We start from the raw sequence: 72,089 nt of genomic DNA on the forward strand, positions 1-72,089 counted from the left end.
AAAATTTGTGGGCAATTTATCGAGGAAATCAGACTGAATAGAATATGCTTCCATGTCTTCCATTTAGCGGAATATGTATTATGCCAGAGGAACACGTGGAGGCATAATCCACATTTTCCATAAAGTTATATAAACTGTATTACAGCTATGAAATTTCTGCATGAAAAGCCCTAAAATTGCAAAAATTGCAGTAGAGTTAGGACAGTGTAATAATTTTCTTAATGTTTTTACCCCTTCTAGGCAAACCGTACAGGTTTTCTGCTCGCATCGATATCAACAGATCGTCTTCCAATGAGAGAACAGTTTCAGGTAATCTGGATACAACTGACAAATTATATGTAGCACCAAACTTAACCACTGCAAAATTCCAATTGTCACATTTCTCTGATTTTTGAATTCACCAATTATCCTTTGTTTGCTTCCTCATAACGTTCATGTAGTTGAACCAGCATGCTGTTTTTAAGTTTGATAAAGAAGCGAAAACCTGTAGTTGTTGCTGCTATTGTGTTTTTGGCACAAGAGCTACTATGGCCAAATTGTGCCTGAAAACTTTTAGTAGCGGAATATGTTTATTAGACCTATTTCGACCATGAGACCCAGACGTTTTCTGAGTGACTTTATAGTAAGCTTTGGAGTTCGACTAATAATTTACAGCCCGGAGGCTAAAATGTTCACCAGAGATTGAAATTTAGCTTTCAGCTCCTTATCCTAAACGTGATGAAACCTTCAGTCTTTATCACAGCCTCTAGTCTCTGTGGAACGATCTTCGTTAGTTTCGTTATAAATGTCCTCCGATAACTTCCACCATTTGGCCTTTAAAGTGACGACTAGTTCAGGTCTGTTTTTTCGGAGAATCTTTCCTCTCATGCAACCAGTTCATCCTAGTTTTCTGTATAGGATTGAAATCGGGGCTCTGATCTGGCTATGGCTAGTCCAAATTTTTGATGGTCATGTCCTCAAAATAGTCCATCACAACGCGAGCAGTATGGAACGGATCGTTTTCCTGCTGATACGTTATTGTCCAGGACGTCTAAATAGATAAATGAATAAATAAATTTTCTGTTTATACTCCGGGACGACCAAACAGTCAGAGGAGTTCACAAGATAGACAGAATACAAGAAACAGCACCGTATTCAGCAGTCACAGGCTTGAACCCCGGTCACTCAAGGCACGTGTACTTACGCACTCGCGCGCCTGACCACTAGGCTAAGGCGGCCCCTAAGATCCTAGCAATCATGGCTTTTGTGCCAAACAGCCAATGGTCTGACCAATGATAATTCATAAAAAAAGCCCTAGACCATCACACACTGCTTCCACCATACTTTATCGGGATGATAGTCCTAACAATTAGCTTTCTCCGTGCATCCGCCACAGGTAGCCACGACCATCAGACTGGTGGACTTGTACCATGACTAGTCGCTCCAAAGCACAGTTTTCCATTGGTCCAAGAACGATGGGCCTTACACCAAGCTAGATGTCGCCTGAAGATTAGTTAGGTTGATTGGTGGCTTAACTAGCGCAGAGGCTGACGCATATTTCAATCGTTTTAGTAATGGTCTGTGCGTGCTGCGACAATATCAACCCGCATCAAGCACACCGTTCTTTGCAGGACTATTCTGTCACGTTCCATCAGCTTCTGGGTCGTTTCGTGACCATTTCAGCACCAGTTTTCCTCTATTTGCATTCACCACTCTTTGACCTAGGCATTTTCAGTGTCGTTAGAATGTCATATGCAGACAGATTGACTCATTATTACTCCCCTCTAGAAATCTGTTAACTACGTCTATTACAGCATGTTGCACTGACATTCGCGTAATTCAACCCTCTTCGAAGGCCTCGGGCATTTTTACAGTTGTTTGGCACGTGGTCACTGTCAACGGAGGGGTGTTCGGATATTAATATTAGGGAAGTGTATTTTGTATGCTAGTCTGAAAGCTAACAAAGTTCTTTGACACGATAAACGGAAATTATGTATTTTAAAAAATCAATACTTTTAACTCTTCCACAGACTCCTTCATAGTTCCATTAACAGTTTTGCTCTCGCATTCATCTGTTCTGATATATTTTGCATATTTTTTGATGCAGGTCGTCGAAAATTGTATCTGATATGGACAACACACACGTCATTAATTCAAAACATTTAAAAATAATTGATAACCTGTAAGATAGAACTAAGACTAATAATGCTTATTAATTTCCGCTTTTGGAATGAGCGAATAACCTAATCAGTAATGTGAATAGTTGGAAATTAATAGGCGTTATAAATTAATCTTGAAACTTGTTAGAAACACTTTAATTTTTGATTTTTCTGAGCTTATCACGTAACAGGATTGAATTAGGGGACAACGCCCGAGGATCATCGCTAAATAGAAGGGACGCTATAGGGCTGTTTATTATAAGAAAAGAAAATAAACGGCTCAAAAGTCACCTCATTAAATGAATTCATAAACAACTATCATACTATAAAGACCTAGAAATATTAACTTGTATCTTTATTTAATTACATTTGCTTGAGTTAACCTTTTTCTATCTTATTTAATAGGTTGTTATGTTCCTTGTTACTACTCAGAATGAGAAACCAGTGTTTTCTGGATTGGGCTTCTTCAATGTTGACATGTTTCTTTTAACTTCGGTAAGATCTCCTGAAAATTCATTTTATAGTATCGTTAATTCTGTTCGGAATTTTGCAACCTCCGTCTTAAAACAGAGGTTGCAAAAACTTATAAATATAAAGCCTAATTAAGTTTATGCATCCGTGTTCTTGAAAGATAAAATACGATGATTGAGTGAAATTTTAAGTTGAAAAGATGCACGACTTTTTCACTTTGTTTGCCACTTGAAGGAATATGACGATAAAACAGATTTCGGATGACACTTTTCAGAGCTGTAATACCAACATCAGTTTGTCTTGCAATATTTGCACGAAAAAGAATGGAACAATTATAAAGGAGAACTGACATAACTATCACAGAAAAAACAATGGTAATTTGCATCTGGTCGCGCAAATCAAAGTGATAAAGTAGCAGTGATGGAGCATAGTAAAGACATCACACAGTTTATAAAAGGAATGATTGTGGGTGCTTCCATATCGGAAATGGCATGTGTTATTGCTTATTCACCGCCACCTGTGGTTAAGGTATACAAAGAATGCTGCTCAACGAATCAAACCACCTCCCACCGACAGAACTTCACACAGCAAATCATATCACGCAACTAATCAGAAGTATAAATTGTGGCACAAGGAACCACAAGACAGCAGTCTTTTCTGTCCTAGGAAGGACGAAACCACCCTCGCTGGAGGTAGTGTTATACCAGTGGGTGTTAGCTAATCCCGTACCCACAGCTGGCCAAACTGGAGTACCAGCTAATAAAAAAAAAAGGAGATGACAGGTGATATCAGTTTTTAGAGATATGGACAGACATTGAAAGTGTTGGATTGGTTCCTCGTTGTTGAGTTGATGATAGACTCGAGAAGAGTTGCTTTCTTTTGGTGAAAACAGCAGAGGAGAATTGTTGTAGAGTTAAGAACGATTGAGAATTTTCAGTCATCGCTACTTCATTTCCTTCAGAGAAGTTGCTGACAGCAGCTTGTAGTGTAGATCTGTCGTAGTGGTACAGGTTCCAGCTATACAGAATGTGCAACCAGGTTTCCTCAGCACCACACAAGCAAAGAATTAGTGCCATGCGAACGGTGGACCAACACGGTATTAGGTAGGTGGCCATAATTCAGTGATCACTGAGTACATGTACCAAATTGAAATAGTTTGGAGTTGATGGTGCCGTTCCCAGTAAGTATATATGATGTTGTTAAGCCATTAGCGAACGTTCCTGTTGAGAAGGAAGGTAACTGCAGGAACAAAAGGGCAGTAATACTGGAATCCCATCGTGATTGCCACGCATTGATAAGTTCATTCCAAATTCTCTGTTTCTCGTCTTTGATGTTAGCAGTTAGGTTGCATGAGATGCCGAGAATCTCGCCAGGAACTCCGTGCTTTAGAGAATAGCATAGTCCTTTGAAGATGACATGCAGGTCTAGCGGTAAGAGGACACTGTCCTGCAGGCCCGGAGCATGGCAAGCAGCATAATCCGTTGAATGGAGATAAGCTTGGAACGGAATTTAACATGAACGACTCTTTGAAACCAGACTCCCGAAGCATATGTTGTTATTGGTACGAATACTGCTGTATAATATAGTAAGAGAGTCTTCCTATTTAGTTCCCAGTCCGATTTGGAAATGCGGATAATTGCTGCAATGAACGTCTTAATCTTCGAGGTGAGGTGATTAATATGAGAGGAGGAGGAGGTTAGCCTGTCATCTAAAATTGCGCCAAGATGTTTTAATTCAGGTACAAAAGGAATTTGCTTACCGTCTATCTTTATATTTGGAGGTCTTCTGTAATCTAACTTGCCTTTAAAAACCATCAGTTTTGTTTTTATGGCAGATATTCGTAATTTATTTATACTTGACCAATTGATTAGCTCAGAAAGAGTTACATTGGCTGATTGTTCTAGTTGAAGACGCGATCGACCTGGAATTAGAAGAACCAAATCATCGGCGTAGGCGAAGGCAGAGATATTGTCAGGTTTTTGCATGAGCCAACTGTCCAAAACTATGTTCCAGAACAGATCCCCGACTTTTTTTTTTTTTTTTTTTTTTTAGTTGTGTGTTTAGGATCTAACGGCACCAGTGGTTTCCCCCATCTCCGTGTAGTATACATTGTGGTAGGATGCAGAACACTGTAGAGGCCAGAGGTTTAAATATGTATGGATATTGTGCTGTGTAATGTTTTGTACCTTGTTCATCTGACAATTTAGCCCCTAATGAGACCCACCGTTGCCCACACTGATCCCTGACTTATGGGATTCAGACTACCATGAGGCACCCTCTCCTCACTGCTGATCATCGCATATGGCGAATGCTGTGGTGTTAACAACACACCGGTTAGACGTGGTGGACTGGAAACGAATGTGGTGGTTCGTATGAGCCTAAATACGTGGTGCAAGCAACACGAGGCCATCGACCCATTGTCCAGGCAAGTGGCGATGGTGGCTCAATATGGCGCATATTTTGCTGTCAAGAAGTAGGAGCCCCCTACTACTTATGAATCAATATTTCACTAGTGAGATCTACCTGCATCGCTTAGGAGACCACGGGCACAGTGACGTTGCATTTTTTCTCCGACAGAAACGGGATCTTCCAAGATGATAATGCGCTGTGTTATCGGGCCCTCACTGTGCTCGATTGGTTTGAGGAACACACAGCGAACATATCACCGCCTTGGTTGGCCTCAATGAAATTGAACGCTTGTGGGATGTTTTGGAATGGGAATTGAAGCGTATTGACATGCATCCATCATCTATTTCGACACTGCAATTCCTTGCAAGCAGCATGTCCCTACATACGTCTTTCGACATCTAGTGGAGTTAATGCCTAGGCGAATAGCTGCTGTTGTCCATGCGAACTGTGGACCAACACGGTATTAGGTAGGTGGCTATAATTCAGTGATCACTGAGTGCATGTATCTTCTTTAAATTTAATACCTTTCGTTTTCATGAATCCTGGACTAATATTGCTGATATAATTCGGTATTAACCAGTTTAATTAATTATTTTTTTACTTTTTTTGCAGATTGGAAGTGCTATTATCACCTACAGTATCATTTTAATTCAGTCTACTAATATGAAGTCCGCAATAATAAATGATTGCTGCTTTAAGTACATCAATAATACACTGATGTAATGTTTTTAATTAATGGAAGTTTTAAAACCTTCTCATACTGTATATGGATTCAACTGCAAAAATTTCTGTAGCTTGTACACCTACGAATTACAACTGAATTATACTATATGCACTCTTCTCAAATAAAAAGAAACAGTGAAAAGTTATAAAGAACAGTTAACTTTATGATCATCAGCATTACCGATAAACAGAAAACAAAATCTGGTAACTACATCTGTGGCACTATTTTTTAATCCTTGAAATTTCTACAGAAATATAATGTAATGAAAAATCAAACTGTTTATATCAAAACCATATATCTAATAAACACTTACGTCTATAAGTTAATATAAAAGATAAGCAGATGCTTATGAAAGAGGAAATTTTTGTTTTTTTTGGTGGCTAACTCCCACGTTGTGTGACAAATGGACACGACAGATGAATAACAATTCATTTGCAACGTGTTGCCACTTGCGTTCCTAGTATTAGGTCTCTTCATGTTACACTTGTAACGTAATGTTTACAGCCAGCAACATGCTACTGTTAGACTTGTTTTACGCCTTTTAACTTGAAAAATGCAGACTACCAAATTATTGTTCAAACTAAAAGAAAAATACAGAAGACAAGATACAGGTTCCATTGGCACTTCTGTTTCCAGCCAATCATTCTATGAATGATTAAAAACTTTGTAAAGCGTAGTGCGTCTCCCCCCCCAAACACTCCGAGATCCTCATTCCACTCTAACACCTCAACAGAAGTTTTTATGGAATGAGATCTACTTAGTTTACTAGTGGAATGAATCTAAATGTCGGACTGTCAACCGACCCTTCCGTATTCGGATTCAAGGACAATTAAGTGATCTAAACGTGAAGATGAACAACTTTGGCCAATCACACAGGAAATTACCTCTATCGTGGTATATTCATTTTCAAATTTGTGACTTTTACCTCAAGTAGTGAGAAAGTTGATGCGATCTGCAATGGTTTCCACCCTTCTAGTTCAGCTCTAGCGGGTCTTTGTACGCAAGTATTGTCGTGAAGAAATTTTTGCTCACCTGCTGCTGTATTGCACTGTGTACCTGTGGACTGAGCTATGGACTTTAATCGTATAAAATTCATCTCAAACTTACACAATTGAGATACAATTATTCCTGGATAACGGTTGTCATTTATTATAATGTCCATATTGTAACAGTGTACTTTGTAATAACTACTATTTCTCCAATTCCTCGATAAATTCTATGTTAGGAATCGATCTGTAAAATATGTACAGTATATTCTGGCTATTGCAAAAGCACTGTACGCTTTCTGGCTAATAAGATGTACAAGGAATGGAACCATCTGTGGTTCAATTTTGATTAAATAAATAAGTTAAATGAACTATGGAAAAGGTTGATGCACCGTCATCTGTCCACCACCACCCTTTGCAGTACATAGAAGAGAATAACTTTATCAATGTTAAAAACTAATTTAATATCAAGGTATGCTAAATAGACATAGCTACATCTTAACATAGTTGCACTGTTCAGCAAAGGAAAATTTGCCATCCAATATTATACCTAAAAGTTTTACACACAGAAATGTGTATTAGTTGAACATCATTTTAATACACAGATGAACCAAGGCAAGAACTGGCTAAAGAAAAACCATTAATTGGTTTTGTTCACCTTACGCTTCGAACAAACTTTGCAGTGTATTCAACAAAATCTTGTAATTCCTGAGAATCAAGAAACTTTAAATTGTAAGACAGGAAACTTATACTTCGATTTGATACAGAAAACAATATCGCCAGCATATGCAAAGCATGTTCATTAAAAAATGTCTTGAATACGATTTGGGAATTTTAAACATCTGACCAGAAATTAAGAAAAAACTAATTAGTATAAAAATGATTCAGCATTATTAAGCGCAGAGATCAAGCGAACAAAGACAACATGGAGAGAGGGGGCTTTCATTTCATGTCTCAAACTAGCGACAGTAACACACCAGGTAACCATTCGTCCATCTCTTTCAATGCGAAGTGCATTGATATCGGTATACACGCTAAGATTTGAGATAACAGTTCATTTTTCAATATTTTCAGAAGGGGTGGAAACGAGAAGTCGACATTAGTGTACGATATTTGGCATCGGGTATAATGGCATGAGGCGGTAAGACTGCAAATCTTTAGAGAGCCAACTTTCAGCAATAATACGATGTATTATTGCTCAGATAAAACGCAAAATGATTGTAAAACGTGTAAGGGAGTATTTATAATAAAATGAAACTCGCTGCTTTAACGGGACAAATAAGTTTCACTAATGCAGAATTAGTGGGGTGCTGATTAATTATTTTTGCACATTAATTTCGATTAATTATTTCTTTTTTTTTTTTTTACAGTTATCACGTTATAGGAGGATAAAAATCGAGAGACGACCAAGTTATTTTGGCAGTAATGTCGAACAATAGTTAGTTCAGTCTCTCCAGTTCAAATACCTCTACCTCGGAACATAACTGGAAAAAACTCGCTTACCACTCTTTAGCCTATTCTTGATAAGTTGTACAATACTCGAAGCCTTGTTGTTAATTGACACGCGAAAGTAGAATACTTCTTCCTGTAGAAGTTAATTTTAAAAAGGCAAAAACGGAGGTCCGAGTACCACCAAGGTTTGTAATATGGTGAAACTCGATGTTATTTTACCATTATGATACTATGATGAGGTGGTCACAAAGGAACTGAATGTCAAAAATAATTTTGATATCACAGACTTGGATTTCAGGAAAGCTTTTGATACTGTTGCACATGGTACTCTACTGTAGAAATTGGAGCAGTATGGTATTAAGGGCAAGTTGCTACAATGGATAAAAGGATGGTTGAGTGGGTGACGGCAGAGAGTGGTAATCAATGGACACTACTCTTCGTGGACAAATGTTATTAGTGGAGTTCTCCAGGGTTCGGCGCATTGTTGTTTTGTATATTTATCAATGATATTGATGAAGGTATATCAGAATTAATGTCCAAGTTTTCAGATGATACAAAGGTTGGCAGGGTTTTTAACGACAGTAAAGATAGTACGCTACTCCAACTGGATCTAGATAAGTTAACATTGAAAAATGGAAAGTACTGCATATGGGTAGCAATAACCAAAGAGAAACGTACCAACTGTGTGGTACTACACTCAGGGAAGTGGAAAGTGAAAAAGACCTTGGGGTAATTGTGCAGTCAAATATGAAGTTCGCTGAGCAGTGCAGAGGCTGCCAGAGCAGGTCATGGAATCTTGTCAATAATATATAGGAATTTTGCTAGCAGTGTCAGGGAGATGTTTATCCCGCTATACAAGGCAGTGGTCAAGCCACACCTAGAGTACTTTGTACAGGTCTGGAGGCCTCATTTTAGGAAGGATGTAGAGTTGCTAGAACGAGTACAAAGGACAACAAGATTGGTGAGGGGAACAAAAGGGTGCTTTTACCAAGAGAGGCTTAAGTTCTGCAAATTGCAGCGCCTAGAGAGTAGGCATTTGCGAGGTGATCTGATTGAGGGGTTGAGCAAGTTGAATGCTGATGGGATTCTTCGTCTTGCTCGGATTAAGCCACTGAGGGGGGCACAGTTTCAAAATTAAGGAAAGACAGGTGTAGAATAGAAGTGCTGATATTTGCCTTTAGCCAGCGGGTAGTTGATTGGTGGAACAGGATTTCCATCTTTTGTTGTGGAAGTTGATAGCCTAAATAAATTGAAGGCTGAGCTGGACCGGCATTTGGAACGAATGGGAGGGTTTTTTTTTTTGGCTGATGCTGCATAAGCTGGCTTTATTGCCTCGTAAGCCTCTACTAATGCTACATTATTATTAATTTTGCAATATTTGAAACAATCTTTGCGGCTGGAATGAATAGTCTTAAGTGCGCCCCCGCAAGTTCTTGGCAAGGGAAGCTGCGAAACAGAAATAAATACAATTCAGGATTTATGTATTTTATAATAGACTGTTTTGAAACATACAGCTTTCAATTACGTAGGAAAGTTAACCGAGGGTGAAGAAGGAACCAAGAGGAGGGGGAGGCTAGAAGAGAGTAATCAGACATGAAACAGTCTTCACAGATAAATCTACGAGTATTTCTCTCTTCAACAGGATCCTATCCGAAGCATGTGGCTGTTGGTATGAGGGGTACAAAATGTCCTGCACTTAAAGTTCTCTAACCTCTGCCCTATTTGCGTCTTCTACACTCTCTATTAACTCTCCAACAGAGCCGAAACAGTCTTTTCCAGTAAATATATAAATGCTGAATAGTCTTTCTCTCTTCCGCACCTTCCCTTGGGAAGTACTTGCCGAAGCGCTCTTAAGACTGTTAATTCCACTCATTGAAACAGTCTTTGCAGCCAGAATCTTAAAACGCATGGAGCTTAACGTCTATAATTATCATTATTATTATTATTATTATTATCTGTTTATTTCCATAAGGAAACCACCCCGGGACGGCAAAGTGCCAGGAGGGTGCTAAGTACATATCAGGGTACGAGATACTACGTGCAGTGGGTTACATATACTGAACACGTAGTCTCGTCCCGAAATATTATATACACATTTTATGTTTAATATATACAGTATTTACACATTAATGATTCTGTACATACATTATACAGCACATATAACTTACATATTAACATAACTGTTACAGAAGGTATATTTTTACAGTCAACAGATTATTGTTCTTAAAGCAGAAAGCTTCACTTTTATTCACAATTCTTTAGTACTTTGCAGCCGATTCATATTTCAGTAAGCCTGTACGAATCCTGGAAGATCTCTTTCCGGTATGTTGCATCCTCACACAGTTTTTCGGCATCTATCTGTAGTGAGTTAAATATTCTCGCTGCATTTGATGGGAAGAATCTTTGCAGGCTACTAAGATTGTTCAGGACTGAACGCAGTGGATTATTTAGTTCTCCGCAACGTCTAGCAGTGGCACGCGGTTTAACTAGAATATTATCCAGGACTGGAGCATCCACTCTGCCTGTGAGCATTTGTGCGAGAGTGTGTATGTTCCTGTTAATTGTCCGCTGCATCCAGGGTGTGATGTTAAGGTTTGAGTAGAGAATGGCCCTTGAGATAGTAAAAGGGTGGCCAGCAACTCTGTTAAGCCATCGCAAGAACCAGTACTCGATCCCAAGCACGGACTTATAATGTGAATCTGGAGCTGAAGACCAGATTTGCGAGGCATACATTGCAATTGGCAGGACACACATTAAAATGTACTTGGTCGCTAGCTGAGGATCCCTAATTCCTACCAGTTCCTGCCTAGTAGCCCATAAAGCGGCGAATATTTTTGTCTTCATATGGGCGAAGTGTTGAGCAAAGGTGAGTCTGTCATCCCACTTAAGACCCAGGTCCAGGTGAGAGTGCACTTTTTCCACACTAGACCCGTTCACAGAGATTGAGATGTCATTTTTATTCTGCTTGTAACTTATGGTCATTTGGGCAGACTTCTGCGCATTAATACGGAGTCCGATGCAATCCAGGTAGCTCTCAAATTCTCTGATTGTGCTATTTGCCATCTGACAAATACCTTCTGCTGATTCATGGTCTTTGGAAGTGATGAAGAATTTTACATCGTCAGCATATGTTATAAAATTGTAGTACCGTGCAAGAAACGGCTCCAGGACGGCCGCGAAGAGAGTAGCCGAAAGAACTCCCCCTTGAGGCACTCCTTGCGAGATGGTAAAGCAAGATTGTAGCTTTTGGTGCTTAACAATAAGTTTCCTATGTTCTAGCAGGCTGCTTATTATAGTTAACAGATTTCCTCTTACATTAAAATAATTCTTTAAAATCGCAATGAGCGCTGGAATTGAGACGTTGTCGTAGGCTGCGGAGATATCCAAAAAAATAATATCAATTTGCTTTTTCTCATTTAGTGCTTTCTGCACGCGAAAAAGGGTTTCCAGTAAGTTTGTTATTGTTGATCTACCCGAAATAACTGAGTGCAAATGTGGTGGTCTATGGCTGAAGCAGTGTTGATTGATGGTGGGAAGAAGCGCTTTTTCGAATACCTTCTGTAGGGTGCAACTAACAGAAATTGGTCTGTAATCCTTAGCCAATTTTGGGTGTTTAATCTTTGGTATTGGGGTTACAATGTAATTTTTCCAAGCTTGCGGGAAAGCTCCTGTCCTGATGATTTTCTGATAGATGTGCAGTAATAGATCTATTATAAATGGGCTACTTATCTTAAGGATGAACATTGGAAATTTGTCTGGTCCAACAGTGGCCTTATTGGGCAGATCGTTGATTGCTTTCATTACGCTCTCTTTGGTGATTAGTATTTCACTCAATGGAGGTCTTGTTGGTTCCTCTCTTGCCGAATAGTTTCGCTTGTTTAAATCTTTCAGGAATTCCAAAATTTTGTTACCATTATCAGTGTTCTCAATTTGATTCAGTCCATGCAGGTTACTAAAAGTGTTATTAGCCCATTCCTTGAAAATGCATTCTGTCATATTCTCTGTGTTATTTCTATTGCTAGTAATTCTTTTTGCTCGTTTTAGTTTGTTATGAATAACACTGCAGTGTGCCTGTCGTTTTGCTTTGATGAAATGTGCTCTTTCTTTCTTATAACGAATGTGATCGGCAGGATGACCCGTTCTTTGCCATTTTCTATACAGTTTTTGCTTCCTGAGGAAACTTGCTTTCAGTTGTGGGTTAAACCATTCTTTTGTTCTCTCAGATATTTTGATTTCTTTTGCTGCTCCTTCCAATGCTGTTTGGTATAGCTTTTTAGTGATCATTTCTAAAGCTTCATCTACTGGCTTTTCTTGCAGGTCATTCCAGTTGTAACTAGTCAGGTGACTGAGAATGACCTCTGCATTAATATACTTCACGGAGAAAAGATACTTCCTTTGCTTTTCCCAGTTCGTGTGGTTACCCTGCATGTATTTGTGTATCTTCAGTGCTGCTTCTATTTCAATGGGATTGTGGTCCGACTTAAATTTTATGCAGTTTTGCGTTAGCCTTATGTCTAAGGAACTATGGTACAACAGGTCAAGTTGCTGCATTCCCCTTGTCACTGGTGTCGGAAGCTGCGTTAAGTGCAATGCACCCAATGTCGCATCCAGCTCTTTCTTGGCCTCCCTGTGTTTCGGAAGAGGCAAATTAAAATCTCCCGCTATTACTGTGTCGACTGATGGCTTTAGATTTGCAGCAAGCCAAGCATAGAGTTCGTTTCTTGTCTCCTTTGTGTGCTCAGGTGGGAGGTATATGATGCATATCTGTATTTTCACGTGCTCTTTTGAAAAGGTAACGCAAATCCCTTCAAAATTATTTGAATTGGTTTTTCGTTCTCTTATAGACTGGTATTTATTTTGATAGCAAATTATAACTCCCCCTCCTCGCCTATCTGTTCTTCCGGTTCCCACACATTTGCAGTTTGCTGCCGCAGTTAGCCGATCTAACTGTTTTCCATTTCCCAACCAGGTTTCGATTAGGCAAATGAAATCCAGGTCCCCGTACATCATCATCGTTTGTAGGGTGTGGAGCTTATTTGAGATGCTCCTCACGTTTTGTGCAAACAGGTGGATGTGATGTTCTGCATCCCCAGCTGGGGGTAGTTTTCTTGATTGCTATTGAGCCCGATTCCTTGCATCATTTTTAACCAGTGGTCTGGCCCATCTGTCTCTGTAGGGCTTGACTAAGGTACCTACTGGCCAGGCGCTTACGTCTTGTAGGCGAGTTGCCTTATCTGGTGGACAAGAGATTATAAAGGAGGAGTAAGCTGGGTGTCGTGTTTTCACTTGCTTTACTTCCACAGTTATCCCATGTTCGCCCTCACACATGGCTTTAATATTTTTGGGCTGTGTTGTGGGTCCCAGCCTTGATACAAAAATTTGCTCTCTGGTTGCAACGGAAGTAATGTTGTACATTTCAGAAAACCGTTTGTTTGTTTCTGGTGTGTTACAGGAAGACACATTAATACTTTCTCTGTGAACTGGATTACGTCGTCGGCCGTCCTCGGCGAGAGTAGGCATGAAATTTTGGGATGGGCGGGTTTTTCTACCCTCAAAAGTGTTATGCTTTTTAGGTAGCATTTCTCTCTTCCGCACCTTCCCTTGGGAAGTACTTGCCGAAGCGCTCTTAAGACTGTTAATTCCACTCATTGAAACAGTCTTTGCAGCCAGAATCTTAAAACGCATGGAGCTTAACGTCTATAATTATCATAGGTGTCGAGAGCAAAGACTGGCCAGAAGTCAATTCTTTAAATTCATATAAAACCATTTACAGGTTCAATTCTCAGAGGAGAGGCAAAGCAACAAATCAAAATGGGCAAGAGTTAACCGAACGACCTTTTTCACGCCATGGAAATCTTTCCCGAGAATTTGGCGCGACGAGATTGGCCGATCAGCTGCCAAAGCAATTGAATGATTAGGTATGCACAGGATGTCGCGATGCATGTGTGTTGTGCTTTGATTTTTTTATATTATTATCGCGATAACAGCTACTGTACGCTAAATTATGCTAATATGTTGTAACGTGCGTCGGCTTTCAATCATGAAAACGGAAAAGAGAAAAACATTTAGTTCGACTGTCAGCTAACTAACTAATCGTGATGATTTCATGGGAAAGTTTTCCGTAGAATTAAAATGGTCATTTAGTAAACTCTTTAGGAAAAATGTATAAATCTTGATGCCCATCATAATATTTTACAGCAAATACCAGTTCGATGTCACTAAAATCCAGATTTAAAATTATGGGGCATTTCTTCAGAATAGTTGTAATGCGCCATAAAAATCAAACCAAATCAAATCAGAATTATAATGTTTACTTACCTCCATTTTCATTCGTCTAGGCTGCTACAAGGCCACAGTCGAAGACTTGCTCATAAATTACCATTAGCCTTCTCACGTTTTGATAAAAAAGCATCTGGCCTCTGATATTTATATATATTCACACACAATCACGTATCTGGCCCTTTTCAATGGTGTTGTCCTTCACAGAGATACGTGGCGGAATTGAATTCACATTCTAGGAGCCTTCCATTACAGATACACAATTATCTAAACAATATCTTACGAATTCTCCCTCACTCACCTTGTCTTCCACCTTTAAATAAATGCAGTATTCGAAGAAAGGATTACGTTATTTCTTCCAGCGTCTTATGAGCTTTTCAAAGGGCTTATAGAGAAAATTTTGAGTAGACTTACACTCATTATAGGCAAAACTCATTATGATAAAACTGTAAACTAGTACAAATTGCACAAAGAACCACTAAACAGGTCACGTCACTCACAATAAACATATAAGTTACAGCAGCACTACACTCGCGAATAATGAAAGAAAACTGACGGACAAGTGTGCCACGCACTAGCGCGCCACCTCATATTATGTCTTTTGCAGAATATCCATAACATTGTGAAGAAGTTAACTTTCCATAACCAGCTAGAAACCTGCACTTTAGGAAATGGATACTCACTATCAGAATAAAACACCGTTGCAATTCACTTCTGTAAAAACGTAACCTATAGTTAAAGTAAACCTGAACTAAGATTAAAAAATCACCTAATCCGCCTTGACCCTAAATTTCCCTTGCATGTATCATATTTAAGGATAATCCACCTAAAGAAGTTAACATACTCAGAGTCACCTGTGCTATGAAATGGGATGCCGATAGATGCAATCTGCTGCTATTGTAGCGTGTCCTTATCAGACCAAACGACAAACAGTAAAGTTATAAACATGCCGGTATTGAACAACCAATTGCTGTTCCGCAGCAAAATACTGGTATACCTGCTGTTCCTAATGCACATCAATCAGCCAGTTCACCCTAAGATGATCAGTTTTTAGAACAGTTTGCCTGAGGAGGAGATCCATACAGAACACTTTCCAAAGAAGGAGAAAATTAACGGTGAGCGCCATAAACCGTCAGCCCTTCGCAAAGAAATTGTGGGGGTCCACTGAACCCATTCATAATGCTTACCTCCTTGCAGTGGAACTCTAGAGGTTACATGCTAGACATGAAAGATTTCCTTGCACATCATGAGCTTGTCCCTTTCTGCTTACAAGAAACTAACATAATCCCACAAATAACTGTCTTAACCCAGAACTACACTGGCGAGATTTTCACTTAACCAGAACGATGTCGCACTCTGTGGGGCATTTTTGATAATCAACTCTCAGGTATCTTCTAAACCCAAACACAATATAAACGAACTTTGAAGCAAGAGTAAACTTTGGTCTCACTATGCTCATTATGCTTCACATTAAAAGTGAAAGTATCAAAGCGTTTTTCTTCCTTAGTCATAAAAACCACTGTAACACAAACGATATTAGTTAAAATACAACGAATTAATCCAAATACCAAACAGGCGCACATAAACCTTCCTATGCTCACTGTCAATGGTCATGACCTTACAAAACAGCGTATACTTGGAGTGGAAATGAAATCTGGAAAAAAAATTCAGCTACGACTTTTTGCTCAACTCATTTCCAGACACAAAAAATACAAGCTGAAAAGAATTTAACACGTATACAATATTGCATTTAATCCCCTTACCTTCGTAATGTCAGAATTACATCATGCACTTTCCAGCACAAAACGCAGTGCAACAGGACCCGATGGAATCCACTAAGCAGCATAATTCAACTTACTGAACCAGACTTTAAGACTCTTACTACTCTATAAGATCATATTTAAAAAAAAAAAAAAAAAAAAAAAACATTCAGACATACAAAGAGGCATCGCACTGGACTGAGGAGAATGAATTGGACTAGCAACCATATTAGTAGAAAACGATTTCTTCAGCTCAGTGCAATGTCGCTTTTGTAAAGACAGATCTGCATTCGACCGGAAAGAAGCGTTTGGTTTGGTTTGGTTTTTAATGGCGCATTGGCAGCTATGGCCATAATGCGCCAAATCAAAAAATAAAACTAATACAAAAATATTGGTCAGCCTTAGAACAGGCTACCGTGTCAAAAAGGTAAAAATGATACAGTGGTTAAAGGTTAAATAAAAGGTATAAAATATAAACTTAAATCTTTGTGTATAAATTGATCGATTGTAAAAAATTAAAAACGTCAGACATGTTGTCTCTGTCACCTAAAATCTGACCAAGTGTAAAGGATTCAGCCAGATTACTAAAACTGCTAGAAAAAGATTGTCTAAAAACAGGACATTCAATAAAAACGTGAGAGATAGTTAAAATGACGTTACACGTCTCACACATAGGTGGGCCATCCGCCCTCAGCAAAAAGGAGTGTGTTAGATGGCTATGACCTATGCGGAGCCGAGCAAGAACAACTTCCTCTTTTCGGACCCTGCGTACACTGGACTGCCATTGCATGATTACAGGCTTAATACGCTGTAGTTTATTCGCGGTCTGTTCGTGCCAAGAGTCTTGCCATTGGGAGTATAATTTACATTGTATTATTTGCCTGTAGTCTGTATAGGGGACTGACAGGCAATGACTATCCAGGGAAATGGCTGATTTGGCAGCAGTATCAGCTAATTCATTTCCCCGGATCCCAATGTGGCTTGGGATCCAGCAGAAGCGAATGTCAAATTCTGATTCAAAGGCAGAACATAGCATCTGCCGGATCCGTGACAGGACCGGATGAGAGTTGTACCTCATCGACACTAGAGCCTGTAATACGCTCAATGAATCACAGTAAACCATGTACCTTTGGTAATCGCTATTTATAATGAACTCAAGGGCTATTTCAATTGCATGCAACTCTGCAGTATAAATGCTAGCTTCTCGTGGGATCTTGAATGATAATGTCTTCTGAGGAAATACAACAGCAGATCCCACATAAGATTCTGACTTTGAGCCATCTGTATAGACTGGCAGAAAGTCAGAGTACTGCTCTCTATGCGATGCGAAGAGTTGCTGATAGACGGCCGCCGGTGTATTAGCCTTCTCCATGATCTTGAGGGAGAAGTCGCACATTGGCAAATGTGCATACCAGGGTGGAAGGAGTTGCCTTGGTGACTGGGCAACATTGTTTACCGTCACGTTTAGTTCATTTAATAGCCCTTGCATCCGAATACCAAAAGGTCTGTTGGCAGGAAAGAAGCGTCCGTGGTGCTGTGTGAGGAAAGAGCATCTTTTCATGGTTTCCTTTAACATAGAAAAAGCACTAGATACCTCCTGGATATGGTATAACTATTATACTAGAGTGACCAAGATAGAAAGTCACTTCAGCTACCCACGTATATTGTGTCTGTAAATCGCGTGTATTCTCTGGTCGATATGCTTGCTTTGATAGACGAAAACCCCGAGTTTCTGGGGCGAGTGGGAACCTTGCTATCTACGCTTGGTACCGACTAACTCAGCCAAGGAGTGAAAAGAGCCCATAAAAGTTCCTCGCGTCATCGACGGGATTCGAACCAGGACCTTTACCACCGGTGTGGGGAGGACGGTGACGATACCACTGTGCTACTCGCGCAGACTGCAGATATTATATCGTGAAACTTATACGGCCTTGGATTACAGACTTGAACTGCAGAGTTACCTCACAGTTTACTGAAAACTTCTTGCATCACCGCTTTTCAATTTGAAATTCATAATTCCTTTTATTGTAACTTTATCTAGGAAGAAGACGTCCGCAAAGCTAATTATATAGCACCACCCCGTTTAACATAATAATGAATTCAATAACACAGAACCTGCCACAAATGGTATCTACCACTTTGTATATCAATGCTTTCGCTATCTTCTACCATTTCTACAAAACGAGAATGGTAGAAAGACAGTTGCAAAGAACCAAAATTATGAAATAATCAAAAAATAGTTTTCGTCTCTCATCTCAAAGGACTGTAGGATACAGTTTTGTAGGAAACGTAACTTACATCCAGACTCAGCATTCCGACTAGAAAAACAACAAATCAATTCGTTTCGTTTCTAGTGCACGCTTCCTAGGTACCCATAGTGTATTACAAAAAACTTACCATCTCCAAGCATATGTATGCATGTATGTATCTGTTGTGGGGCGACACCTGGACCTACGGTTCAACTCCGCCTTTCTGCGCAGTAGCACAGTGATATCGTAAGCGTCCTCCCAACACCGGGTGGAAAAGGTCCCTGTTCGAATGCCGTTGATGACGTGAGGAACTGTTTTCACTCTGTGGCTCAGTTAATCGGTCTCAGGTGTAGATGGCAAGTTTTTCCCACGGAAAAATTGGGGGTTTTCATCAAACAAAGCAGGAAAATCGACCAGAGAACACAGGCAATTTACAGACACAACGTACATGTGCAGTTGAAAGGACTTTCTAGGTGACCTTAATATAATATTTTAGTTTAGTTCAATTCCGCCTGGAACTACAGTCAACTCCGTCATTGAACTCTAATGTTACGAGGATTCTGTGTGATTCAGCATGTGAGTAGAATGTGTTTTGTGATGTGTAATGTTGTGTTATATTTCTGTGTTCATTGGCCTCAACGCCACCATTGGGTGAGCCAACTTCTACTATTTTAACGGTCCAAGGATGGACGTGAATCCCGCGACTACTAGATACCAGTAATCTGGTCAAGGCCCCAATTCTTAACCAATAGCAAAAAAAAAAAAAAAAAAAAAAAAACGGGTACGGTTAACTACAGATTAACAATTAAGTTACAACTAAGAATTAATTTCAGCAAATGAGGAAGCACAAGTTTAAATAATTGCAATCGATAAGGCTACTGATAAAAAAACAGTCAGCAGGCTTTTTTTTTACGGGCATCAGCGACTAAGGCCATATTGCTCCCTGTATACTTTCTGTAAATTGCTTGTGTTCAGTGGTAAATTTTCTGCTTTGCTGGACGAAAGTTTCAGGAAGAAAAACTATGCCTACCTCACCTGAGACCAACTAATTAAGCAATGTTGTGGAAAAGTCCCATAAAACTGCTTAAGAGACTCGAAGTTAAGTATTTTCCACCCGGTGTTGGGGAGGACGACAATTCTAGCTACTGTGCTACCCACAAGGACAGTCATCAGGTGAATCCATTGTGTGATGAGACAGTTCAGAAAGTGGTTGGGTGTTTACAGTAACTGAGAAAGGTTTTCTAACGGATAAACACCTTTGTCGCGTATTACTGAAGGGCGTGAAGGTTGTTCACTCTTTGACGAAGGTTTCTTCTTGAACAGGCAAGACAGGTCCAGTGTAGGAAAACAGTTGTTGTCTGAGGCTTCGTAGATAGAACAGTGGAAGAGAATATGGGTTGAGTCTTCACGTGCTCCACAGAGACAGTTCAGTTATAAAGAGCTCAAAGTAGCACAGCTTGGAGTTAAGCGATCCATGATAGTCAACATAAAACCAGTAGCCCTCGTGGGCAGTACAGTTGATAGGATCGCCGCCCTCACCTACACCGGGTGGAAATGGCCTGAGTTTGAATCCCATCGATGAGAGTAGGAATTTTTATGGGCCTTTTTCACAACGTGGCTGAGTTAATCGGTCTCAGGTGAGGATAACATGGTTTTTTCTCCAGAAATCTCGGGTTTTTCGTCCAGAAAACAGAAAATCGACCTCAGAACACCCGCAATTTACAGACAACACACGGAGCAATATGGGCTTAGTCGCCAACGCTCCTAAAACCCTACTACAACATAAGACAAGTAAGCAGACTAGGAGTTTGGCTGATGTCCTTCTCTTTGTAGTTTATTGGCGCATCAGAAACAGAGGCTATAATGCGCCAATAATGGTAAAAGAATAGAAAACAGTTATAATTATGAAAAGGGTATAAAATATTAAAATATTACACTGATAAAATATATAAAATAAAATATTACAGCGATAAAATATTACAGTAATCAAGAAAGTTGGTCACTACGTCAGCAAAAAAGAAGTCTTATAAACTCTATAAAAGTAAAAAAAAAAACATCAAAAACTTATAAACCACATATATATGTATAAAAACTATGCGATAATAGTATACTTAAATAAAATTGAAAAAAAAATTAATTAATCTTAAATAGTTAGAAATAGCTGATACGTGGTCATTGTCAGCGAGCATCTGACTGAATGTGTAGGGTATATAAAAGGATTCACGCTGATCCTTTTCATAGGCAGATTGGAAAGTGTGTACGCGATTATTTCAGCATGACTCCGTCCAAACTGTAACACGTTTAATCTAGATGAGATTATTAATTTTTTTAGGCAGGTAGCCTTATTGTTTTTAGGTAGGATTACTCGCCGTCCTTAGCCCATCCACGGTACTAATCTAGTACTAACTGCTTTCAATAAAAGAAGCGGTGTTGGCAAACTGAACGTCACAAGATGCGCATTACCCAACTGGCATCCATTAATGATCTCTACTTTTGGTCTCTGGAACAACTTCCCCCCCCCACGTTTATTTCCTAAAAAATGCAGCTTACAGAAGTGAAAATAAAGTGCGAAGAAATTTCTTTTGCGTCCCAATCTTTAACCTGTCCGTGGCACTTTTTGAATAGGATCTCCTAAAAAAAATAGAATGTGCATTAAAAACGAAGATGGATAGTGCTACAACAAGAATATAAAATATCAAGAACGGTATTCTTATCACTAAATTCGCCATTTACAGAATGGCACGTTAAAAGTTTGCATTTTCTGTCTTGCTTTGCCCTACATCCAATTCTCCCAAAGAATTCACAGAATTGTCGTGCTCATTAAATTGTGGTAACCACCTTTCAACAAATTATCACATACAGCGAAATGTCATTAAACAAATTGTCTCGATCATTGAACTGTCATGTACCAAACTGTCGTACAATGAGTTGTCTTGAAACGAATGGATGCGATTCCATTGGTCCAATATGACAGAAAGATATTCATCGGAGGTAAAATTCATTGTAGGCCAAACTATTGAAAGGTAGATATGATGGACCAGTACTAACAGGCATCACCTTGCATCCACGTAGTCAGGGAAAATTATGCAGGCCGCAAATTAGGCCACTTCGCTCCAATCTAATCTCCTTGAAAAGTATAAACAGGATGTTCCCACTAAATACCATAAAAATTCTGAACCAGTTTCAGGTTAACTGCAAAAACCATGCTCCAGTAAGGCCTACAGAAAGACTACCTGATGTCCTTCTCTAGAAAGCATAACAAACAAAACAGCACCATACTTTAAAGGAAGAATCCATCCAAAAAGTCGAACATCACAAGGATCTGGGAATTGCCTGGGACAACAAGTTATCCTTCATTGAGCATTTCATTACCATAAGGAAGAAAACACTAGCCGTCATCTGGAGTTGAAGACAAGAATTGGCCGGTGTTCATAATGCTCAACTGGTGAAGGAATATATTGTTAGGTGTGTTGTCAAGGTTGGCCTATACGCTTCGGTCATCTGGTCCTGAGCTCCTGAAACGAATGTTAAAACCTTCCTAAACATAGAATATTGGATACTTAGATAGCTAAACAAGATTTTCCCATTCCCCTTCGCTGTCTCCAAAGGCATTTTGTATGCAAATATGGAGTGGACACCTTGGATGATTAATGTCATTAGAACAAATTATTTTCATATCCTGTCCAAACTATTGACAGGTAGATATGATGCATCAGTATTAACAGGCATCATCTCGCATCCACGAAGTCAGAGACAATCATGCAGTCGGAATAGGCCACTTCGCTCCAATCTGATTTCCTTGAAAAATATAAACAGGATGTTCCCACTAAATACCAGAGAAATCCTAAACCGGCTTCAGGTTAACTGCGAAAAACTATGCTCCAGTAAGGCCTACAGGAATATTACCTACAAACAAACAACTGAGTTACAACACTGACATCTGGAACCCATCGTCTTCTAGTCACTCTGAGTTATGCTGTCATCACGACATTCGGGTTGTTGTTGTTGTTGTTGGGTTTTAACGACACATAGGCTACTTGGGCCATATTGTGTCTTCTAATGGTGAATTTGAAATAATAACTATATTTTATGATATATTTTTATCCGGTTTAGGAAAGTAAATAGTTCTTTTTTATTAGGATCATCTCCCAGAATCTGCAATAAATTTATTGATGACTGTGTTTTAGCAATTGATTTAAAAGTATCTAAGCGGATGTTCTGAAGTTGGGGGCAGTCCACTAACAAATGGCGAATGGTCAGTTGTACTTGACATGATGTACATTGTGGAGCGCTGTCATTAGTTAATAGATACAGGTGAGTGAGATGAGTATGCCCAATCCCGTTATTGGTAGGTGAGGATCTTATAAAAATACTTAATTTCAAGAATTTTTCTGGCGCCCTCAGGCTATTAGGGACTGAGATCTAGACACTGCTTTTCGAAGATTTCAGAACTTCCCTTCCACTTTCCATCCAGCTGGATAAGTGAAATACATATTAAACATAGACCTATTGATATAACTCTGTCTTTAGGGTACTAATGAGTATCCTATTAGGATTGAGAAGACAAGTTTAGAACAAGAGGATAGACAATAGTCGTGTGGTTTTTTTTTTTTTTTTTTTTTGCCTACACTTATCTGACATGGATACTGACTTGGACCATGACCAAGTTAGGATACTGACACAAGATATTGACATTGAGAATTCTTCTGGATCAGAGTCTACGGATTCATCTAAGAAAAAAAAGGGATGCAGGGGGAAGAAAACTCCCAAAACTCCTAGAATTACTCAAGCTCGAGGAGATAAAAACATTGTGGTGGAGAGTCCCTCTGTTTCGTTGGCTTCTGAGCCGCCGATGGTCATTGTCGATAGTAACTCGATTCCAACAGAATCTTCTGAAGATCTTTCTCTAACAGAGGGATTGGACCTGGGTGGGTCTTTGAATGCTTCAATTGTATATGCGACGGTTGCCAAAATCAGGAAAGCTCTGGGAGAGTTTCTATCAAAGGATTCTAGCAAGATAACTAAGTCTGCCTCTAACCGCATTCATAGTCTATGGGCGGATCTAGAGGCAGTTACCACCGCAATCTTAATTGACAATGAACGACTTAAGACCAAAGCATCTGAATTGGAAATCAGAGCAGGTCTTTTGGACAAGATGATACAGATCCAACGTGATCTACATCCTCATAAGACTTTTACGGAAGTTGTTCGTGGTGGGACAAAGCGAAATAGACAGACTCCTGAAATAACAGAGATTCCTCTGCTAACGTCTTCAGTGGAGGTGGCAGCTTCTTCGGGCAGACCAATTGCTGGTGAAGATAGGATGGATTCCGGAAGTGGGATCTCTGATTCCGAAAACATACTAATACTTAGGCCCTCAGCAGAATCTTCCCTGGCGTCTAGCCAGGATATCAGGAAGGCAGTTACTGAAGTGATTAAAAAAGATCACAAGGACATGAAAATCAAGGGTGTACGTCTTTTGAGAAATAAAGGTGTGTTGTTAGAGACAACAAATCCTGATGATGCCAAGAAGATCTCAAGTGCTTCTGCATTAAAAAAAGCAGGATTATCAATAGAAAAACCCAGATTGTCCGATCCTACAATTTTGATCTACGGTGTCCCGAAGGAATATTCTAAGGAGGATATTTTGGAGGATTTAATTAATAAAAATTTAAAAGACTTTGGTTTTAGCCAGGAGGAAGTTAAGAATGAGATTACATTCAGATTTAACTCTGGCACCGGAACCAGAGTGACCAATTGGGTTATTGGTTTCAGCCCACGCCTTATGGGACACGTGATTCAGAGTGACAAAATTTATCTAGGTTTCACGTCACATAGATTTCGTAAGTTTACACTTGTAAGCAAATGCTTCAGATGTCTAGGATATGGTCACAGTGCGCAGTTCTGTTCCCATAAAGCTGTATCTTGTGGCCACTGCGGGGGTGGAGGCCATGTTTTTTCTGACTGTATTCACAAGGAGGAACCACCACAGTGTGTTAATTGTAAACGTAGAGGTAGGGATTGTAATCACTCGGTCAGGGATAATAAATGCCCTGAGTATCTTAAAGCTGTTGAATTGACAGACCGAAGAACCAGACATGAATAATACAACGGTAATTGATTCAACAAGTGTTAACCTGCAATACGGCGAAATAAAAATTCTTCAGATTAATGGGCAAAGATCTCGTGCAGCGGCGGACGAGATTAGGAAAGCTGCTGATGATCTGGGGTTTGATATTGTATGCTTGCAGGAACCGTATTACTCTTCTCAGGTAGGGGGTTCAGCGTATAAAGTTATAGGATATCCAATTTCGGCAAGGATTATTGCCTCAAGTGACGATCGACCCAAGGCCGCCATAATTATCTTTAACAGTGAACTAGTAATAACAACTATATCAAGTGAATGTTCTGCTACCACAGTTTGTATCCTGGTTTCCTCCAGGGACCAGTCGTTTTATCTGGTTTCCCAGTATTTTCCTCCCTCAGAAGATATTCAGCCAGCCTTACACAGACTTGACAGGGTATGTAGCAGATTTTCAGCTAAAAACCTACTAATTACAGCAGATTTCAACGCTAAGTCTACACTTTGGAACAGCGGCTTTTCTGATGCTCGAGGCGAGCAGTTGGTGGATCTGATCTTGGATCATAATCTCTGTGTAAAGAACTTGCCAAATAAACCATATACATTCTCGACGACAAATGGTGAATCTAATATAGATGCTACTTTAACCTCCATTAATCTGGTGGATAGGGTGCAAAATTGGGACGTCATCCGTATCTAATTAATAGTGACCATCGAGCAATCACCTTCTCGATTTTACCGGAGGATAGGCAAGTGAATATAACAATAAGGGATTTAAGGCGTTTTCGGATGGACAGGGTGAACTGGACCAAGTTTCGTGAATATCTGAATACAATTTTTAATGGAGATAACAAAGTAATCATTAACACCTTAACAGCAAAAGAATATGTTTTTCTGGTTCAATATCATTTATATCAAGCGATGGCCTACTCGACGAAAAGAAAACAGACAGGAAGAACTTCTGTCCCATGGTGGTCTTCGACACTAGCTGAATTGAGACAACAAACTCAACAAGCACGAAAAGCATACCAAAGGAATAGGCATCTATCGGACGCAGACACTCAGGCTTTGAAAAATGATTACAGAGACTTGAGGAAGAGGTACCATAAAGCAATTGCTGATAGCAGGCAAAATTGTTGGCAACGTCTGGTGAAGGAAACAGGAAATGCTGACCCTTGGGGTATAATCTATAAGCTTTCAAGAAATAAACTTTTGTGTGGTGAAATTTACAACACGATAATTAGAGAGAATCAAGAAACTTCGGACTGGGAATCTACAGTCGAAGGGATAGTGAGTAGCCTATTTCCGGAAGATTTGCCGTTTATGGACAGCTCTGATCAAGCGGAAATTAGACGCATTAATCGTGAATATAAGGGGACAACCGAAACTGCCATTTTTAATATGCTTGAGCTAGGTGCTGCAGTAGCTAAATTGAACCATAAAAAATGTCCTGGCATTGACCTCATTGAGAATCAAGTAATTGGAAAATTTTATGAATTCTTCCCTGAGATTTTATTAAACTTATTTAATAAATGCCTGCTAGAAGGGCTTTTCCCTCTCGAATGGAAGCTTGCGCTCTTAAAAATCTTGCATAAACCGGGAAAGCCAAAAACAAACCCCAGAGCATACAGGCCAATCTCTTTATTGGCAAATCTTGGCAAATTATTTGAAGGGATGATTGCCCCAAGGATTTTTAAATTATTTACAGAACATAATCTCTCCTCTGATTGCCAGTTTGGATTCAAAAAAGGACGTTCCACTGAGGACGCAATCTCAACCCTGCTGACTTACATTCAGGAGGCAAACAGCAAATATGTTCTTGCTGTTTTTATTGACTTTGAGGGCGCTTTCGATTCCCTTTGGTGGGAGAGTGCTCTCAGGTCACTGCAACTGGCAAAGTGTGATGACTACCTGTTCAGAGTCCTCAGATCTTACTTTAAGGATCGACAAATTAGAGTATGTGCAAAGCATTTATCATACACGACTACCGTTTCAAGAGGATGCCCTCAAGGTTCAGTCTTGGGACCTCTCTTTTGGAATGCAGTGCTAGACCAGTGGCTCACGAAGGATAGCGATGAGTTCATCAAAGTTGCATATGCAGATGACTTGGTGGTGGCGGTGCAGGGAGGATCAAGACAAATTCTCGAACAAAAAATTCAGTCAGTTTTGAATAATTTAGTGGCATGGGCGGGTTTGAATAAACTAAAGATTTCTGTCACCAAGACCAATTTCATGGTGTTTAAACACCACTTCGATTATGGAAGGCCGCCAAAGGTAACCCTATATGGTACTCAAATTCCATATGTACAGAACACCAAATATCTGGGTTTAACTTTAGATGATCGTCTCAGGTTTCATGTACATGTCACTAAAATCAATGAAAAAATCAAAAAGTTCGTAGCTGCAGTTGTTAGAATTTCCCGCAAGGAATGGGGTTTATCCAAAAAAACTCTGGTATTGTACTACAAGACGATATTTCTTCCCATTGTAGATTATGGTGCTGGTATTTGGTTTGCGGCTGCTACCAAGGTTACAACTAAAGCCAAGCTTCTGTCCCTGCAACGTACAATGTTGCTTACAGTTATACGCACTCCAAGGACAGTGTCGACAAATGCCTTACAGGTTATTGCAGGTACCATCCCCTTGGATTTACACATTATTTTCCGAGGTATTGTATATAACTTAAAGAAGGGAAGGGCGTTACAAATATTGAATATCACCTCTAATCCAAATAACAACATAAAGGAGGAAAAACGTAGAATTTGGGGCGAGCTTGTGAATTGCTGGCAGCAACGTTGGGATTTGAGTGAGTATGGAACCATTACAAGAGGCTTCATTCCAGCCGTAAGCTTTGCAATGGACAGGAGGGTGTCGTCTTGGTTTGCTCCCACCATGACAACGAGTTACTTAATCACTGGACATGGCTTAAGGGCCAAACTATTTGAAAGAGGATTAGAACCTGACCCCTACTGTTCGTGCGGTGAGGTGGAATCTTGGAGACATGTCATCCTTGAATGCGGACTGTATACTTCAGACAGGCAGGAATTACTAAATAGGTTGCCAAACCTCACGGAGAATAATTTACCTCTCTTGGTTCAGAGGTGGGACATCTTTGCTTTGCTTCAGGAATTCTCGGCCAAAGTTTTTAAAAGAAGACAGGAGCTAAGAAATCTATTGCAGGATACCAATTAAGGGAAGTGCTGCACATTTGACGACAGAACACTTCCTGTAATGTCATCTTTATAGGATGTTTCTTGTCTACAGCGAGATGATCTTCTGCTCCTGGACACCCAATTCAGGCTTGCATTTGTGGATGGACTCTAAAATGGAGATAATGTTAATGTTTCTAAGTGTTAAGTTAATGTGAGTGTATGTATTTGCTATTTGCATGTAAATAATCGTATAATGTTGCTTTTTTTTTTTTTCAACAAGTGTACATTGTTCTCAGTTGGAAAATTTTTATTCTTATTTTTTATTTTATTTTTATTTTTTATTTTATTTTTATTTTATTTATTAATTTTTTTTTTTTTTTTCGCTGGCCTCCAAGTTTGGGCAGCCTTGGGGGCGGGATTGCTGGCACCTACCAGTATAGCACTACTTCCGGTAGGTGCAGGATTTGTGCATTACAGCACACATAGAGAATGGTGGATCCAGGTGTTAGTTAATCCCTGGTGGCGAAATGGCCTGACATAATGCTCTTTTTTTCAGGCCTGTTTTGCAGACGTTCTGAGCTTTCTCAGGAGTAAAAGGTGGAGATGGGCTTGTGTCTAGGAGCCACCCTTCATATCAGGACACACACAATCAATGTACAGAAAGACTACAGTATATATAAGAGCATGTATATAAATCTGTATATAAATATTGTATATAAATTGATTAATATTGTATGTAAATTGATTAAGATAACTTGAGAATGTATATACAGTTGTGTGTTAATAAATAAAAATAAAAATAAAAAAAAAAATCCTGAGCCTTCCTAAAATTGTTTCTTCTCGTCTGCTTTTCTGGAAGCTGGATGGCCACAGCTTTGGTTCTGGTTTTATTTGGTATAATTTGTTTCCTGGATAACCTCTCCAGATTAGAGACCAGCTATTGTAACATGCTTTACGGATAATATGTTTATAATCAGTATATGGGGTTCAAAAAGTCTGCAAAAGAGTACTATCTGGTTGTTTGGCTGCAAGATCTGCTCTTTCATTTCCTGCTATCCCAGAATGACCTGGAATCCAACAGAATGTTACAGTTTGGTTTGACTCATTACACACAAGTAATTTAGAATGGATTTGTTTTATTACAGGGTGAGAGGAGTTGGTATTACTATTTATGGCAGAGACAGCACTGAGCGAGTCAGTGTATATTAAGGAAGATGAAATTAGAAGTTGAGCAATGTGACCTAGAGCCAAGTTAATAGCATAAAGCTCAGCAGTGAAGATACTGCATTCTACAGGTAATGAGACAGAAGTGGTGAAAGATGGAAAGACTGCCGCAGCGCCTACTTGAGTCTCAGTTTTTGATCCGTCTGTGTAGATCTTACAGGCCTGTGAATTAGAAGCAGAGTGAGCGTCATGTAACTGTGCGATATTGAAGGGACACAAGGTGGTCTTTCCCCACTGTTGGAAATAGTCATCGTAAATTGCAGGGATATTTGTCCACGGTGGATCAGGCGGTGTTATGTCCTGATATATATTGCCTATTTCAATATTCCACGTTTGAGTTAGTTCTTTAAGTCTAAGTGCAGCAGGTCTGTTTTCATTTGGTTTACTGTTGTAAAATGAGTCCCATTCGGTATTGTATAGACATCTCCAATTCGGGTGGTAGGGAAGACTGCGGATTTTTGCGGCATATATTAAAAGCAATGTTTTCCTCCGAAGATGTAAGGGAGGTTCGTGGGCTTCAATGTAAAGGCTCTGGACTGGGGAGGTTCTGAAAGCCCCTAGAGAACCTCGAAGGGCACTGTGCTGGATGGTATTTAACCGCTCTAAAATACTCTTCCTTGCAGAGTCATACACTGGAGAACCGTAGTCCAAACGGGACCTGATGAGAGCTCTATAAATATGGATAAGCGTATGCCGATCAGCGCCCCATGACATGGATGACACACACCGAAGGATATTCAATTTCTTCAAGCAGATGGTTCGAAGATAGGCCACATGTGCTTGAAAGTTCAGTTTTCTATCTAGTATCAGGCCAAGAAAGCGGACAGTGTTAACCAGAGGAACCGACACATTTTTTATCTTTAACTCAGGATCAGGATGAAATGACCGGAGTTTGCAGAAATGAGTGGCAGTGGATTTCTGTTCGGCAAGATGGTATCCATTGCGTAAAGTCCACGATTCTATTCTGTTTAGAGTAATTTGTAACTGTCTTTCGATAGTATTCATATTTTGTGACTGGCACGATATGGTGAGGTCATCTGCATACATATATACTTCAATAGTTTTTGGAAGATTTTCCAATATATTGTTGACCCTAATTGCAAATAGCGTTGGACTCAGTATGGAACCCTGTGGGACACCCTCTTCTTGAATATGAGATGCTGATAGGAAGTTTTGATATCTGACTTGAAAGGTACGTAACTTTAAAAAGTTCTGAATTATTTGAGGGAGATAGCCTCTCAAACCTAACTGATGCATATCTGTGATAATACCATGACGCCATGTGGTGTCGAATGCTTTCTGAATATCCAGGTTGACCATAACTAAATGTTGTTTCCTGATGAAAGCGTTACGTATGTTGGATTCAATTTTGATAAGTAAATCTAGGGTGGACCTGTTTTTGCGGAAGCCATATTGGTGGTCAGAAAGCAGATTTTGGGAGTCTAGAATCCAGGTGAGTCTCTTATGCACCATCCTTTCGAAGATCTTGCCCAAACAGCTTGTCAATGATATTGGTCTGTAATTTTGAACTTGAGAAGTATCTTTTCCTGGTTTTGGTATTGCACAAATATATGAATGACGCCATGAGAGAGGATATGTGTTTTCTGAGAAGATCCTGTTATAAAATAACAATAGTATGTACAGATCAGCTTCACACAGATGTTTAAGCATTCTGTAGTGGATGCCGTCTGGTCCTGCTGCACTATTTGGAGATTTACTCAAGGATTCTTTGAGTTCAGCTATAGTAAAAGGCTGGTTATATGGGAGAGGGAGATTAGTGGAAAAATTTAATTTTTTTCGTTCTTCATTAGTTTTAATTCTCTGAAAAGTAGTCTCATAAGTGGTAGAGGCGGAAGTATTATAGAAGGATTCTGCTAAAGCATTTGCGATGTCAGTAGGAGAGGATAGGTCCTGCCCATTCCGCTGTATTATTGGAGACTGTAACGGGAGAAATTTTCCATTCAGAGCTTGTATTTTTTTCCAGATAATCCGAGTGTCAGTATTTTTGTTAATAGTTGAGGCGAATTTAATCCAGGAGTCACGTTTTGCTTTTTTCCTAATTTGTCTTGCTTTGGCTCTCAGTTTTTTGAAAACTATAAGGTTGGCGGTAGTGGGAAATTTGCGAAATTGGTTCCAAGCACGGTTTTTTTCTACTTTCGCTATGGTACAATCATGATTCCACCAATGGTTTTGGTGTACCCGCTTGCTCTGTTTGGATCTTGGAATAGAAATTTCAGCTGCTGATAATATATGGCTGGTAATGTGTTCGGTTACGTCATCAATATGTTGTTGTTGTACATACTGTTTGTTTAGTAGGACACAAGTAGAGTAGTTTTTCCAGTCTGCTTTGTGGAAATTCCAAGAAAAATGGGCTTTCGGGCATGATACGACCTGTGTTTGAATTGAGCTGATGATGGGAAAATGGTCACTGTGGAATGGATCATTCAACACAAACCATTCCATACTTGGAAACAGAGATGCTGAACAAATAGATAAGTCTATGGCAGATGTTATACCTGTAGGTAATTGAATATGAGTTGGAGAACCATTGTTTAATACAGTGAGATTATGATTATCTAGGAATGTTTCAATTAATTGGCCTCTCTTATCCATAGTGGAGGATCCCCACAATGGATGGTGACCGTTGAAATCACCGAGTAAACAGACAGGAGGTGGCAGTTGTGTTAAAAGGTTGTCAAGTTCAGTCTGGGAACAAGGATAATTAGGTGGTATATAAACAGATGCAAGAGTTAATGATATTCCCATTGCTATCCGAACTGCTACAACTTCTAGGGAGGTTACTAGTTGGAGATGTCTTGATGGCATGGTAGTTTTCACAAGAATACCTACCCCTCCACGAGAAGAGTCAGAATCCCTGTCTCGCCTAAACATAGTATAGTTTTTGAATTTGAGTGAAACTTTTGGTGATAAAAATGTTTCCTGTAAGCATACTCCTAATGGGTTAGTTCGTATGAGTAAATCATTCAGGTCATCTATATTACTGCGTAGTCCTCTGCAGTTCCATTGAAGGAATTTGTTCATTAATTGGGTTTATTTGAGGAAGATTGATCTGACTGTTTTTTCTGAGGTTTCTGTCTATTTTGTTTTGATTTTTCATTTCTGGGAAAGGTTGGGCGTCCTGTGTCCATGGTATCATTGGCATGTAGTTCTAGTACTGTGTCTTCGTCCTCTGACTGAACCTCCATTTCTATGTTGCTATGGCGTGGTTTCGTTGTCTTTTTATTTTCAACACTAACAGATTTTGTTCTTTCGGGCAAGGTTGAGATGGCATCAGTTGGAATACTGATTGGCGTGTTGCTGGTTTCATTAACTGTAGATTTTTTATTGTACGTTAGCAAAGTTTTGGCCCAGGTGGCAAATGAAATGTTTGGTTCTATGGAGACATCTGTTTGAGTTGAAATTGACCGGCTATTTTTAGTGACGTTATTTGGTTATTTTGGTTTTTAGGAGCATTAGCAACTAACGCCATATTGCTCCGGGATATGCGGTGGTCATTCCCTGACCTTTCCGCATCCTCCGTATTTGGTGGTGACGGGCTCGAACCCCGGTCTAATCAAGAAGCGTGTGCTACGCACTGCTGCTCCTTCCCACCTGGCTACGGAGGCGCGCTATTTTTTTTTTTTAGTGACCGATGCGTATGATCGGCTAGGCATGATTAACAGAATTTGCTTCCTTGCTTCTGGGTATGTTACTTTATGCTCCACCTTATATTTCTGGATTTGTTTGCCTGTTTTCCAAAGGTCACATGCTTTAGAAAAGGCAGGATGGCTTCCTTTACAGTTAGGGCAAGTAGGAGTGGTAGCTGTACAGTCACCTTGGGAATGCTCCTTAGAGCCACATATAGGACACACAGCATCGCCTCGGCATGCCGTCTGAGAATGGCCATACTTTTGGCACTTAAAGCAGCGAATGGGATTTGGGATGTAGGGCCGAATCTTGCAGTTTAAATAACCTGCTTTAACAGAAGATGGAAGATTCGGAGTGCTAAATGTCAAAATGATGGACCTGGTTGGTAGTAGGTTGCCATCTTTTTTGGTCATTATTCTCCGCGCATGAGTCACTTTTTGTTCCCTGAGTTCTTGCATTATCTCTTCTTCTGACACAGATAGCAAGTCCCATTCGCTGATAACGCCTCTAGAGGTGTTAAGGGTGTTATGGGGCGTAACTGACACTGGAATACTGTTAAATGATGTTAACTTTAACAGCTTCTCTGAGTGAGTTGTCTTAGAAGTTTCAATTAGAAGGTCTCCAGATTGGAGACGCTTAACCATTTTAGGAGATCCACAAACCGATTCCAAACATTTCTGTATAAGAAAAGGCGATGATTTGCCAACAGGTTGCGTGGATAACGAGTGCATTATAAGAAATGCCGGCACGTCATTATTCTGATTTTCAGTCCTTAGTCGCTTTGGACGATTGGAGTCATGGTCAATGTCAGGATTTTCTGACCTTGAGCTCGAGGGCTCTAACAGTGGATAGTTACTTATATCCATGTCGGCTCCTTTTGGCCCTGGAGGTTTGTCTTTACCACCCAGGTTACCGGCCCCGCCACGGGGAGGCAGGAGCAGTGCCACGAGGTGACCAAGCGGCTATTAGTTGTGTTAGTAATCAAGAAAATGAAACAGAAAGGTTTCTTTCCTTTCTGGGCCTTTGCCTACTTCTTGTAGAACAAAAGAGCTACTTAAATATAAAATGAGAAAAAACGGTATTCAGAAATAAACAGAATATATACAATGGCAAAAGCTCTTTAGATAGCTCGCTTTAGAAACGCACTGAGATCGCTTGGCCACGGAACGCTTGGCACCCGGGGCCGACATTCGGGTGCGAAGTTAATAAAGTTGTAGAGCTGCGAATGCCCCTCTATAAAGACACGCAGCAATAAAGAACAATTTTTTTCATATAAATATATCTTTTTTCCTTTATTTCTAAACTGTAAATATTTTTGTAAATTTATTCTCTGCATTATAAATATACTCCTCTGGCTTGCACGCCATACAAGGGGACAATTGTAACTAGCAATCAACTGAATGAACAAAATAATAAAATAAAAAATAAAATGACACGAATTAGTCCGTACCAATGGAACGTACCCATACATATGATATCATCTCCAGCCGTTTGAGTTGGTTGGTTGGTTTGGATTTTATTGGCGCATTAGCAACTAAGGTTATAATGCACCAAGACCAGGTCAAGTATAAAAATTTAAGCTTTCAGTGAACTAATTAGTTAGGTCACCATGTCAAAATATATAATAACAAATGTTTAAAAGGTATAAAAGATAAATCAATAAAGAAATAACAATAGAATGTAAATTTTAGATACGAACAAAAACATTTATTGATTTTAAAAAGCTAAAAACAGCAGACACGTGGTCATTGTCGGATAAAATCTGACTGAGTGTATAAGGCTCAGCCAGGTGACTAAAAGCGATAAAATATAAAACGCGTTAGTGTCTAAAACGTGGACACTCGGTTAAAATGTGATAAATAGTTAAAATGGTGCCGCAGTTCTCACACATAGGAGAGTCATCTGCTCTCAGCAGAAATGCATGTGTAAGATGACTGTGTCCTATGCGGAGACGAGCTAGAACAACTTCCTGTTTGCGGTTCCTGCGCAGACTAGACTGCCAGTGTCGGATTACAGGCTTTATCTGATAAAGCTTGTTTGTGACTTGCTCATGCCAAGATTGTTGCCATTGGGAATGTAATTTATCTTGTATTAGCTGCCTGTAGTCTGTATAGGGGACTAACAGGCAATAAATGTTGTGGAGTTCTGGTGATCTGGCAGCAGAATCTGCCCGTTCATTTCCCCCGATCCCAATGTGGCTTGAGATCCAGCAGAAACGAATGTCGACACTCAAAGAGGAAATGTAGCGTCTGCTGAAACCGGGTCGCAAATGGATGAGGATTATACCTCATCCCCTATAAAGCCTGCAGTGTACTAGAAGAGTCAGTGTACACCATAAATCTTTGGTGCTTAGGGGTTTTAATGTGGTCCAAGGCTAGCTGTATAGCATACAACTCAGCTGTATATATGCTGCATTCGTGGGGAATCTTCCCAGATATAGTACTATCTGGAAAGACAGCAGCAGATCCCAGAGACTTACTTCGAGCCATCAGTGAACACAGGCAAAAAATCAGAGTAATCAGATCGGCGGGCAACATAGAGTTGTTGGTAGACAGAGGATGAAGTTATGGCCTTACCCCAAATTTTAATGGAGAAGTCACATGATGGTAAGCGAGCATGCCATGGTGGAAGTACATGCCTTGGTGACTGGGCAACATTGTCTACCGTGATATTGAGCTCTCTGAGCAGCTCTTGGACACGGATGCCAAAGGATAGGTTAGCAGTCTGACAGGTTTTATAAAACGTTTCCCATCGTGGCTCAAAAACGGAAGTCCACGTTGGGTTGTCTGACAAGGATTTTAGTTTAAAGGTATATTTTAGCGAGAATTGCTTTCGTCGGAGAAATAGTGGTGGTTCACCTGCTTCGACGTATAAACTCTGGATAGGGGATGTTCTGAATGCTCCAGTAGCAGTACGGATGGCTTGGTGGTGAAGTGGGTCTAGCCACCGTAGTACGCTATTTCTAGCCGATGAGTACACTTGGGACCCATAGTCTAATTTTGAACGAACAAGCGCACGATAAAGGCGGAGTAAAGTGCATCGGTCTGCTCCCCAATTTATTTGAGGAGATGGCACGAAGGAGATTCAATCCCCCTCGTGCACTTTGTTCGCAGTTGACGTATATATGTGGTAAAAATGTCAACTACTCATCGAATGTGAGACCCAAGAATTTTGTCTCAGGTACTACTGGAATGATGTGTTGTACGAGTTTGAATTCTGGTTCAGGGTGAAGGTCCCGTTTGCGACAAAAATGTACGCAGACGGTTTTCTGAGGTGACAGCCTGAAACCATTAGCCATTGCCCAAGATTTGACATGGTCAATGGCATGCTGCAATTGTCGTTCAATAACCCTCATGTTGCATGACTGACAGAAGATGGTAAAATCATCAACAAAGAGGGCGCTGTTTACAGTTGGAGGAAGTTGTTCGTAATAGAATTAACTTTGATAGCGAAAAGCGTAATACTTAACACTGACCCTTGGGCGACTCCTTCCTCTTGACAAAAAGATTGAGAGAAAACAGAGTCGAAACGAACTTGGAATGACCGGTTCAATAAGAAATTTGTAATGAAGAGGGCTAGATGACCCCTCAGACCCAGATCATAGATATCCTTTAAGATTCCAAATCTCCAAGCCGTGTCGTACGCTTTTTCGATATCAAAGAAAATTGACACCAGGTGTTCGCGTTTAAGGAAAGCATCTCGGATAGATGTTTCCAGTCTTATAAGATTGTCAAGTGTTGTCCTGTTCCTTCGGAAACTACATTGAATTTTGGAAAGGGGGTCATTAGCTTCTAAATACCATATGAGACGGACATTCACAATCCTTTCCAGGATCTTGCAAAAGCAGCTTGTCATACCAATTGGACGGTAATTACTCGGAAATTTTGGATTTTTTCCTGGCTTTGGGAAGGCAGGCACGATTGCCTTATGACAGGAGTCCGGAAATGCATATTCAAGATAAACTCTGTTGTACAAACAGAGCAACTAATCCAGAGATTCAGACAAAAGATGCTTAATCATCTCATAATGGATGTCATCTGGCCCTACGGCACTCTCCTGAGATAGTGATAGTGCCGTTTTCATTTCCCATTCTGTGAAGGGTTGATTGTATCGTTCACAGTTCTTTGATGACAACTTCAAATGTTGCCTTTCAGCATTTTGTTTGAGGGCCAGAAACTCAGGGTGGTAAGATGTTTTGGCAGACACTTTAGCAAATATCTCCCCAAGAGTGCTGCAATCACAGTTTGGTCTGCAATTGCACATCCATTATACTCCAGGATCGATGAAGGGTGTGATTTGTATATCCGCTTCATTTTCCGAACTTTATCCCAGACAAGCTTAGATGATGAAGCCTAGTTGATAAAAGATGTGAAGTGGATCCAAGATTCCTCATAACTGACGTCTTACGTAACGTGCTTTAGCACGTCCACGTTTGAATGCTATTCATCTAAGTGGGGTACCGGCGAAACACATCCCATGCTTTGTTTTGAGTTTCTTGCTGCAGTGCATTTAGAATTCCACAATGGTTTCGGAAATGGTGGAAACCGAGTTGAAGTCTTTGGAATTGCAATTGCCGCTGCTTGGACAACAGTGTCTGTAATGTACTTTACCGCATCATTAATCGGTTTCTTGCTGACTGTGTTGATATCAAATGATACCAGATTTTTGATGACATTCCAGTCAGCGTGACCGATCTTCCACAGTGGCATCCTAGACGGGTGGCATGGTCTCCCTTTACAAAGGGTAGATATGACGGGGAAGTGGTCACTGCCATAAATGTTATCTTCAACCTCCCCATGTGGCACCTCGGTAGCCAGGTGGGAAGGAGCAGCAGTGCGTAGCACACGCTTCTTGATTAGACCGGGGTTCGAGCCCGTCACCACCAAATACGGAGGATGCGGAAAGGTCATTCAGGGAATGGCCACCGCATATCCCGGAGCAATATGGCCTTAGTTGCTAATGCTCCTACAAAAAAAAAAAAAAAAAAAACCAAATAACAAACAAGCTCCCCATGTACACACGGGAAGGAGAGGGGGCGAGGATATAGAGAGATCGATCGCGGTAAATGTACAGGTGGGCATGCGGCAAAATGTGTTAAATCCAACATTTAGCAGGGCCAGGCCATTGTTTTCGAGCATGCGCTCTATAGTCCGATCACTTACATTAATGTCGGCACTACCCCACCGAGTATTGTGTCCACTAAAATCCCCTAGTAACAAAAAAGGGGACGGCAATTGTCGAATGAGATCATCAAGGTCTGCCTGGGGGATGTCGTTCCCAGGTGGCAAATAGATGGAACAAACAGTTAAGAGAAACCCTACAGTAACTTGAACTGCTACAGCCTCTAAGTTGGTGGTAACAGGTGTAGCTTGAAATGGGGTTTGGTTACCCACAAGGATGGCGACCCCTCCGTGGGCAGGTCCATCCCCATCTCTGTATTTTCGAATAACTGAAAAGTTACGCAAGTAAGGGTCCTCATTTGCCTTTAAATACGTCTCTTGTAAGCAAAAGCAAGTAGATTCATGCTTACTCAGGAGCGCATTGATGTCGTCACTATTTCGACGGAATCCACGACAATTCCATTGTAGTAATTTGACCTTACCCATTATTTGGATTTGTCCGAAGGGCTGAGGGCTTCGTTTTCTCAGTCCTGGCTTCATCTTTCTTTGGAAAGACAGATCGTTGGCCTATGTCCATATCTTCTTCGGCAAAGATTTCCAGGACTGGGTCATCGGATACCTCCTTGTCCTCGACATCCATTGTTTCTTGTATTGCAGGTGACTCTTCTGATATTTGAACCTTTTCTTTACCACTTGGTTTTGGTAGTGGTGGAACATTAGGAGGTACGGAAATAGGAGTGGTAGCTGACTGTGATTTTTGGGTGGGCTTTTGTGAACGCAATAAATAGCGTACAATCGGAGTAAATGACTCTTTTGGTGGTACAGTCATCTCAGTTTGTGTACCGATGGTGCACTTTGAAGAAACCTTCTGGGCATATGAAGGCTTCCAGCTATTTATTGGTTGTATGCGTTTTCTGGCGTCCTGATAGGATATGTTCAGCTCTATTTTTATTTTTTGAATTTCTTTCTCGTCCTTCCACATCTGGCATGCTCTAGAATAGGCAGGGTGCTCTCCTTGGCAGTTTACACAGATTGGTTTGAAAGCTGAACATTCCTTGCTCTCGTGGTATTTTGTACCACATTGAGCGCAGGCAGGTTACCCCGACAAGCTGTTTGTGAGTGGCCGTATTTCTGACATCTAAAACACCTCAGTGGGTTTGGGATGTAAAGCCGGACTGGACAGTTTAAGTAGCCTGCCTTGATGGAACTTGGAGGCCGAGGGGTATTGAATGTTAGGATGAGAACTTGGGTAGGGACAAGATTCCCATCCTTCCGCATTGATATTCTCTTGACAGCCGTTACTCCTTGGTCTTTTAGTTCAGAGCAGATCTCTTCTTCAAAGACATGAAGAAGATCCCCCTCTGAAATGACAACTCGTGAAGAGTTCAAAGTTTTGTGGGTGTTACACTGATAGGTATTCCAGTATGGATGTCGCTTTCAGGATCCTTTCTGCTTGCTTTGTGCTTGAAGCTTCGACTAAAACATCGCCAGAACGCAGCCTTTTTACGGATTTTGTTGATCCTGCCAACCCTTCTAATCTTTTATGGTTGAAGAAGGGTGACATCTTCCCAATTGACTGCTCTCGGGTAGAATGGAGAATGAGGAAAAGTGGTGTTTTAGATGGTATTATCCTCAGTTCTGGCTCTTTTGACATAGCCAGAACTGAGGATAAAACTGAGGATGAGAATGACACCACTCTGGTGTCATTCTCATCTGATCGATTAGGTACGGGCCTTGTTGGGGCCCCAGAAGAAATAGGAATTAAATTAGTCATATGAGTAAGAAAAAAATTTCAGATGCCCTAAGTATCTCACCCACCACTACGAGGAGACGCCCACTAGTGAACTAGCAGGTACTGCGTACACGAATGGGACGCCAAGTTCGCTTAGGAGCACCATACCCACGTTTCCAATAAGCCTTGATCCCTTCCCAGGACGAAAGGGAGGGAGACTTATTGGAACGCAGTTGACCCAAGCAATAAGAACCACTCGCCGATTGATCTCAGTCGGGCCGGTCCGGGACCACCCGTCTTGTTGAAGCAGGGGCCAAAGTGATGAATCAAGGCTGGGCCTCTCAACGACCAGGATCCCCCTTTCCGAGTTTCCACGGGTCGCAGCGCACGGCTACACACGCCGGATTCCAATGATGTAACCCTGGAACCAAGGTATGGGCGTTGGATCCCAGTGATGGGATCCAACGCCCATAATCTGGAAGACCAGAAGCATCACTGGGAGGGCCCCTCACCACGTACAGGTGCCCACACCGAGGGGCCGTTTGAGTGATGGACACGATACAATCTCAATGCATGGCTTCATGAGGTTCAAGCCATGCTATCACCGTGCCATTGGTGTAAAAAATTGTAATTCGAGACTCGTTAAACCACATGATCTTTTTTTACACTGTCCTACTGAATTGTGGTAAAAGAACATGCGGTCTGACGAATACACTCTATGCTGTGGCGGCATAGTTCGATTGGAAATTTTTCATTCTCTGCCTGTTTAGTGTGTAACAAATAACTGAAAAATGAAAATTTTCAGTTATTTGTTACACACTAAACCCTCTATTCTGACCCACAATTCGTTTTAAATTCCTAAGGTACTCTTGAAGAGTACCCATCTTTTCCGTATAGAGCTGTATTCTCCTTTCGTCTTCCACTCATTGCATGATTTTGAGATGGTTGCTTACCATCTCAAAAGAATCATCTTTTCACTGATTTAATTTGTTTTTTTTTCAATTGTGGCTCAAGCTAAACTTGCTCCAACAATAATACCCTCTCCTGAAAATCGGAACGATCAGGTCTCTCCCCATGAGCGGACAAATCAGAAGTCAGAGGAAAGCGCGCATTATTTATCTGATAACAAGAACTTGTGATCATACCATGTGAGAACTTATATTTGCGTACCATACGCTGAATTATCTGCTCACACCAGTTCTACAGGGTTTCTAATTTTTTGGCCAATAAGTGTAGTAAGTTTCACATACAATGATTAACTCATTAGTGAAGAGTACCTTCTTTATAATCTTAAACTGCCGTTTGATATACAGGCCATTTTTCTTTCTTTCTTTTTTTTTTTTTGCTGTTCACTGGGGTGAGTTTAATTTATCAACTTCTCTGTAAAAATCAATAATATGAACAAAGGCAATATCCTATTTTAGTAAGTTTGCAATAATGCCTCAATGCGCATGTGCGTTCAAAATGATATTAATCAGAATGGGTAAATAGATCGCATTTATGATAATGAAGACAGTTTCCATACGGGCTGAATCAAATGCGAGCAAGATGAGCACTCATTTCTTCAAAGGATGCCAAGTTATTGCTTGTTTGCACGCAGTAAGTGGTTTCAACTTTATCAAGGGATTCACTGCCAAGGATTATAGATTATACTGGAAAGTATGCAGTCTACAAACATGGTTTTGCTTCGCTGCGATTCTGATGACTTTTGGACAGTTATTTATAATACTCAGGTTTGAAATGAAAAATGGTGAAGAAGTGGAAGATTTCCATAAATTATGTTACGCTCTTATGACATATTATTCCTTTAACGCAATTTTTGTCAGATTAATAATGTGCAGCATAACCTCTAGACTGATTTCACTTATACGGAAATGTTGCAGTTTGGAAATAGCTACAAAAAACCCCAACCATTTTAAGAGACTGCACATTATTACCATTGGCATTGTTCTCACGAATGTCATCTGCATTCTATTTGGTTTTCTATATTCGTCGGAATTTATTGTGCAGTGCGGCCATCGATGTTTGTTTACTACTTTTTTACCCCCTGCTCTACAGAGGGTGCTGTTGATATTTTATATGAGCCTTGCAGAGGCTATGGGGCATATATCCGTCAGTATCATTTCTTCTTGGACAGCGTTCTTTGCTTTTTTCTATCAAAGTATTTTCAGCGCTATTAATCAGCAAATAAAACAAAAATGCATTCTTAAGAAAGAAGTCAAATACGTAAAGGAATTGCTTCCGCTATACAGAGGATGCTACAGTCTTATGAAAGCTACTGAGAACACCTTGTCTTTAGGAATCTTCTGCCTCTATGCTGGAAACACTGTCGTGTGCTGTTTTGCTGGTTACTTTACCTTTGCTGAACACAGGAAAACGAATTCGAGTGTGGGCATGAATTGCATACATGCATTTGCTAGTGTACTCGCATTTCTAACGATGTTGTTTCCATCTTTTGTTGTTAATAAACTGAAAGCAGAGGTGAGTAACATTAATCGCATATATCTGCTAGAACAAACTAAATAAGGAAATAGTAATGGAAATTGCATATGGAAATGTGCTATTTCCATTGCTAATCATAATTAATATATTTTAAAATGCACTTCTCTACTACAAAAGAGATCTTTTGCTCATTGTTGTCAGTTATTATAAGCTTTTAAGCTGGTAACTGTGAATAATATATCAACCAATATTCATAAACTTGGAATATATTTTGACAAATTTCTGTTTGTTCCCTGCTACCAGCTACAGGTGGCCATAATATTCCTTCGCACATAGCGTAGTGGATATAATCGCCGTCCTCACACACCGGTCTGAAAAGGACTGAGTTTGAGTTCCATCAATGGCAAGAGGAATTTTATGGGCATTTTTCACAATGTGGCTCAGTTAATCGGTCTCAGAGATGGTTATTTCTACAGGAAAATCGGGGTTTTTATCCAGCAACTTGACCGATTAACACGCGCAGTTACAGACACAATATAATGACCCCTCATACCCTCAGTTTCTTTGGCGCTTAACACACACACACACACACACACACACACACACACACACACACACACACACACACACACACACACACACACACACACACACACACACACACACACCTAACCTGAAATTTATAGATTTACTCTTAAGTTAAAACTTAAAGCTTGCTTTGTACATGCGTATGTCTCGTGACAAAGGGCGAGTACGTCAGTAAAGTGTTAATGACTGTAGTTTTGTTTATTTGTATTTAATAAGAAAGAGATTTTCTTTATTGAAACTAATGGTGTAAAATGATATAGATGGTTAAATGTTTATAATAAAAATATTTCTATACCATATTTCTTACTCTAGTGATGAGACTGATTTAAAATAGCTGTGTAGGCTGTGTACATGTTGCAGCGCTTCTTGTAGGCTTGCTCCATAACTGCGGCATCTATGGTTAATTGCTTCTTGTATCCTTTGCTCCTCCGCTTGCGTCCTTTCTGCTCTTCGGCCATTATGTTCTGAGTCTCTAAGTCGTCTGATATCTTCTTGGTTATGCAGCTGGTCAGGATCTTGTACATCGTTGGGAAGCATGTGATTGGCCTGTATTTCGCCGGCTTTCTTGTATCTTCATCTTTAGGCTTCAGATATGTGACTCCTCCAGTGAGAAACTTCGGGACTGTCTTCGGGTGCCTTATCATTCGAGTGAACTGCCCTGCTAGTTGCTTGTGTGTGCAGGTGAGCTTGTTGTACCAGTAGTTGTGGATGATATCAATTCCTAGGGTTCGCCAGTTGTGGGTGTTCCTGATCGACTGTTTTACTTCTTCTTCTCGAATCTCCCACTTTCTCATCTCTTATATGTCCTTGGTTTTCTTCCGTTCAACGTCTATCCAGGGTGTTCTGCTGTTATGTCTTACTTCACTGCTCCAGATATTTCCTCAGAACTGCTCAATCGTCTTCTTCTTGGGTGGTCCGTTTCCTGCTTTTTCATCTTCACCCAGTTTCCTGTAAAAGGTTCTTTGGTCCTTATCGAAGATCCGGTTGTTTATTTTCCTCTGGGAGCTCTCTTTGTATCTGCGAAGTCTCTTGCTGAGGGCGAGGAGGTTCTGCTTCAGTGTGTCCAAATATTCTCCTATTCTCTGATTTCTGGTCTCATGTTTGCTGTGCACGCTGTCTCTCTTTAAGATTCTCTTCACCTTTCCAATCAATTTCTTACTTCTATTACCCTGTTGGTACTGGGTCAACTGACCTACCTTGACTCTATCTTTTCTTCTATCTTCTGCTGCACTCTTCTTCCCAAGCTGGCGGTTCATTTTGTTTTCGGTTCTTCTGCTTCTGGTCTCTCGTTTCTTTTCCATTAATCCTAGTAGCTGCCTTGGCAGCACAGTATACGTCTGTGTGGATAGCCTCGAGCGTTGCACCATTGTCAAGGTAATTTGGCATTATTTGCTGATTGAAGTGGTCTGTTACTCTCCACAGGATTTTATTTGGCCTCTGCCTAGGTATCATGTGGGTTCTTGTGGGTTCCATTCCTTCGAATTCTGTTAGGGCCTTCTTCCACTCGTCTTCTATTATGGATATCATGATTTTGTCTTTTTCCACTTCAGCTACTCTGGGTTATATTTCTTCTTGCTGTTCCGCCTCTTGTTCCATGGTATGATTGGTTCCATATTGACCATATTCTTTGTGCTTTGTAGTTGATCGCTGACATCCTGCTTGGTTTTTTTCAAGCTGGCAGGAACTATTAGGTTCTTTGTGACGATGGTCCTTCTTTGGTCTGCTAATCGCTGTTCGGTGACCTGAATATCCGGGTATCGTTCCCACCACTTATTGGAACGATACCAGGATATTCAGTCGCGACCTGTACATTGTCATATCGGTCTGTAGCCTGGTTATTTAATAGCATGCTCGCATGATGAACGATTTCATTTTAATGCTCCACTTCATGCGTTGGCGTTTTCTTCCTTCCTGGGTGGTCACTAGCGCAGTTGCGCAGAAGTACTTACAGTTGGTGGGGCTGGATGGTCTTGCCCTTCTCTTGTGGTAGCCTTACGGAGGACAGCGCCACTTTGCTCCACTGTCTTGCTCGGGAGACAGTCTCCAAATTTTTGAACCGACCCCTCTGCCAAAGGCCTGAACCCGAGTGACTTTATCCTGCACCACACTCGGTTCAGTATGAATAATATTTCTCTGCGACATCATTCATCTATGGAGGTGAACTTGTTTAGTTTCGACTTATGTCCAGTGGTTTATTTAATTTATTTTTTAGTTCTCGCGAGTGACACCAGATGGTGCCACTATCTGTCTCAGCCGTCACTCCGACCTTGGGGGAAGTAAGTCCAATGGGGTAACTTTCGCGATATGTTTTTTTTTTTTTATTACCATTTAATGTTATTATTATTATTATTATATCGGTCTACCAGTGTAATAGAGCCGCGTTCGCTTCCAACAAGGCGAGATTCGAACTCGGGTCCATCAGGCTGGTAGTCCCGCTTGTGAGCCATGCATTGGAAGCAATGTTATCGATATGATCTTGATGGAGGTTATTGTAGTGTCTGTCGTGGAGCGTCTTCTTTGCCCATCTTTCTAACTTCGTGTCTTGTGTTTCTGGGCGGGAGGGGCGGTTCCTCGCTTAGTTTGAGGGGGGATATACCACATCTATCTTCCTTATGGCCTGGTGGAGTGGTGCTATGTTGATCTCAAAGTGATCCTTCAGGTTAACTATCGCTGTTTTCTGTTGCTCGACGAGGTCCATCAAGCCCCTTCCTCCCTCTTTCCGAGCTATTGTTAGTCTCTCCACTGCTGACTTTGGGTGGTGTTGGCCGCTTTTGGCCATCATTGTCTTTCGCATGATATCTTCTAGCTCGGTGTTAGTTCAAACTATGACCCCGAAGGTTATTATTATACGTACAGAACTCAATGAAATTGTGGTTTTATTTTGCCTATTATTATTATTATTTCCACAAACGGGAACAATCTAGAATAGCTACGAGCAAAAAGGGTGCGCTGTTTACAATCCGCTGTTTAAAGACAGCAGCAGATCCCACATATGATTCCGACTTCGAGCCGTCTGTGTAAACTGGCCCGAAGTCAGAATGTTCAGCTCGGTGTGCTGAATAAAGCTGCATGTAGAGAGAAGATGGGATTGATTGATTGATTTTGATTCTTTGTGGCGCAAAAACAGCAAGGTTATAGTGCGCCATGGAAAGAATAAAATTCAAAAAAGATTAGACTTGTTACTTTTAAAAAGGTTACTTCGTCTAAAGTTGCATATATACAAATTTGTATATATATATATATATATATATATATATATATACAGACATATCAATACATAAAATCAGTACAATGATAAAAGCAAATTGTATATTTCATATGAGTGTATACATATTGATTGATTTTAAAAATTTAAAAACTGCTGACACATTGTCGTTGTCATTTAAAATCTGACTGAGTGTATATGGCTCAGTCAGATGGGTAAAAGCGCTAAAACGAGCATTTCTAAAACTGGTACAATCACATAAAATGTGTTGGACGGATAAAATGGTGTCGCATTGCTCGCACATAGGAGGGTCATCAGCCCTCCGCATAGGACACTGTCACATGACAGTGTCCTATGCGGAGCCGGGTAAGAACAACTTCCTCTTTGCGATCCCTGCGTAAGCTGGACCGCCAAGGATCGATCACAGGCTTAATTCGACATAGTTTGTTTGTAGTAATCAGTCGATGCCACGAATCTTGCCACTGAGATTGTAGGTTACTACGGATCACATGCCTGTAGTCTGTATAGGGGACTAACAGGTCAAGATTATCCGTCAGGGCTGCCGATTTGGCTGCCTTGCCTTAGATTTATCCTTCCTGGGGAAGTATGGACGCTGCCCCGTGTCCATATCCCCCTCAGTAAAGAGTTCCAAGACTGCTTCTTCCTGTACCTCCTTCTCCTCAACATCCATTTTTTCCTGAGAACTAGGATGTACGTCAGATTTCTTATTCTTTTCTCCAGAAACTGATTTTCTAATTGGTGGGGCACTAGGAGGTATAGATATTGGAGTGGCAGCTGATTGGTCCTTTTGTGCGGGTTTTATTGAACTTAACAGGTAGCGAGCAATAGGAGTGAATGACTCCTTTGGTGGTATGGTCATTTCGGTCTGAGTTCCGATGGAACATCTCCCTGCTACCTACTGAGCGTAGGTTGGTTTATTTATATTTAAAGGTTTCACCGTTTTCCTTGCCTCTTGATAAGATATGTTCAGCTCTGCCTTAAGTCGCTGAATTTCTTTTTCTTGTTTCCACCTCTGGCATGCCCTTGAGTAGGCCGGGTGTTCTTCTTGGCAGTTAATGCAGGTTGGTTTTGCAGATGAGCATGATGTTGTTTCGTGGTCCTTTGCGCCACACCGAGCGCATACAAGGGTTCCACGAAAAGCCATCTGTGAGTGTCCGTATTTCTGGCACTTGAAGCACCGTAACGGATTTGGGATATACGGACGCACTAGGCAGTTAATATAGCCAGCTTTGATTTCATGAGGAAAAGTTGGTGAATTGAATGTTAAGATGATATTTCTAGTGGTAACTAATTTTCCATCCCTACGCATGGATATACGTTTAACAGCTGTCACTCCCTGTGGTTTTAACTCTGAACAGATTTCCTCTTCAGTTACATCCATCAGATCCCATTCCGCGATGACACCACGGGATGAGTTCAGTATCTTGTGGGGGTTATAGTGACAGGCATTCCCCCGATAGAGGTAGCACGGAGGAGCTGTTCTGAGTGAATATCACTTCTGGTTTCTACAAGTGTGTCACCCGAACGAAGCCGTTTGACAGACTTAGGAGAGCCTGCCAACCCTTCCAAACCCTTCTGGATAAAGAAGGGTGACATTTTTCCTATAGGCTTCTCACTAGTTGAGTGAATTATCAGGAACCGAGGTGTAGGACCTGATATAACCTCCTTTTTCTGTCTTTTTGCAGAAATGACGTTCTCTTGGTCTACGGTAAAATTTTCAGTTAGGGACCGGGTTGGGGCCCCAGAAGAAATTAATTTATCAGGATTCATGTAGTTTTTTAAGTGGTTCAGTGCCCGAGCTCCCCACCCACCATGGAGCCCAAAGGGACGCCCACTACCCGGCATGCAATATATGCGCTGGGGAGTGGAACGCCAGGGCTACCCAGACACCATACCCGCACCGCCGCCAGCCTGAATCCTGTCCCTCGGACCATGAGGGTAGGGGCATGGCATTGACACGGTTGACCCTCGCAGGCGAGCCTACTAGCCGATTAATCCTAGCCGGGCCTTCCAGGACCTCCCGTCTTGTCGAAGCAGGGGCCAAAGTGGTGTATTGAAGCTGGGCCCCTCAACCACAAGGATCCCCCTTTCCGAATTTCCACGGGTCGCAGCGCACGGCAAACACGCCGGATTCCATTGATGTAAGCCTGGAATCTGGGCTGTGGGCGTTGGATCCCAGTGATGCTAGTCTGGAAGTCCAGCAGCGTCACTGGGAGGTCCCCTCACCACGTACAGGTGCCCACGTCGAGGGGTCTGAGAAGGGAGGTACCACATGTACATCGGGTTATATTACAGAGTATATATAGCCTCGACCAGAGAAAATATGTACAAAAGTTGAAATTTTATACAAGTTTCAAATTTATACAACTGTTTGCAGATGCTAATAGTCGATTATTTATATATATGTAGTTATTACAATTTCATTACAATGAGATTAATTTAAATACTAAAACCAGAACTTAATTGAAGTTTATGCCGGTGTATATATATATATATATTAAGTAGGGTGTGTTATTTGATACTTTATCTCTTTCAGATTGATTAGGATTCGAATAAAAATAAATAAAATGCGTAATTTAATTCACCCCAGGTAAAAGTTTAAACATTTATTTTATTTTATTATTATTATTTTTTTTATTTTAGGCAGCGAAAACAAGGTCACTGGTGGCTCATATAGACTACAGAAATGCGACTCTACTAGAAAACGTTGAAGTAAGTTTCATTATTAATGAACTGTGATTTCATTTTACCTAAAACTTTGAGGTAAGATTTCATAATTAATGAAAATGTGATTATCTCTGTTTGGAGGATTGCAATTCGCTCATGTATTGGACATTACGTGTACTTCGGGTACTGAGTATTTTAAATAACACAGTATATGCACTGATTACATTGTGTAATTGCCATACTGTTTTGCTGAAAGATATTATGTGCATGACCCATATATTTATTTAGTTATGTCTCTAGGTTCAGATTGAGCAGAGGTATTGACCTCACTACGTGTTTTTCTATGGTGCTACTGTAGATTGCTCCTGTCTCCCTGTTGAAGGGCAGGAAACCTGATTGTAATATCATCTCTAGGATTAAAGCATCCTCCCGGACTCTGAAAACTTTTCACCGATTAAGATAGCTTGACGAATTTATATTACGGAGGCTGTGTGTGGTATTGCAAAGCTAAAGATGCAGATGTTCCGTTCGGGATATAGATGCATGCCAAATGGGAGATCCAACGTTCCTTTCGAACATTTATGCATTCTTTAACAAACCATTCAATAGGCAGTCTTCCACTTTCTACATTGCAAATGTCTGGAAAGTGTAGCTGATTCCAAGACGTAAGTCTAGTGATCTGAAAATCACAACCAGGAGTTGAAAACACTCCAGGAGACTTTATTTTTTTAAAGAGCGTTGTAAAACTTTTCGGGATAATATACCAATGGTAGCACATACTGCATTACATAAAAGTTCGGTAAAACGATAAAAGATAAAGGATAATTATAAATGACTATTTCATTTGGTGCATCAGGGTGTCGAATAGGGATTCAGAAGGTACATTTATTTGGTGGAAATTTCCATGAAGGTGCCCTTCAAGCCATTTTCAATACCACCAAAGACTTCACTTCAGAATGCCACCTAATGAATTTCTCGAACAAGAAAACCATCTAGCATCATACTTTGGTCTTTTAGCACCATCGCAAACTTTGATATCAAATATACAGTGGCGGAAAAAAAACTGCATCACTTGTGAATTTTGCAAATAATGTGTTTCGCACTGCCTATGGGTTGCAGAAATGTTCGATAGGCATTTGTTAGTTGGGATATATATCTGTGTGAATGAAATCCAATAAAAAGACTTCACCTGATATACCTAATTGCCATAAATATTTTCCCAAAGGGTAAAATCTATAAATAATGGAAATATGAGAAATCATGCAAATGGCAATCATGACAACCAAACATGCATTTTTTGCATTTACGTGTACAAATTGAAATGACAAGTTAACGTAATAGTATTATGTACTGGAAATCAGCAAAATAAGTCTTCACTATTTTGTTGTTCCTCCTCGAGCGCAATTACAGCCTTGCAACGATCTGACATAGAGTTAATCAACTTCTGGATAAACGGTTGCCCAATTTCATAATACCACATCCTTACCATGCTTTCTAAAAGCCAAATCTTACTTGTTGGCTTCTTTTGAGCAATTTTAGACGACATTATGTACCAGCAATTTTCAATGGGGTTCAAATGCGGACTGTTCAAATCCGGCCCAGTCCAACACTATAATATCTTCAAACAGGCCTATGGGGCTGGGAAATTCCATACTATAATAATTAATGATAAACACCAGCCAAGAAATTAAACTGAAAATTTACTACAAAATATAGTAAATTTACTATTTTATAGTAAATTTTCAGTTTAATTTCTTGGCTGGTGTTTATCATCAACACAGTAATGCCAGCATTTCTGAGGTATGACTGCATCTTAAGGGAGAAAAACCTTGGTGTATGTTTTAAGCCTTGTGAGACAAGAAGACAAACTCATCATTAAATCTAAACAAAATAAAACTTACCAATTTTGCTGTGTGGCAAGGTGTTGAGTCCTGTAGAAAAATGCAATTTTGGACGTCTGCGTGGTGACGCAGACGTCCAAACCTAATAACGGGTTTCAGGCACTCCTCCAAGATGGCAATGTAGGTTTCTGCATTCACCTTTCCGTTAATAAATTTAATTAGCCCATCCCTTTGCTTGTTATGCATCCAAAGATCAACTGACCAGCGGGGAACTTTACTGTCAGTGTTATGCCTCCGATCTTCGTCTTCTGATATATCGCTTCCCATTCGAGCCATGCAGGTTGAATTTCGATTCGTCAGAAAAGATGACGGTGTCCCATTACTCTTTTGTCCATGAAACATGCGTTTTAGCCCAAGCAAGTCGCTTCTTCCTCATTTGTTTGGTCAACAAAGGCCATCTCAAAGTCCAGTTTTAGATCAGGAGCACTAGCATGGCGATTACGAAGGCATAGCCGTTTCAAATATCGATCTTGGGAATGCGTAGTCATTCTCTTATGGCCTAATCCAGGTCTTCTCTTCACATCACCGGTTTCATGCTTTAATTTTTCAGCACCCGGGATACTGTTGACTGGTGGCAGCCTATTTTATCAGCACACGTAGAAAGCCCTTCCTGGGACAGAGCAACAGCTATGCTTTTTCTATTGGTGTCAGCTTAACATATGGAGCCATGCTTACACCTCCGCAAAACAGGATGCTAATGACCGTGTATACCCTTCCAACGCGTATTTACAGACAGGGTTGATGCAATACCTTGCAATTACTGTCTGATGCAATAGAAGCGTCATCTGATGCAAAACATTTGCTTTGCAACAAACAAAATTACTGTAATCAAACAATATCTTATACGTTTTCACTACAAATGTTACTCTTTTTAAAGTGATGCAGTTTTTTTTATCCGTCATTGTATTTATACTTTCATTAATATACTAACATATATCAGGAACACCAAGCGACCCAGCTATGAACCTTCTGGATTATCCTGATCCGCTCAATAAAATACCCATTAACAATTGCCCTTTGTTTTCTAAATATATTACAGTATGTCAAAGTTACTTCGAATTTTTGGCGATAATCTCATAATAATTTATGAGATTAGATATGACAAACAGAATTAATAGAAAACTGTCATATTAAGGACACCCAACAACTAATTTATATGTCCATAAAACTGCGTGCTTTTCTGGTCGATTTTCCTGTTTCTTCGGACGAAAAAACACGCGCTTCCAAGGGATTAAGCTGTGCTGTCTATGTCTGAGACCGACTAACTCAGCCAAGGAGTGAAAAAAGTGCCCATAAAAGTTCCTAGCCTTATTGATGGAATTCGAACCCGACCTCTCCGCCCCGTTTGGGGAGGGGAGTTCCCCAGTGAATAGAATTACTCTCTGCTACCAGCGTAGACTGAACAGAAAAGCCATTTTTCTAAACTTAAACAAATGTTTTTTTTTATATTTTAGATATTGACCTTTCTTGCAAGTTTCCGCGTAGAAAATTATAGCTTCACGGGACTTGGTTTCTTCAACGTGGATCTCTCGTTAATAACAACAGTAAGTTTATTTTATTTTTTTTTTACTTTTAAAAATTGCATTTTTAATTTATAAGTGTTACCTAAATAATTATAATGAATAATAAATGTACTAAATTATGAAAACATCTGGATGTAACTATTGTTAGAAAACTTTCCTTCAAAATTACTATGCGAAGAACCACTGATACTATCGCTGGATGTATAATCAATATTGCCACGTGAAAATATCAGCGTGTGCAGCAAATATTGAGTTGTTTCTCCTGCGTTGGTTCTACAAGATTACACAGAGGAGTAAATCTTTCCCTCAAGGAAGAGATTACGTATTTCTTATACCATATCACTGCTGACAAAGACTTGAAGAGATACATTCTGGATATTTTGCTTACTTTGGCACCTTCCGTTTGAGTCTATCGACGTTCAAATGGTGCGAAACGGGATTGCAGATATGAAAGTACCGTGATTATCCTAAGGGTAATGCTCTACATTTTTTGATAATGCTTTAGTGTTGTTACTTGTACACGGTACATGTACGCCTATTGTACTGAAGGCGTCTATCGTAAAAATAAAAAAAGCGACTAATTGGTCTGAGGTTGACGATTTTCGGCAATGGCTGAAGGATACAATCCTTCAGCCATTGCTGAAAATAAAGTATACTTTTAAATAATACTCTGTACTCTGACCTCAAATTCAGGTGAATTTTTTCATGAATAAATGGCTTTAATATAGTTTTAAACTGAAACAGTTTTTTTTTATTTTATTTTATAGATATTTGGTACAGTTATCACCTACACCATTATTTTGATGCAGAATGTGCCATCCTTCAAGGATGAAGAACCGTGAGTTACATGAAAATATCAGCCTTTCTACCCTCAGGGTCCAGTATATTCTGTGAAGTAATGTGAAGATAGCAGTGTTTCCGTTTTTCACCCTTGTTAAATACAACGAAGGGAAAGGAATATGCATCTCTCTCTATACACTAATGACTTTTCTGTTCAACTTCTAAAATGATGGAATAAATTGTATGAACTTTGAGCAAAATAATTGCGAATCTGATCTGTATAAGTAATGTTATTTTTTAAAATTATCTGTTAAAAAGGAAGAATACAGTGTTTAATCCTCTTTATGCTATGACTGTTTATTTTTATTCTAATCAGAGACACACGAAAGCCAGTAGTACAGACCTGCTCCTGACTTACGCCGTATAAAAAAAAAAATAGCATATTTAGGTAAGTTATTAGTATTAAATAATAATTTGTGGAATTTAGTATTTAATAATTAAATTTAAAAAATATATATAGTACAAATACGAACATAGAGAATCAAAATTAAATTCTATTTCAAAATATGCGTAATTAGTGGTCAGGATCTGGTTTTGCGACCCAACCCACTTTCCCCAAAAAGCAATGTTCCGCGACATCCAGCATTTCGTCTGTTTCGATCCTCAGACAAAAAAGATTAGTACCCACCACCCTAAACTAAGGCTACCTGAGGTTTAATTCCCACCTGAAAGTTTTCAACTAGGGCCTAAGCTCCATGAATTAATTTAGACTTTTCTTAAATTTTTTTATGAATACGTTTCGCAATAGTTTAATGATATACTGTTGTATATCAATTTATTCTAATTCAAAATTTCAATTAAATTTAATGTAAACTCCATATTTGACCATGCACTGAACTAGGATGGGTCTTGAAATGCATCTTGAAATAGTTTAGTAATTAGAACTACGATTACTTAATATCATTAAGTAATACGTTCAATGATACTTCGTATTAATTAATTTAATATAATAATATTTAATTAAGTAGTTCTTTCTTGGAGAAGGATATTATATTATATCCTTCTCCAATAATATTAAATACGTGATGCCCTTTAGTTCTTATATTAATCTTAGCCTATGATGTGCTAATTCTCAGAAGACCTTAATTACATAGATACAAAACTTCCCACAATGTTATTCTAGAAGCTTATATCAAATGATGGATTATGTCAAAGGCACCACTCAAAAAAATTACGTAACGGTTACGTAATTTTACTCATCAGATAAAGTGCATCTTTATCTATTTTTATTGAGAACATTACTATTATACTAAAGATGTGAATAATAAAGGATTATGGAGCAAATGAGTAACTTTAAATTAAAAAATAAGTTTTCACCCCCTTAATGTCAATATATGCGGCCAATAGAAGCAGAGGGGCCCTTTGAAATGAACTGCACGCGTATCAATGTAATGCAGATATAAACGAAATTTCTCTTATCTGACAATGTAACAAAAACAGTGTCATTTTTTAATTTTCCAAAGAGTGGATACCTAAGGATTCATTGCTAGGCACACCAACATAGAAAGGAAAGAGCCAATCCTGGACCAGAAATACAGTCATTCACTGGTTGACTATCTCCTTTATTTCTGAAATAAAGCTGAAGTCACTGGTACCTTGGAAAGAAATCGTTGGCAAACAACAGTCACTTTAACTGCGTGTTTCCGTTAATCAAAGGTTGGCACTACAACCAAAACGTTCAGGTAAATCTATTGTTTATTTATTTTTTCTGAACTTTTTCATTTTATGTAAATACGCGAGACAGAATAAAAGTGGTGTGCTTAAAAATTATAGACGCACTATCTGCTGTTTCATTATTAATTCATCGAATTGAAAATTGTTTCAATACACGAATATTTAAGTTATTTGGCAACGATTCTAGACGACATTGAAAGCTAGAGGACTATCAAACTGCGCAGAGATCCACCAAAACTATTCAAATAAGAAATATACGCAATTTCGCTTATCTGAAAATGTAACAGTATGCCATTTTTTTTAATCTTCGAAAGAGAGAATTTTACAATTAAAAATACATACATTCGACTAAAGATTCAGTGGTAGCCACACAATATAGTAGATAAAGTAGGTAAAAAATTCAGGAAAAAAAAAACAAAACCTGAAGCTTGTTTTTTGTGGTCGTGTGTGCCGGTGTGCTGTCAAATATGTAAAAGCATATATTGTAGAATTTTGTGTAAAGATTTTATAACAATGCGTACTTTTATAGCAATGTATACATTATTTTTTTCAAATTCCGGGATGAAAAACATTCTACTGTTTGAGGGCGGGCGGAACTGAGAAGAATATATGAAATTCATAAATAATTGTATTTCTCCCGGAAGGATATTTGAACCACCTATGTTCCATGTAAAGCATGTGCATTCTGAAAAACGATTTTCCTTCCTTCTCAAGATGGTTTTTGAATTTTAAATTAATTTTGTTAATTGTTTTTTTACTGTAATAATTTTGCGATTTCTGGAGAGTATCATACGGAAGTGTTCTATGTATCATATTGAGGTAAACTTCTCTTATTCTTCTACAAATATTGATATCAACTTAGAATGTATTGAGCATCATAGCTCTGTTATATACTATTAAATTATTTATCTTATTTCCTTATTTGGAAATAAGGAAATAATATAGAATAAGCTGGCGTTTTATTTTTTTATATTAAGAGTAGCTATTTCATTATAACATGAAATTTATGCCTTTAAATATTCAGGGCATAATTTATCAATATTGCCACTGAGCTGAATGCTGAGTGGCAATATTATTTTTTCGCCAACAGTTAGCGCACTTATTATGCTCCCACCTTTGTGAGCAACGCTTAAAAGAATGTCCTTTACCAGAACAGTGTTCACAGAAAACATAATTCTTATAAAGTTTTGCTACAAGCCCAAAGGCCTGCATTTGTGGCACTGTGTGACTAAAATAATATCCCCGAAGCGATGAGAATCCCAATTAATATAAATCCGACTTCTATTTAACAATAACTTGTGAAGATAACCGGAAAGTTCTATGATTCAATTGGATCATATGAATGTAAGGGTCATGGGCTTATTCCTAATTTTCTTAATTGTTAAAACAATAATTGTAACATTTGCTCCTTACTCCATGCTCCTATAAATTTATTTGCCACAATTGTTCAATAAATATACTTTTATCTAATTCTTGAATCGCATCATAAACTAAAAGTTTGGGGTTCGACCTCTTTATGTTGTTCAAGTTTCAAACCTAGTTCCCTAAACTGTACACAATTTGTCCTTAATTTTTTAAGTCTTGCTCAGAATCAGTTTCAATAATTAATCTTTTGTCCTTTATAGCTCTAACACTTCTTACCTTAAACTCAAATAGCATTGCTCGGTCCGAGTCAAACTTTTTCATCTCCTCACTAGTCTTATAATATTCACTATTGGTAACGAAAAAAAAAAATGGCACTTTAGGTTGCTTTAAATCTCCTCCTTGATCTTCAGATACAACACTAGCATAAGATCCAGATATATCTTGACTTCCTTTCTCCTCTAACTTGCCTCTAATACTTTATTTTCAATACTTTATTTGTAGTTCTATTAATGAAAGATCCATACTGTCCCACAAATGGAATGTTATAATCTCCTCTTAATAATAGTTGTCTTAATTTCATTCTTGCACTCAACTTTCTTCATTTCGAACAGGTCTAATTCAGTTTCATTTGAACTTTCAAATTTAATCTGAACTTTCAATTTTAATCTATTGGCCTCTTCGCGGGCCAAGGTTGACCTACACTTACACTTTTTTCCTCTTATCTGAATTAACGGGAGGGGTCTCATTTAAAACTTGCTGAGTATCCGCATTCTGAATATTCATAAATTCTAGTTCAACCAAACACTCCTTCAATTCTTTATTCTTAACTTTAGTCCTACTCTTGCTAGTTCAAATTCCACTCCCTCTCCTGATTTCCTAACTTTTTTTTTCTTTTTAGAGGTCAAATCTTTCCCTTCCTCTTTTTAATGATACTACATTATCTTCTTGGGCAGCTTTAATTAGAGCCTTTTCTGCTGCTGTAAATAAAATATCAATCCACTAAATCCCTTCTTCAGATAATTCTTCCACTGATTCTTTTAAACTCTGGTCAACTAAAATACTATCATCATTTACACCTTGTAACAGACCTGGTAGAGAGCCAGTACGCATAGCCATATTGGAATGCACAAATAAAAATAAAATACGGACAATTAAAAGAATTAGCTAATAAGTAATTAATCCAAAAATATTTACAAGTTAATAACGAACCTAATATCCAGACAAGTCAAGCTAATAATAAAATTAAAAATTAAAATAAAACACGCTAAAATATAAAATAACTCCTTAAAATTTGCTTAAAAGTATATCAACAAATAATCACAAAATGTACAAAAAAGATAACACTGAAACTCAATCAAGTTAAATCTCACAAAAACCAAAGAACAGGGGAAATCAAACCTGCTCTACCAATGTTACAATAATCTGTGGGGGGTTGTGGTATTCTTGGTTATTATTGTGGGGGGGTGTGTGGTATTATTGTTTTTCTTGGTTGCCCTAATTTTCTTTATATTTTAATTATTATAATTTATCCCCTTTTTTATATGTATATCCCCGTAGTCCAATCCTCCCACTTAGCATCTGACTTGTTTGTTCTCAGAAGATTACCAGACCCAAAGGGGACCCCAATTATTTTAGGTATTTTTCCACCGGATTGGCTGAGTTTCGGAATGACAGACTCCAACACATGAATGTAAAATAAAACAATGTTTATTAACACATCATACAGAGACTGGCAATAGTATTTAGTCAAACTGTATTTGGCTGGTGACTTGTTATTTCATTAACCTTTATATGTGTAAATATCTTGTTCAAACTCAATTGTTTCATCATCTGATATCCTATTCTAATACACATTATTATTCATTATGACATGGTGTCTCTTCATGTTCTTTACAGGGACTTCAATAGGTCGTGTCATACACTTTACATAGATTCTTCCCACTCTTCTTCTGAACAGTCTGTATAATAAACCAACAACTACCCGCCAATGAACTGGCTCACAAAAACCTTCAGAGTTCGTGTCTCAATTTGTAAAAAATTGTATTTATTCAATTAGACACCCTTTCTGCATTCAGGTCAACAGGAAATATTAATCGATTCAATTTAACATTACCTTTCAGAACAGTTAATCCTCCATACCTTTATATATCACTTATTAATTAGCCCCTACTCAAATCAGAAATACTCTCCACAAATCAACTCATAATAAATTGAAATTTCAACCTTTAATTTCATATATATTAATAAAACCTTTCTCAACTTTAAACAATTCTCAGTTATCTATTATAATCTCTCCTTCCAGCAAGCATTAATATGAGGAGCTTCACTTCAAATTATAGGCTACGTCCGTCTTAAATACCTAACACTTTTATTCATATATTCATTACTTAAACCTCCCTCCTTAACCATATATGTCTAGTTATCTTAAAGTCCTCTCCTTAATAAATTAAGTACACCTATGTCGGTAAACTCTCTAGCACTTACGTGTTAGGCCTGGAACTTCCCTCTCTGCTCGGCTTCCTTTCATATCGGTCATTCAGGTACTGGAATGCGGGGGCGCTCATTTGGGGACCTCGGTGATTATGGTGTTTCCCTACCGGGTACTGCACGGCTGGAATCAATCAGTGTCGCATACTCTTTACCGGTCAGCATTTCTTCTTCCGTGGATAGAGCATTTCTTCTTCCGTGGATAGAGGGGTTTTCGAGTAGGTCAATGGTTCGACCACTCATTCGACTGGCTTTGCCTATATGATTCTCAGGGCGTGATTCTTCCTTCTTCCTCACTACGGCTTCCATGGTTACAGGTGAACATTCCTACGGACTGTCGGTATATGCAGAATTTCTATCACTGCTTCCATCTATCTCAGGTCTGCAGCTATCACCCAAATTAGACGACTGCTCTGCTTAGTATCGTTCTCCAACTCCTTCAATTCATTCTCCAGACCGCTCCGTGAACTTCTTCAGACTCCTCCGAAAACTTCTTCCGAATCTCACGAAAACTTTTTCAGAATGCCACGAAAACCTTTTCAGAATCTCCCTCTCAAAATTCCCTCTATTTTCTTCCTGGCCAATAGGAGATCTGCACATCCTTTTTCCTGTGTTCTCATTTGTCTCCTCTCCTCTTCCGTGGGCGGGTCTTCTTTACTCTTTGTGTCCCAACTTCCGTGAACCTCGAACATACGAGAACAATCTAGAAAGAGAGGCGGAAGTTCCGGTCAGCTGAGAAGCGTCACAGCTCCTCCCGTGACCTCACGCGCGCACACCTGGTGACGTCGCCTACCTCTAATAGCGTTTCACCGTGAAATCTTTAAGAGGGCCAGCTTAAGCACTCTTGGCCCTTACTATGGTGCATCTGCTTCTGTCTTAATGGGGGATTTGTCATGGTATATTACTTTCACTGACTCATCAAAGAACTTCCATACAAACAAGCTACAACTACACAAGGAGTGACTGGAAGGTATTTTTGAATTCCAGTGCTACTTAACTGATGTTGTTTTTACCAGAAAACCACTATTCGTATTACAGTTAAATTCTCATAATATTTAACCATTTTTATTAATTAATGTAAGGACGGGTCCTTACAAATCAAAAGAAAACACCTACTAACTGAGTAATAAAAAAAAATGAAATAAATAAATAAAAATCCAAACTTAAATCAATCAAATATACCTTGAAAAGTAAACAATCCTCACTTCCAATATCGAACAAAATACTTAAGTATTCCGAGAAATTTCAACCTTCCTTCCTGAAGCACAATATATCAAGAATGAAGCACGAAACAACGCTCCTTAAAAGATCGCTACTTCTAATACAATGGCAGCCATTATATGACATGCATTACACACACACACACACTAAATAACTTTAACGATCGATTTCTCAGAAAATATTTAAAGATTCTTCACAAAAGTTCACTCAACACAAGAAACCTACATTGTAAACACGCTCGAATACTTGGCGGAGTTTAAAACTTCGATTAACTAATAATATTAACCACCATACAGAAGCTCACTGCAAAGTAGGTAGCCATGCTAATACTCTCCGTAAAAAAGATATAAAATAACTATTAAAATATTTAATAAATGAGTATATTTTAAATAGAAAGACAGAAATTAGTTTTAAATGGTTAATAACAGCCGACATGGTAGTTGTCCGATATCTGTCCTACTGAGTAAAGAATAGATCACAGTGAAGGGCCAGGCTCTTCCATTGTGGATCAGGGGTGTCGGTATCCTGGTGAACATTACCTAGATTCAAATTCCACTTGTGCAAGAGTTCTTAAGTCGATGACGTGCAAGTCGCGATTCACTGAGTTTGGTTTCATAAACCTCTGGGGATCATAGAGATACAGCTGGGAAGCCTTTGTATTTTAGCTGCGTATATGCGCAAGAGGGTTTTCCTCCTGTGAAAAAGTGAAATTTCGTTTGCTTCTGTATACAGACTTTGCTCTAGAGAAGTACTAAATGCTGCAGTGCCTGTCCGAAGTGCATTATGTTAGACAAAATTGAGACGTTGTAATACGCTCTTTCGGACTGACGAATACATTCAACTACTACAATATAGCCGTGTTCTGATTAATGCTCTATATAAATGTAGTAGAGTTTCTCTGTCTGTACCCCAAGATGTAGCTGACACTGATCGAAGGATTTTTAGTTTGTGCAAGCAGTTAGCGAGGCACCTTGTTACATGTACTTGTTACAAGTTAAGTTTATTAATCCTAAAAATTCATGGTATTTGAAACTGGAATAATACTATTCTCTATCCGCAGTTCGGGACCAGGGCGTAGTGCACGTCTTTTTCAGAAATGAATGGCCGTGGATTTTTTGTCAGAAATTCAATAACCCTTTCGTAGGATCCAGCCTTTCAACTTATTTGCCGCTGGCTGTAGTTGGCGCTCTGTGGGACTGATGTTCTGAGAACAGCAGGTTATAGTAACGTCATGCCTATATGTATAGCCTCCACCGTGTTTGGGATGTTCTGTGTCATATTCTTTACTCAGAAGGGGCAAATAATGTCCAGTGAGAACGGACTTTTGTGATACAACTTTTTTCTGGACGTGTGCAGATGGAAACTAACCCTGGTAATGAACCTGAAAACCTGAAACGTTCTGTAATAGAGGAAGTTTTCAGTTTTGCATCAGCTGGGACAAGTGTCCTCTTTGGCCCATTTCGTACAAGTATTGAATTATACCAAAACACCATGTGATATCAAAAGCTTTCTCAATATCCAGAGATACCATTACCAGATGTTGTCTGTTTACAAATGCATTTCGAATGTTAGCCTCAGCTCTAATGCGGACAACTAAAATTAATCTGTTTTTTTTTAACCCTATTGATGATCGCTCATAATGTTTTGTGATTCTAAAATCCATGTCAGCTTCCGATGTACTATTTTTCCTAAGGTTGATTGATTGATTGGTTTGGTTTTTTATGGCGCATTGGCAGCTGTGGCCATAATGCGCCAAGACTAGGTGATATTTAAAAAGTTTAAATTCTCGGTGACCTAATTAGTAAGGCCACCATGTCGAAATATATAATAATGTAACAAAAGCATAAATTAAATACAATTAAAAACTTTTATTAATTTAAAATAGCTAAAAACAGCAGACACATTTTCATTGTCAGATAAAATCTGACTGAGTGTATACGGCTCAGTCAGATGGTTAAAAGCGGTAAAACGGATATTGCTAAAATCTGGACAGTCAATTAAAAGGTGTCTGATAGTTAAAGTTGTACCACAGGACACACACATAGGAGGGTCATCAGCCCTCAGCAAAAACGAATGAGTCAAATGACTATGTCCTATGCGGGTCCGGGCAAGAACAACTTCCTCCTTACGATTCCTGCGCAGACTAGACTGCCACGGTTCAATTAGAGGCTTTATACAATATAGTTTATTCCCAGTCTGTCTATTCCACAAATCCTGCCATTGGGAATGTATCTTTTGCTGTATTGTTTGCCTGTAGTCTGTATAGGGGACTGACAGGCAACGGTTATTATTTGGAATTGCTGATTTGGCTGCGGCGTCAGCCAAATCATTTCCCTTAATCCCAATGTGGCTAGGAATCCAGCAGAAGCGGATGTCATATTCACGTTCACGGAGGAAGTGAATCTTCTGCTGAATGCTAGACAGAACTGGATGAGAATTATATTTCACGGTTATTAAAGCCTGTAACACGCTGAGAGAGTCAGAATATAAAATGAACCGTTGGTGTTGGCATTCACTAATGTGATCCAAGGCTAACTCTATTGCGTGCAGCTCTGCAGTAAATATGCTGCATTCAGAGGGAATCTGCTCCGATGTAGTGCTGTCTGTAAAGACAGCAGCAGATCCCACATATGATTCCGACTTCGAGCCGTCTGTGTAAACTGGCGCGAAGTCAGAATATTCAGCTCGGTGTGCTGAATAAAGCTGCAGGTAGACAGACGATGGAGTGTCCGACTTTCCCCAATTTCTAAGGGACAAGTCACATGCCGGAACATGAGCATGCCAGGGTGGAAGGGGTTGCTTCGGTGTTTGAGCAACTTTGTCTACCTTGATATTAAGTTCTTTGAGTAGCACTTGGAGACGAATACCAAAAGGACGATTGGCAGTCTTTCGAGTGTTGTACAAATTTTCCCATCGTGGCTCAAAAACGGATAGCCACGTAGGATGGTCTGGCAAGGATTTTAGTTTTAGAGCGTAGTTTAGAGACAATTGCTTACGTCGAAGCGATAACGGCGGTTCGTTTGCTTCGACGTATAAGCTCTGGACAGGAGATGTTCGAAATGCTCCAGTAGCTATACGGAGGGCCTGATGATGGACAGGGTCCAGCCAACGAAGTACACTGTCTCTGGCCGAATTGTATACCAGGGACCCGTAATCAAGTCTGGATCGTACAAGTGCACGGTAGATGCGTAGTAGGGTGCATCGATCCGCACCCCAAGATGTAGAGGAAAGAGAGCGCAGAATATTCAGCCCTCTTGTGCACCTTGTGCGGAGTTGACGGATGTGATCCAGAAAGGTTAACTTTTTATCAAATACGAGTCCCAAAACTTTTGTATCCGCCGCTACTGGAATAGCATTATGTCCGAGCCTTAATTCAGGTTCAGGATGAAGATTACGCTTGCGACAAAAGTGTACGCAAACGGTCTTCTCCGGCGAGAACCTGAAGCCATTAGCAAGTGCCCAGGAATTAAGGCGATCAATGGCTTTTTGCAGTTGTCTTTCAATAACCCTCATGTTGCATGACTGACAAAAAATGCTAAAGTCATCAACATAGAGGGCACTGTTTACGGTTGGAGGAAGTTGTTCTGTGATGGAATTTACTTTGATGGCGAAAAGCGTGACACTTAAAACTGATCCCTGTGGTACTCCCTCCTCTTGGCTAAAGGAACGAGAGAGTGAGGATCCCACACGAACTTGGAACGATCGATTGGCTAAAAAGTTTTTAATAAAAATGGGGAGTCGTCCCCTAAGACCAAGGCTATGCAGATCTTTTAAGATGCCAAATCTCCAAGTTGTGTCATACGCTTTCTCCATGTCAAAGAACACCGACACCAAGTGTTCGCGTTTTAGGAAAGCATCCCGGATGGATGTTTCCAGTCTAATAAGATGGTCCAAAGTGGACCGGTTCCTTCGGAAGCCGCACTGGATATTGGAGAGAAGGTCATTTGATTCTAAGTACCAAATTAACCGAGAATTGACCATTCTCTCCAGGATTTTGCACAGACAGCTAGTCAGAGCAATAGGACGATAATTGGTAGTGACTTCTGGATCCTTTCCTGGCTTAGCAAAGGCAAGAACGATTGCCTTGCGCCAGGAATCCGGAAACTGCCCTTCGATAAAGATTCTGTTATACAGAAGGAGCAGACAATCCATAGATTTTGGTGAAAGATGTTTAATCATGTCATAATGGATGCCATCTGGTCCAACAGCACTTGCTTTGGAAAGAGCGAGGGCTCTTTTAAGTTCCTGAATAGTAAAATCCCCGTTGTAGGGATAGAGGCCCTTGGACTTAAAATTAAGTGCTTCTCTTTCCAGTTTATGTTTCAGGACCAGGAACTCTGGGGAATACGAAGATGTTGCAGAGATGTTAGAGAATGTTTCCCCAAGAGCATTGGCTATTGCAGTTGGATCTGCAATAGCGCATCCATTATAATCTAGGATTGAAGAAGGGTGGGATGTATATTTTCCCTTCATTTTCCGGATTTTATCCCAGACTACCTTAGAATTGGTAGTCTGGTTAATAGATGACGTAAAACGGATCCATGATTCCTTTTGACTCTGACGGCGAATGTAGCGTGCTTTGGCTCGTGTGCGCTTGAAGGCTATTAGATTAGCAGTGGTAGGATATCGACGGAATATCCCCCACGCTTTGTTTTGGGCCTTTTTTGCTGCTGTGCATTGTGAATTCCACCAAGGTTTGGGAAATGGAGGAAACCGGTCAGATGTTTTTGGAACAGCTTTCGCAGCTGCTTGGACAATAATTTCTGTGATGTACTTAACTGCATCATTGATAGGCTCCTGACTGACTGTACTGAGGTCAAAATTTGCCTGATGTTGGAAGGCATTCCAGTCAGCCTGATCAAACTTCCACCGTGGTAACCTAAAAGGAAGACATGGTCTCCCACTGTGTAACAAGGTTATCACAGGGAAGTGATCACTTCCGTATAGATTCTCCTCCACTTCCCAAGTGAGTGAAGGGAGTAGAGAAGGGGAGCAGATAGAGAGATCAATGGCAGAAAACGTACGGGTAGGCATGTGGAAGAAGGTGTTTGTTCCAGTATTTACAAGGGAAAGGGCATTGTCATTGAGCATACGCTCTATGACCCGTCCCCTTCCATTGATGATAGCACTACCCCACAGGGTGTTATGTCCATTAAAATCCCCAAGAAATAAGAAAGGGGGCGGCAACTGCGTTACAAGATCATCAAGGGCTTCCTGGGAGATGTCAGTCCCAGGTGGCAAATAAATAGAGCAGACCGTTAATAGAAAACCCACTGTAAGGCGAATTGCAACAGCCTCTATGCTGGTTGTAATTAGCAAGGGCTGAACTGGGGTCTGATTACTCACAAGGATAGCCACTCCTCCATGAGCAGGACCATCCGCAATTCTATCCTTACGAAAGATTGTGATGTTATGCATGGTGGGATCATCGTTTGCTTTTAGATACGTCTCCTGCAAGCAAAAGCAAACTGGCTCGTGCTTTTGCAGGAGGGCCTTGATGTCATCAGTATTTCGCCGGAATCCACGACAATTCCATTGTAGGAATTTAGCCATTATTTTGGCTTGGTGGGTCCATCAGGCGGCTTCCGAACTGCTGAGGGCTTAATTTTATCAGTCTTGGCTTTATCTTTTTTGGGGAAGAATGGACGCTGTCCCGTGTCCATTTCTTCCTCCGCGAAGAGTTCCAAGACTGATTCATCCGGTACCTCCTTGTGCTCGACATCCATTGTTTCTGTTTTATCTGTTTTATCTGTTAGCTCTTTACCACTTGGTTTTGGTAGTGGTGGAGCACTCGGAGGTACGGATATAGGAGTGGCAGCTGACTGTGTTTTTTTGGTGGGCTTTTGTGAACTCAATAAATAGCGTGCAGTCGGAGTGAATGACTCTTTTGGTGGTACAGTCATCTCTGTTTGTGTACCGATAGTGCACTTCGCAGAAACCTTCTGGGCATATGAAGGTTTCCCGCTATTTATTGGTTGCATGCGTCTTCTGGCCTCTGGGTAGGAGATATTCAGCTCTGTTTTTAGTTTTTGGATCTCTTTTTCATCCTTCCACCGCTGGCATGCTCTGGAGTAAGCAGGGTGCTCTCCTTGGCAATTTATACAGATCGGTTTAGAAGCTGAACATTCCTTGCTCTCGTGATCTTTTGAACCACATCGAGCACAGGCAGGGTTACCACGACAAGCCGTTTGTGAATGGCCGTATTTTTGGCATTTAAAGCACCTCAGTGGGTTTGGGATGTAAAGCCGCACTGGGCAGTTTAAATAGCCTGCCTTGATGGAACTTGGAGGCCGTGGGGTGTTAAATGTTATGATGAGAACTCGGGTAGGGACGAGATTCCCATCCTTCCGCATTGATATTCTCTTGACAGCCGTCACTCCTTGGTCTTTTAGTTCAGAGCAGATCTCTTCCTCAGAGACATGAAGAAGATCCCACTCTGAAATGACTCCTCGTGAAGAGTTCAAAGTTTTGTGGGGTGTTACACTGATTGGTATTCCCCCTATGGATGTCGCATTCAGGATTCTTTCTGCTTGCTTTGCACTGGAAGCTTCGATTAAAAGATCGCCAGAACGCAGCCGTTTTACAGATTTTGGTGATCCTGCCAGCCCTTCTAATCCTTTCTGGATAAAGAAGGGTGACATCTTCCCAATTGACTGCTCTCCGGTAGAATGGAGTATGAGGAAAAGCGGTGTAATAGATGGTCGTTTATCCTCAGTTCTGGCTCTTTTGGCAGAATTGGTGTCATTCTCATCTGATCGGTTAGGTAGGGGCCTTGTTGGGGCCCCAGAAGAAGGATTTAAATTACTCATGAGAGTAAAGAAAAAATGTCTGATGCCTAAGTACCTCACCCACCACGGAGCCCTACGAGGGGGCGCCCACTCGTGAACTAGCAGGTACTGCGTACACGAATGGGACGCCGAGTTCGCTTAGAACACCATACCCACGTTACCAATAAATCTTTATCCCGTCCCAGGACCATAGGGAGGGAGACTTATTGGAACGCAGTTGACCCTAGCAGTATAAAACCACCCGCCGATTGATCCCAGTCGAGCCGGTCCGGGACCACCCGTCTCGTCGAAGCAGGGGCCAAAGTGGTGTATTGAAGCTGGGCCCCTCAACCACCAGGATCCCCCTTTCCGCTTCCACGGGTCGCGGCGCACGGCTGCACACGCCGGATTCCAACGATGTAACCCTGGAACCAAGGTATGGGCGTTAGATCCCAGTGATGCTAGTCTGGAAAACCAGCAGCGTCACTGGGAGGTCCCCTCACCACATACAGGTGCCCACGTCGAGGGGTTTTTCCTAAGGTCTTGCCTAAGCAGTCAGCAAGCGAGATTGGCTACAGTTATTTGCAAAGAGGAACCTTTTCCTAGCTTTGAAAATACTAACACAAAGTGAATGACACCAAGACAATGAATAGTCATTTTCCCAAAAAATATATAGTTGTAGAAAAGCAGCAGGGAGTACAAGGCTTTGCTATTTAGGTGTTGCAGCGTGATGTAATATATGCCAACCGGTCCTACAGCTCTGCTAGAGGAATTATATAAGGATTTCTTGATTACTTCTTACGTAAAAGGTTTATTATATAAATACGAATTGGCGTTAGCAATGACTTGTCGTTCAGCATTAGTTTTAATATTTAGAAAATATGATTCATATGTAATAGAAGCTGATATTTCAGAGAAAGAATGGGCTAGGGCTTCTGCTATTTCAGTAGGGGAAGATAAAAAACAAAACAAAACAACTAAACCGTTATTTTTAGGCCATCCGAATAATTAAATTCATCTGCCGTGCTGTGCGTCTTATGTCTGTTAATTGCTTCTGTTCTGTGGTCGAATTGTCTGTTTTGCGGTGCGAAAAACCTTGCTGTCTACGCCCGAGACAGACTTTTTGTTCAGAGTTGTGTACCTTAACATCGCCAATGGATTTTAAGAGAATTAACTGATCCTTAAATTGGACAAGTTTTGTGTAATTATTCCAATCTGGTTTAGAAATTTCTGGGTAATGAGACAGGCGTGAGAGGGGCTGTTGTTGTTTGTTAAATTTATTGGTGCATCAGCAACTTAGGCTATAATGCACTAATTAATGTCTGATATTTCCTTCGTTTTTCTTACAGGAGATAGTGGTTCAGATAAGGTGATATTTATTAATAAATTTTAGAAAAACAAAAATGTCATCCATGTTCTCTCGATCTCCTAGGACACACTGTAGTGTTAAATGATTGTAATTATGAAAATTAGAGGAAAAAGCTATTTTCCGTTCTTTTTGATATTGCGGGCATTCTATGATGATGATATGCTTTACTGTTAGTGGGCATAAACAATTACTGCATTGCCGAGGGTCACTGTTTGTTAGTAGATAGCTATGAGTGAGGAAAGTATGACCAATGCGTAATCTGGCTAGAATAGTTTCTTCCTTTCTGTTTCGTCTCATGCTGGATTGCCACTGTTTAGGTTCTCTCTTGATTTCAAAAAGTTTATTATTTTTCTGATCTTTCCACATGCGTGTCCATACTTCTTTATATGTCTGTTTGATAAAGGACTTATGATCACTATAAGGAGTCCTGAAATTAGATGGCATCACATTTGTAGCAATTTTAGCAGCTAAATCTGCCTGCTCGTTTCCTTGGATTCCAACGTGTCCAGGGATCCAGCAAAATATTACGAGCTGTCCACGTCCATGAAGTGCTGATAACTGAACTAAAATTTTCTGTATCAGAGGATGACTAGGGAAGGATTTACCCTGTAGAGCATTAACAGCACTCAACGAGTCTGTATATATGATGGATTTAGCGTATGAGGCTTCTTTTATATTCTCTAGGGCTAGTAGAATACCATATAGCTCTGAGGTATAAATACTGCATTCTGGTGGAAGCTGTCTGGAGATGATGCAGTTTGGTAGTACTACAGCTGTACCAACTTTATTACCATTTTTGGATCCATCTGTGTATAGCTGAATGAAGCTGCTAAACTCGGTGGAGTGAGCCATATGTATTTGTCTAATGTTGATATCGGGAATGTTATTCTTTCCCCATTGCTGAAAAGGTCTATCAATATGTACTGGAGCCATGGAAAGCCATGGCTGGGTTTCAGTGCTAGTATCCTGGAGCGTGTTAGAGAACTTCAGGCCCCAGCTTGTGATCAAAGCTTGAAGCCGAATGCCAGATGGTTTGTTGTAACGCCATTTAGTTTGATAGATTTCTCTCCATTTTGGCATGAAGAGGCATTGCCACATGGGATGATGTCGGAGACTGCTGATTTTAGCTGCATAATTTAGTAGTAGAGTTTCTCGCCAAAGGTGTAACGGTGGTTCATAGGCTTCAGTATAGAGGCTTAAGATTGGTGATGTGCGAAAAGCCCCCAGTGCAACTCTTAATGCACTGTGATGTACAGGATCGAGCCATTTCAATACACTTGGCCTGGCTGAATCATATGCAGGAGACCCATAGTCTAACCGGGATCTGATCAGTGAGCGATATAGATGTAACAACACGTAACGATCTGCACCCCATGACATAGAAGAAATTACTCTGAGAATATTTAGTTTTCTAAGACAACTTGTACGAATATGTTTTATATGTTCCAGGAAGTTTAATTTTTTATCAAATATCACACCAAGAAATCTAATACTAGGTTGGAAAGTAATACAATGAGAATCCAAATGAAGGTCTGGATCCGGATGTAAAGAACGTTTGCGACAGAAGTGCACAGCAGTCGTTTTTGGTTTTGAAAGCCGATATCCGTTGTTCTTATCCCAAGAGAATATTTTGTTAATGGTGCCTTGTAGTTGTCTTTCAATAAGTCTCATATTTTTAGAATGACATGACATGGCAAGATCGTCAGCGTACAAGTATGTGTCAACTGTGTTAGGTATGCACTTGGTAATAGAATCAATCCTAATGGCAAAGAGTGTGGCGCTCATCACTGATCCTTGGGGAGCTCCCTCTTCTTGTACATATGCTCGAGATAATGAAGAGTGGAATCGGACTTGAAAGGATCTATTGCCTAGAAAGTTCTTAATAAATTTTGGGAGATGACCCCGAAGTCCACATTTATGCAAGTCCTGAAGAATTCCGTATCGCCAAGTTGTATCAAAGGCTTTTTCAATATCAACACATACCATGACTAGATGTTCATTTCTCAGGAACGCGTTCCGGATATTTGTTTCGGCCTTGATAATGAGATCAAGCGTACATCTTTTTCTCCGGAAACCATACTGACTTGGGCTTAGAATGTTTTGAGTCTCTAAAAACCATGTCAGTCTGGCGTTAATTATTTTTTCCAATGTTTTTCCAAGACAACTGGTTAGAGAAATAGGACGGTAATTTTTGGGATCTGTGTGGTCTTTTCCTGGTTTCGGGAAGGCTAGCACATAAGAATGGCACCAGCTAGCGGGGTAATACTCTTCTAAGTAATTGTTGTTGTTATGGGCGTTTAATGGCGCATAAGCTACTATGGCTATAATGCGCCTATTCAATTTTTATATAGGGAAATCAAAAATTTTTTTTAAAATCAGAAAAGATTAAAAAGTCCAATCTGCTTCAGAAAGTTGAAAAATTCGAAAATATTTGCCTTTTCACCAATGAGATTCTCTAAAGTTATTGGTTTATTAAGATTTACCAGTGATAGCAGGGTTGATGCTCTGGCTTGTCTATAGTAGGGGCAGTCAATGAGTATGTGTTTAACAGTCAGATTTATATAGCAATGTGGACACTGTGGTGGATCGTCTCCTCTAAGTAAATAAAGATGGGTTAGATGGGTATGACCTATTCTTGCCCTTGATAGGACTACTTCTTCTCATCTTGATGTACGGATACTGGAGCACCAATTTTTTGGATCGTGTTTAAATTGAAAGAATTTATTATTTGTTTGAGAGTGCCAGATTTTTGTCCATTCTGACAAGCATGCAGCTTGAATAGCTACTGCAAAGTCTGATGGCGGAACAGGGATATTAGTTAAGCCTAAGCTAGTTGGATTTTTTGCGGCTTTGTCAGCCAGTTCATTGCCCAAAATACCAGAATGTGCTGGAATCCAACAGAAGATGACCTGTTGATGGCGTTCTTCAATTTTTAGTAATATGTTTCGTATTTCTTCTATAACAGGGTGAACTTTATCTGAGAAATTACATAAAGCCATGATTGAACTAAGCGAATCGGTGTAAATAACTGATTTTAAAGATCGATCAGCACAGAGATTTTGTAAGGCCAGTTTAATTGCATATATTTCAGCTGAAAAGATACTGAATTCAGATGGAAGGGACACTGAAATAACGGTATTCGGGAACACTGCAGCTGCTCCAACGTTTGAATTTGATTTAGAGCTATCTGTATAAATTGGGGAAAAATCACTATATCTTTGAGTGTGAACTGCATGAAGTTGTATGATATTAGATGCTTGTAAAATGTCTTTTCCCCATTGGCAGAGATAAGTGTCACAAGTCACCAGAGGAAGAGAAGCCCATGGTGGTTGGCAGCAGGTTGCTACCTGTTGTACGGAATGAACGGAAAGATTCCAAACTTCCGTCAGTTCAAGGAGACGAAGACCAGCTGGCTTTACTATGCTAGGTTTATTTCTGAAGAGGTTTTCTAGTGGTGGATTGAACAAGTATGACTGAATCGGATGCGAGGCACAGCTTTGTATCTTAACGGCATACTTTAGTAACAGTGTTTTTCTACGTAACGATAATGGGGGCTCATGAGCATCAATATAGAGACTATGTTTGGGCGACGTTCTAAAAGCACCAAGTGCAATCCTCAAAGCACTGTGTTGAATGGGATCAAGCCAGCGTAATGCGCTCATTCTGGCAGAATCATAGATGGGAGCTCCATAATCAAGGCGGGATCTGATTAATGCCCGATATAGCCGAAGCAGAGAAGTACGATCTGCACCCCATGTTTGGGCGGATAAAGCTTTGAGAATGTTTAACTTTTTTAGACAGGAAGTACGTACATTTTTAATATGGTCTATAAAATTTAACTTGTTGTCAAGGATTAATCCTAGAAATCTGATATTATTAGTGACCGGGATGGAGACATTAGAAATTTGAAGTTCAGGATCTGGATGAAGTTTGCGCTGCCTACAAAAATGAATTGCAACTGTTTTCTGCTGCCAGAGCCGATAGCCATTGATGCTAGCCCACTGTTGTATTTTATTTAGTGATATCTGAAGCTGCCGTTCAATAGATCTCATATTTTGGGAATGGCAGGAGATGGAGAGGTCATCTGCATAAAGGTAAGTTCGATTGAATTTGGAAGTTGTCTTGTAATAGAATCTATTCTAAGAGCAAACAGAGTGGCACTCAGTACTGATCCTTGTGGAACACCTTCTTCCTGCATGAACGTTGTAGAGAGAGCATGTTGGTACTGAACTTGAAACGATCTAGTACATAGGAAGTTTTGAATAAATATAGGAAGGTTACCCCTCAGACCAAGGGCGTATAGATCACCAAGTATGCCATGCCGCCAGGTGGTGTCAAAAGCCTTCTCTATGTCTATTGAAACAATTACAAGATGTTCACGTTTAACGAAGGCATTTCGAATGGCGAATTCAGCCTTGACCATAAGATCTAAGCACGACCTATTTTTACGAAAGCCATATTGACTATGGCTCATTAGATGTTCTGACTCAATGATCCAGACGAGTCTTCTGTGGACAATCTTTTCTAGGATTTTGCTGAGGCAGCTTGAGAGAGATATCGGTCTATAGCTATGGGGGTTGGTTGGATCTTTCC

Source organism: Mastigoproctus giganteus, chromosome 2 (assembly GCF_048544385.1).
Source record: "Mastigoproctus giganteus isolate SK-2022 chromosome 2, ASM4854438v1, whole genome shotgun sequence".
Lineage (NCBI taxonomy): Eukaryota > Metazoa > Arthropoda > Arachnida > Uropygi > Thelyphonidae > Mastigoproctus > Mastigoproctus giganteus.